This window comes from Scleropages formosus, chromosome 22, assembly GCF_900964775.1.
Source record: "Scleropages formosus chromosome 22, fSclFor1.1, whole genome shotgun sequence".
In the NCBI taxonomy this organism is placed as follows: domain Eukaryota; kingdom Metazoa; phylum Chordata; class Actinopteri; order Osteoglossiformes; family Osteoglossidae; genus Scleropages; species Scleropages formosus.
In genome coordinates this window covers 14867624-14939712 of record NC_041827.1, presented here as the reverse complement: position 1 = coordinate 14939712, position 72089 = coordinate 14867624, and the positions used below count along the sequence as shown (strand labels likewise).

The window sequence follows — 72089 nt, the reverse complement described above, 5'->3', positions numbered from 1 at the left end:
GTGTATGTTGTGTTAGTTTTGAAGCGCTCTCATCAGTTTACTGTCCTGCTACCTCTGCAGATGATATTTGACCCCACAATGACCAAGAAGAAGAAGAAAAAGAAGAAGCCGTTTATGTTGGAGGAGGATGGGGGAGAAGTGCCCAGTGAGGACATGCAGCCTGTGGAGACCAAGGAGACGGATCCTGAAGCTGGGGAGGAGCGGGAGCTGGATCATGAGGAAGAAGAGGCGAAGAGGAAAGGTGGGACTGCGTGACGAATTCTGCGCAGTGTAGCACCATGTGCTGCAGGAGAATCTTTTAAGACCGTTTCATTCGTAAGGAAATAGGAATTGTGCTAATTTAAAGCTTGAGGATTGTGTTGTTTCCTTAATTGTAACCATCAGCCAGCAATTTAATTAGTTGAATTTAAAAAAAAAAAAAAAAAAATACCCCCTTTCCTTTTACTTACTTCTATTATGCATTGCAAAGCAGTGGATGCTTTAAAGGCATGGTGTGCACTTCTCTTCTGTCTTCACATAGCGCAGTTCTCGGTGTTCCTAATGAAACGGGAAGCACACTTTTCATCCGGAAGCACCCTGCTCAATCCCACTCCTCTAGCAGAGAAATACAATTTTCCCCTGTAGATGAATTTGCCCCAATTTACCTTGAAATTTATTTACATCTTAGCAAAATTAGTATTTATATACTTGTATATTTGCACTTTAGGCCACTCACCTCCTCGTATGTTTATACTTACAATACTTATTAGTATTTATACTTATTTATATTGTCGTGTAATTCTTTTTTTATAATCTCCAGAGCCCTCAGATGATCTTGATGACTTAAATTTTTTCAACCAGAAGAAAAAGAAAAAGAAGCCCAAGAAAATATTTGATAATGATTTAGAAGAGGGAATTAAGGTCAGTCATGAAGCTTAACTTATTGCTTTGCACAGAAATACATACTCGGAGGATTTTAACTCCACCTAATAACGTTTAAGATTTATAGCATGTTTAACAAACTTTAGGACTTCATTTTGTTATTACATATTATTGTTTTTCCACTTCACTTGAAGTCACTATTTGGTACATGAAATGACTGTACTGCCAGAACGGAATACGAGATCCTTCTGGTCTGTGATTACTTCCAGCAAGTTTAAATGTTACATTTGGGTTTTGAGTTTCTCTGACTCATTTTATTTTACACGGTACACTGAATTGCACATTGTAATCCTGAAGGAATTACATTGTTACTTTAGTCCAAGTCATTGGCTAATGTGACAGTGAGAAGTGATCTGCTGACTGGCACAGTTAACTGATTGCCAGTAAATAAAGCTGACCTTTTTTTTTTTTTTTTTGAAGCTGGTTACTTCAAGGTGTTAGGGAACCCGCAGTCACGGGCTTCTAATGACATGAGTCTTCAGTTGGAGACCTGTGCTTGGGAAGAGAGCCCTTTATGGCTGAGCCACATGGAGTCTGTTTTTTTGTTTTCTTGTTGGGCATGTTATTTATGGTCATGGTTGTGGGTTCAAAGTTTTTAGTTTTTGAGTGGTTTGTGTTTTCCAAAATTCACTCCTGCAGGAGCTCAAGATTGAGGTAGACCAGCCCGAGCCAGCAGAAGAAGAAGATTTGGACTTAATGCTGCCTGCTAAAAAGAAGAAATCTACAAAGGTGGACTTCAAAGAAGAGGGAGAGGCTCAAGACAACGATGAGGGTAGGACTTGACTGTATTTTAAGGAATTCTTAATTGATGTAACGTCACAATAGGTGATTTATTGTAATTCTTATAACATCTGTCAATCTGAGTAGTGCTTTGTCAATAGTGTTGAAGATGTCATGCAGCAGAAGGAGCACATTAATTGGCAAAGTTGTATTCTTAATCAGTGTACTCCAAAGTGGAGTCATTGTTATTGCCACCTGAGTTTTTCAATGCTAAAATCAGTATGGTGTGACCCGCAGCCCTGGAGGATGACGACAGTAAAAACAGCGATGGCATCACATTTGTCAGCCAGACTGGGCCTGCATGGGCGGGGACGGAGAGAGACTACACGTATGATGAGGTACCTTTTTTTTAATATGTGTTAGAGGTAGTGGACAGACACTTGTTGCGACATTCCTCCCCCATTATAGTTGTCATGAACATACAACACTGTGCAGGTCATGCTGACCTAGTTTGAGAGCGCTTTGTTTTAACGAAAGCATGAGAGGCCACTGTGAAGCTGTATAAACCCGACATTTGGCTCATTTACAGCTGCTGACTCGCGTCTTCAACATCATGCGGGAGAAGAACCCCGACATGGTGGCTGGAGAGAAGAGGAAATTTGTGATGAAACCACCCCAAGTGGTCCGAGTAGGCACCAAGAAGACATCGTTCGTCAATTTTACCGACATCTGCAAGCTGTGAGCAGTTCTCCCCCTCTGTTTGTAATTTGAAAGATACTCTTTAGTCCTGTTGTTCTGTCTTTTATCTCATCCTAATTTGTTTCTTATGTTATTAGGTTGCATCGTCAGCCAAAACACCTCTTGGCTTTCTTGTTGGCTGAACTTGGGACAAGGTAAGATCCCATGTGGAATGGTTGTGATCTCTGATCCAGTTCAAAAGCAGAAGATGATTAACATGACTTATAAATCTAAAGCATTTGATTTTATGATAACGGTAAATAACTTTATTACATTCAGATTTGTAATAGGTTAGCCAAAAAAAAAAAAAAAATACTTTCACTGATCTGCATGACTTGTTCCTGTGTACAAAAACACCTCTCAAAAGCTGTTGACACCTACAGTCTCTTGAGATCTTCCCATTGGCACATTTACTTTACCCATAACTTTTTGACCTTTGGCTAAAGCATCTAAATTGTGTCCATGAGCTACATAATTGCAAGCCCAGGAAATGTTGTGTTGGTATATAGGCTTTGTTATATTTTCTAAGTGGCTAATTGGTTCTTTTCTTATAGTGGATCCATAGATGGAAATAACCAGCTTGTGATCAAAGGAAGGTTTCAGCAGAAACAGATAGAGAATGTGTTGCGAAGATACATCAGTAAGTTTTGGAAATTAATACACTTTGCAAACTACATTTTGTTTTTAGATCATTGGTCTGGTTTGTTGCAGTGCACTCCAAGGGAATATATTTTTAAGTAGGGTAAGCAAGATTTGTGTAGATACTCAGTTTTTCATGTTTGACCTCAGTGCACTGTAATATGTTCAGACTATAGCTGCTAGTCATTTTAAACATTTAGATGTGGGTGCAGTTCTAGTGCATTGTGGGGAATTTGGGGCAGCGTGTATAGGGAAATCAGTGTAAAGGTGTCTTGTGACAAGAACAGTATGAAGAGGCTCACAGCTCTTTGTGTGTGTGTGTGTGTGTGTGTGTGTGTGTGTGTGTGTGTACGCACACATACCTGTGCTCTCCGCAGAGGAGTATGTGACCTGTCACACCTGCCGCTCCCCGGACACCATCTTGCAGAAGGACACACGGTTGTACTTCCTGCAGTGTGAAACGTGCCACTCCCGCTGCTCTGTAGCCAGCATCAAAACTGGTTTCCAGGCCGTCACGGGCAAGAGGGCACAGCTCCGTGCCAAGGCCAACTGAGGACCCCGTGCTGGTGACCAGGACTGCAATCGGTGCTGATGGGACAATTTTCTTAAGTGGAAGTGGGTTTGTTATTGCTTCAGTGTTTAAATTGTACACAGGATGGCCACATGATACATAATGCAATCCCAGACCTGCTAGAATTCTGTTAGATTTAATTTTCATCTCCTGAGCCTATTTTCTTCTTAAGAGTGTATTCAATCAGCTTGAGACATTTCTGCCTCTCAGATTTCAGCATCCATGGTTTTAATGCAAAAAAAAAAAAAAAATTTGCGGGTAAACACGCTTCAGCAGAAACTACAGTTAACATCTGAAGACTGTGTTAATGTACCTTTTGTGTGTACCTGTCTGTACTAATGGAAGCTAACACAAAAATGCTTGGTCTGACTGACAGGGACTTCCTGGTAAATCTACATAAAAGCGGAGGAAACAGAATTCAGGTTAAAACATACCTGTTGTGAGTGATCTCGCATTCTTTACACACTAGAACGCGTGGTGTGTTTCTTCGGTTGGCTCCAAAATACACCAGTCTAGTGACCTAAGCCACAACATGACATGGCATGAAACACTTGTAGTTGAAAATGGTTTAAAGCAGTGATAAAATAATTTTTACTTCATTGATTAAAAGACGTCCTCACCGGTTTTGATTAACATGGGCACCAGGTTATCCCCCCCCCCCCCCCCCCATGAGATTATTTGCTTTGTCAAATATGCAGATTTTTAATATCAGGATCGGAAGATTCAACTCCATTCAAGTGAAGCTGGTTTTGTCACTATGAAGAATGTGTGATTTCAAATAAACAAGGCTTGACGTGTTTCTGTATTCTGAGATTTTGTTTTCAAGCTGATGAAAACGATTCTCCCCCCAGTTCTCCTACTTCATCATTAGGTCTGCGGAAGGAGTGCGTTAAAGGTTTGCTTCTTTCGTTGTGTTGGCAGCAAAACTTTGCAGATCGGATTATGCTTGTGTTACTCTAACACGGGTGCACACCTCTACGTGGTGTGATGTTTGCTGCGTGTTGGGAATCCATCAAAAAACATTTTTTAATGGAAGCTGTTGTGACGCAGACTTTGTGCACAGTCCTGCCCCCCCCCCCGAAGTAAGTTTTTCCAGACCAGCAGGATGCATATGCTTCGCTTATGATAAAAACACGTTTTCGTGAAAGCCGCAGAAAAGAGGGCCAACGGCACTATGTGAGCGGCCTGGAGCTTCTGTTTAACATCACTCTTCACTCGATGTGCGACGTTGACACCGGCATGAATAATGACTGCCTCCTCTGGCTGCACCCTTCCTTTAAGCAGCACACTAAGCAGTTTAGCCGCGGTACATTTCCATGGGAGAAGAAACTGAATGTTTGAAAAATGTAACTTTATTCATGTTAACCTCATGTGTCTTGAGTTCAGTCAACTTGAGGAGAGAAAAATTGAGAGCTCACCAAGCCCAGAGATTTAAAAAGCCTTGTTTTGGTAATTTGGCACACGCTGTGTGTGTGTCACTGCAACGGTTGCAAGTTGTTTTAATTACATGGTGTGATGACTGAAAAAATGAGAACATTACAAACAGGCTTCGAAAGTAGGTTTGTAATGATAGTTTCAGGGAAGACAATTTGTTTAATGAGCAACAGTTACAGGATGTCCTTTCCAAAGTAATTTTGTGAAGGCCGTGATTTCTTCTGAAATGTGACTGCACTTCTTGAGATTTGCTTCCCTGTTTTGCATCTTCGTAGTAAATAATACAAAAGTCAAGGATTTTTAAGATGTTCATCGAGGCCTGCTTTCAAAATGTACTTTTAGCGGTCATAAGTGAATATACCATAAATGGTGAATCAACCCACAATCGTTAACTCTCCTTTGGCCCGATTCAGAAATGTTCTCATGTTTTGCTGAGAAGTTATGAAAAAGTAGCTGCGCTTTTTAACAATCACCCCCCCCCCCCCCCCCTTATAAAACAAGTTTTGAAACATGAAGTATTTTTCATTTAAATTTAAGCGTTTGTTGAAATATTAATGCCTGTGATTCATATACAGCAGGTGTGCTGGTTACCTTACTAGAGAACCGTGACTCTGCCAAAGACTGCACATCAAAATAGGAAAAGCTGCCTTGGTGTTTTATGTTTGAGCAAAGTACAGAAAAATACACATTTTCATGTTACTTTAGTTAAAAGTGGCGCCCGTGCTGTTACTATCCCTTTAAGGTTTAAATATGCTCTCAATATGCTTGGAAGTGAAAATTCCCCAATGATGCTTAGAACGTGTTGCAGTGTAAATTTCTGTTGATGTGACTGTTAATTGGTTTGAAAGTTTAATTTCTTGTGCATTTTGCTCATGTTACCAGGTTTGTACTTTTCACTGAAAGTTGCTCTCCTTAGGAACGTGGTATCTGTCTTGGTAAAAAGAAAAGTAGTATATTTAAAGAAATCTGGCATGTCAAGAATTTTTTTTTTTTTTTATTATAAAAAATGACATTGGGCACTACCACAGCAGTAGTCCCTGTACACTGATATGACAGCATGGACAACAAATGTTTTAAGCATCTAGTAGAAGAAAATTAAAAACCAAAAATGCCAAGTTCAATGTCATTTAGCAAACCCATCTCAGGATAAGTCATAATTATGCCATGATGGTGGCAAAAGCTGTAATGCTTCTATAGCTTTCGGTGCACTTGAAATGTTTAGGAATGGATGGAGTGATTATCACATCAGTGTAAACTTAATTGTGCATTGTAAATACACCTCATAACATACTGTTAATACGTGAAATCGCCATGTCAGGCAGGTTCTCGTTGAGGCGATTGAAAAACCTTTTTTCTTGCGTAAAAATGGTTCCTGGGTGAAAAATGTTTATTAAAATAGTTTTTTTAGCGTATGATGATACTTAGATCATCGTGATGCTTGGAAATTGTTTCGAGATGGGGCCGAGTACGGCCGCCGCGTTGCGAGCTCCGACACGGTTTGGCAGTTTTTTGTTTGCTCTGCAGAGAGTGGTGCGGACAACCCAGCGCATCGTCGGAGGTGAGCTTCCGTCCCTCCCTCCTGGGCATCTACAGCAGGCGGTGTGTGTGAGGGAAGCACCGAGGATCATCAGAGTCCACCCTCGAGCTGAGCCACGGACTGCTCTCGCTGCTACCATCGGGCAGACTGTATGGCAGCATCAAATCCCTCACCAGCAGGCTGCAGGACCACTTCTTCTCACAGGCCATCAGACTATCGAACTGAAACAAATAACTAATAACGCCGCCACCACATGCACTACTCACTCCACCTCCCATGCGCTATGCTTCCCACCAACACTGGATCTTATCGTATGCTCTATATTTTATTATGTAAATATTGTACACACCGTACATATTGTACGGACGTTTATTGTGTATATTGTACTTGTATATATATATTTTTTTTGCAGTCTATATTTCTGTAACTTATGCCGAAGAGCGGCGGAGATTTTCACCACCTCTACCCTTGTGCTTATGGTAAGTGACCAAGTGATTTGATTTTGATACATAGCCATCTCCTAAGATGATCCCATCCGAGTAACGAGAACTGGCTTCGCGAGGAGTTTCATTAAACACCACTCCTTCCACTTGGGAGGCATTTCTTTACCTTTTCCAGCACTCACTTTTGTGTGTCTTTTGCTGACTAAGTGGTGCAAGACCTATTTACACTGATTTATTCCACAGCCACTTTTCTCCAAAGTGACTAATGATTAAATAGTATGTAGCGGACACCTTTATCCAGGCTAGATCCACTAAACTACCTACAATTATTCTTGCATTTATAGAGCAGAGCAACGCTGAGCGCTGCCAGCAATTCAGAGGCACCAGCTCAGCTGAAACGCATCGTTTTGGGAGGAAACCCACGAAAGCCCCAGAGTGAGTGGGACTTGAATCCATGTCCACGTGCACAGCCCAGGTGCTGAGGCACAACGTCATGTTGTTCAGTGAGTGTAAATCCATTTGCATTATTTTACATTTCTTTTGTCTTCACTTTTTTTTTTGCATTAAATATTGAATTGATACCTGAACAGTGAATACTATATGTATGAATGTTGTTTGTGAATGTGTGAAAAATGTACAGTGCATAACTTCGAGAGCTGAACAAGCACAGGCAGAGAACCATGCAGTGTTATAGTGTAATTAATGGAAGAAAACTGCCTTGTTATAATTGTGTTTTTATAAGTAATGTTAACTATTGAAGCAATTGTGTCCATTTTAATGGGATTTGGGGATATTTTATCATAAAGGGGTGTCATTTTTGGGGGCTCGAACGCATGCAAAATTTTACTGTTGAAACTATTGGTAATTACATCTTAGATTTATGAGAATCCATATTATGAAAGGAGGAGCGTATTATCTTCATAAGGTGGGGGAGAATTATTTTATCTGCAAGAGGAATTTGTAACGAATGTCTGTTTATTTTTCAGTTGGTGTCTCTGCATTTGAAACCGTCCCCCCCCCAAGCATTTTTCATTTTTAAAATTTTTCTAGTAAACATATTGGTAGTGTAGTTTACGGAGATTTGGTATGAATAATAAAGATGACAAGATCACTACCTATGTTTTTCGTTCTCCAGAGCATGCAGACCCAGTGCTGTCAGAGGTGCAGAGTAGCATTAATAAGGAAAGTTTGTAGATGGCTTTCATCTCATCACTAGATTAAGGCTCTATTTATCCTAGAATCATTGTTTCTGGGATAATTTAGTGCTAAATACCTCTAAATTCGCAAGTTAATGGATCTGGGACACCAAGTGTTTATCTGTCTCAATTCAAGCTGTGATGCTGCTTTATGGAGTAAAATACCTGGTGCGGAAGCAAAATAACCACATAATTGGCAAAAATGTTATACTGATTAAAAAACCTATTGCGTGAAAAACGGTATATATTTTCTTAAGCCATTCTAGTGGCTTAAGTGTAACACACAAATCAAATTTTCATCACATCATACATGTAATGTAGTACACTGTACTCCATCTGGAGAGCAGTCCGTGGCAGTGAGCAGCTCAAGCACCTTCCTCCGAATGCTGCCCTCGGTTCTCATTTGCCGGATGCGCGTGGAGCCACAAGTAGAGCAGCAGCGCCACGGTGTTGCCTTCCAACATAACAGAGGATTATGTTACTTTAAATAGTGTGTGGTGAACATCTTGCTGTGAAATTTAAATCAAGCTCTGTGGATTTTTCTTTAAATCCTCAGGTTAGCGGCAGGACTCCTTCCCAAGTCCTGCTCTGGAACCACAGTGTATGGAGATCTTCTCGGTCCCTTTGGATTACTGACCACCTCTGCACTGACTATTCACATAGAAAAAACCTGCTTTACCAGATCATGTGCAATAATGAACACATGCATATGCACCTAAATTAATGACTGTTCACAAGGCATTGTTGGGATTTATGTATCGTTTTTCCTTTTATGCAAAATGATTGATTTGTCTATATTAGCAACAAATGTGTAGATGTATACTGCTATAATGATCTTTCTCCACCTCTAAACTGTATGCTCAGGCTTAGATATGAAAGCTAATTAGTTTGTATTTTAACTTAATTTCATAGCAATACATGGCCATATATGCATTTTAGCATTTACAGTTGAGAAATATAAAGATCATAATTTTTGATGCTAATATTTTAAAATGACTGCTCATATCTGATGAGAATTTACATGTGTCATTATCCCATCAGATATTTCATTGCAGTGGGTGTTTTAGTACTGATACAAACTTCTGTTCTGTGCCAAAATGTCATTCTCTGGAATCTTAAACTGTGTAGGCATTTAAAAAAAAAAAAAAATAGTTTTGGTAAAAAGCAAAATTATACCACATTTGTTTCCACAATTTTTTTTTTATCCTGTTACTGAAAGCTGCGGTGTGGGCGCTAATCATCTGTGTTTAAATGGTGCTATGTTCACACTTATTCATTTATTAAATGCTTTTCCACAAAGCCACCTAAGACCGATTTACCGGTTTATGCAACTGGGTGTTCTCTGAAGTACCGTACTCAAGAGTACAACAGCAGGAGATTGGATTTCAACCGGTGACCTCCAAGTCCAGAAGCTCCAACCACTATGCAACCTGCTGCAACATTCAACTGCCAAGACAAGATATCACACTGTCTATAAAACAATAAGAGGTAAGACACGGGCGTGAGCAACTACACTGCTGGCATTGAACTCTCCTCTGTGGGCCAAACTAAATCGGGAGACACAAAGCAAGGTGACACACAGTCATGAGGTTAGAATCATAGTAACAGACCACTTATCACATTTAATCTTCAAATGTAGACAAAGCAGGAAATCTACTGGCAGAGGGGTGGTGAGCTTCGCTCAAGTAAAGCAGCTATCTAATACATGTCTTCTCTTGTTCCGGAGTGGCACAAACAAGTATGGCGACATGAGGCTTATGTGATTTTTCAGCATAATGAGAAACACCCCACTGATGTTTACTGGAAACGTTCTGCCAATTGAAGGGCAAACAGCACACAAAGTTACGTCCAACATGTTCAGATTCTTCTACATTTTCCAGATTTTCCCAGGTGAAAATGTACAAAAGTCTACTTTTGGAGTTCAGTTTTTGCTAAAAAAAAAAAAAAAAGAAAGATGGGAAGATTTAACGATGCTGAAGGATCTCAAAAAGAAGGAAACCAAACTACATTAAAGAGGTGTGACTGGAAAGCTCCGAAAACCAGACACGTATTGGCGATTCAGCATGCTTTATATTAAGCTTTCGTGGAGTGCAGTGTTGTGTTGTGTTCAGTTTGTTTTTATAGAGTGCTCTTTTCACCAGTGACACTGAGCAAAGTTACTGGGAACAATCCAATGTCTCCGTGTTGCTGCTTCAATGACATTTGCCGTGGAAACACGCAAAAAGTGGATACACACTCTTTTGCCTTTTTGCAGTGTATTTTTTTGGTCCTCTGTATTAAGGAATGTTAATTCTCATTTGGGTATATGTGACAAACAACTGAAAACTGAGTAAGATGTGCTTGGATTGCAAATATGAATTCTTCAGATGATGTCATATCTGGCGTTCCCCAGGGCTCTATACTGGGAGCATTTTGATTTAGTTTGTATGTTAAATAGCTTCCATTTCTGTGTCCTGAAATTCATTATGAAGGTAAATTCACATCAACCTGTTTTGACAGTACTTTCCATAGACCTGCTGCCTCTGGAGTTAGAGGTTGAAAGTTCAAATCCTGCCTCCTGCTGTAGTACTCTTAAGCACCATGCTTTTTCCGAATTGCTCCGGTGAAAAATACCCAGTAGTAAAAGTTGCTCTGGTGAAAATCATCAGCTATACAAATACTGATATTTTTTCATGTGCACAAGTAAAGTATACTACAACAACAAGCTGAGTTAATTCCAGATGAAAAGAAGGTGCCCTGTGTGTATTTTAACAACAGAAGTAGGAGAATCCTAACCCTGACTTGGTTTTAAAAGTTGATGAAGTTGTGTCCAGAGCCTATCCTGGAGGCACAGGACACCAGGCTATGCCTCCAAAATGATGCCAGCCCATCACAGGGTGGCTACACACCTTCATGCAATTTAGAGCAACCAGTCCACCTGAAACTTGTTTGAACTCTGGGAGGAAACACAGGGAGAACATGCACACACTCCACACAGACTGAGTAGGGGACACGTACGTTGAGTCACACAGCCCAGGCAGTGTGAAACGCCTGCGATCCCTGCTGGCCATGGAGACATCCTGGGACGGTGGGATTCACACAAAGATCACACATGTTTTATGGAGTCTTTTCTTTATAATCTGAAAATTACAGCTTCTACTAATCATTCAGTGTGAAGTCAGATTTTTAAGTGAGGTTTTCAGCTTTCGGAATGCCAAGCAGAATCAGAATCATCTGATCTCAAAACAACTGAAAGCAAAAATGAAATTTTGACTGAAGTCTAGCCTGTGCTTACAAGTAGTTCTAATACTTTTTTCCCCTCTGGGACAAACAGACAAAAAGACGTTTTTGCTGTTCTTGGCAAAGTGTTTGCATTTACATTACTATTTTTGCTCTTATGCTGTGGAGAAATCATACAATATCAGCTGAACGTAACATTCATCATGTCTACGTGTTTGTTTATGAAAAAATGTAAAAAAGAGCACAGTTTTTCAACACATACTTTGCTGTTGTCTTTATCTGTGTATTCAGAAAAGAGAATACCGCACACACAGGAAACCACTTGTCCTAAGCAGGGTCCTGGCGAACCGGAGCCTAACCCAGCAACACAGGGCGCAAGGCTGGAGGGGGAGGAGACACACCCAGGATGGGACACCAGTCTATCGGAGGGCATCCCAAGCAGGACTCGAACCCCAGACCCACCGGAGAGCAAAACCCAGCCAAACCCACTGCGCCATCGCACCCCCTAAGAGAATATTGATGTAGACTAACTGACTAGCTAACCCTGCTGTGGTTTAAATGTTGTCCTTGCTTGAACTAACTAACTAACTAACTAACCAACCTTTCATGACCACACTATGTCTTGCGCAAATGAGGCATTCTCCAAGTGTTGACACCTGATTCAAATAAGTGGTCTGACTCAGTTTCTCTCAGGCCCCGGTAAACCTAGTGTTTTTCGGCAGGTTGTTTGGTATTATTCACAAGTCTCAAGGTCATTCAAGCTTGTTATTCCTGGGAGAAGTTTCTGGAGCAGCAGACACTGAGAAACACATGTCTCGTTGAGAGAGGCTTTCTCTGGAGCCGGACTGAGGGAGGATCCAGCAGTCACACTTGTTGTCACAGTTGTTGTCACAGTTGTTGTCAAGGTTCCCTCTCTAATATTTTTGAGAAGGAACATGAGCGGAGAGCAGTGCCGTGCGCCCGTGGCTCACACTACAGACCGTGCATCATCCCCTCCTCTCACGCCAAAGGTCCCACGACCTCCAAGTACGGACATTGCACGCAGTATTCGCGCCACAGTTCCCCATCGCTTTTTCCTTTGCTCTTGCTGTTGTTGTTTGAACACGGTGATCTTCTGGAGCAGCAGGGGCCATGAGCCGTCAGATTGCAAGCTGAGGCTTGTCGGATGGAATCCTGCCTTCTGTTATATTACCCTTCCTGAAGTACTTACCTACCCTGCGGCCATAAGTACTAATTGCTCCGGTAAGAACGTCTTGCTGTATAAAGAGGTAAATCGTTGTGTCTTCTGGTTGTACAAATGTTGTAAATCATCTAAATGATAATTAATATTATACTGGCTGTTCATAGCACTTTCTTGGGCATGTGTCGATACATCCCATCACTTTTTAGATGCAGTGCTTGCATAACTGTTCTTTCCCGCTAATTTCCAAAATAACCAAAAAAAGCACATGGTTTTACCTCTCCATCAGCGATGATCCCATTTGTGATGCTGAATTTGAATATGAGACGAAGCAGCATCTTTTCCCGTTAGCCCTCCGAGTCAGCAGTAAATGAAGACGTGCGCAGAGTGCAACCTGCAGTACGGTACTTTGATAAAGCTGCAGCAGCCAGCTTTCCGCTTCAGGTGTAAAGGTGACATGGCTTAGATGTAACCTGGCTTGAACGTTTTTGTGCTTCACTGTTTTCCTGTCTATGATGAATGTGTGTGATACTGATAATTGATACTGCTACATTTGTATTGATAATGCATTGATAGTGTTACATTTTAAATAAAAATAAAAAAATACTGGAAAACATTGAATTATTTCAAAAATCAACAGAAAAAAAATCTTGCCAAAAATGGAATGGAGCATGCTCTATTTTTAAGGTTGTGCACACAGAAGCATTTCTAACAGATATACAAGTGATCTGAGGTATCAACACTTATAAATCTGTTATCTGTTATAACCAGATACATGTGGGGGAAAAAAAAAAAAAATCCTAGTTTAATGCACACCCTTTTCTTATAGATACTGCACACAGGGAAGAAGATTATTTGTAAATCCTCAGTATCAACAATGTCCTTAAAGTCTTTAATTCAGCTTGTGAATGTAACAGGATATAGAAACACTTTCTCTGACATACAGAACAATTAGTAAAAGGTCCAGCTTGTGAAAAACAGAGGCCTCTTTAATCAAAGTGAGACTTACATATGAATGCTGACATATGGCTCTTTTATTTGGCAAACATAACTTCTTTAGAATTTATTTATTTCTTTAATGTTTGTTTGTTTAGATTTATTTGGATTCTGTTCAAGAGATATTTTATTGAGTGTATCAGTGAGTTTCATATGCTTCTCAGTGTTCACGGTCCTTACCTGAAAGTGGCGTTTCTTGCTTTAGTCCTTTCTGGCTGGAGTGGTTCTGTAAAACATTGTCCTACCAAAGCTGAGCAAAATTGTTTGGACGCCAAAAATCCTGTCTCCCCGATGCAAGGCCATCGGAGGATACGATTGAGATGTTTTCGAAAAAGGATTTGCAGAAAAAAAAGAAGCATCTGTGTCTCACGTTTGATAAATTTCAGCTTTGAACTTCTGCTTCATCCCTTATTTGCCATTTATTTTCCATAAAGCTTGAGAAAAATCCGTGGACTTACCTCTGCAGCTGTTGGCTGTTGGTGAGTCTGGAGACGTGGCTATGGTTCACCTGGAGAAGTTTAAGGCTACTGAGGGTGCGGGGTGCGCTGCGGTCAGCGTGGCGGAGTGGCGGAGCACGGTCGCACCTGCGGCCTCCTCGCTGCGATATCCTGTACCTCACATCCTGAAGATCTCCAGGGCAGCATGCTATCCGAAGAGGATTCGAAGTGCCGGGGCTTGCGACACAACACGTTCTGGGTATGGGTTTGTGATGTTTTTAAATTAAAAACATGCTTGCGAAAAGTGTCACATCTCAATTTGTTGTTGGCTGTAGTAAATGTAAACAATATGTGATAGAATGGCAAATGATCTTTCACTGGGAAACAAGGCGAGTTTGCATGTATATGTGTGTGTGTGTGGGGGGTTATCTGAGTAGTCGCGACTGCTGCTGTGCCGTAAGCGACAAAACAACGAGCCACAAGATCCAGTCGATTGGAAGGACCCAGAAAAATCCCGTTATTCTCCATTTGAAAAGGGATGGGACTACGTGGCGGAATATTTACATGGGACACAAATAAATCACAAGTCGTCCACCTGCCGTAACCGTAATTCCCGGATGTACAGAGAAGAGGCTACCTGCAGAATCACTCAGACAAAAATTACCATTAACAACACAGGATTTCTTTATATTGCTCGCTTACACATACTCAGGCCACAAGTTCACTCCTTTTATTTACATCTGTTAAGATCTCTTGCAGTCTAAAATGTGCAATCCGAGGAATACGCACGGTAATTAAAAATAATGTCTGTATCTATTTAAGATCAGCATGTATAAATAACCAAGCCAACATAAACACGTTGGAAAACACAACATAAGAGTGAAGAGGCTGAACAAAGGTGCGGGACTCTCTCGGAGATTTAAATATCATATAAAACATCTGTCCTTTTTCTTTTTTTAATTTACATTTTGCAAAGTTTTAAGTGTTCCTCTCAAGTGTGGTTTGGATGCCGGACGTGACCGAGACTTTTTGGGACTACTATGGAGATCCTGTATTCTGAGGAGGGCGTGATTATTTATCGGTTCTGCAGTCGGTCAGTGGCACAGTGGAGCAGGGAGCAGTAACATTTCTAACGCGTCGTCCTGTTCCCAGAGCCGGTCCCCTCGCCCACCCCAACACCCTCCCACCCCAACAGTTCGGCTGTCCGTCTCGCCGAAGGCCGACGCTGAAGGTAGACGGCACCCTCGGCTGCGGCGTCTTCTTATCGCAACTGTGGTACTAAAACAGTTTCCAGTCGACGGCGTCTTCCAGCTCCCCACTGACTGTACAAGAAGAGGGAGAGCAGCAGCATTAAGATGTGTCTGCTAACAGTGTGGGGGGAAAGAACAAGAGCAAAATGCTGAAAAAAAGAGCAGCCTGGATTCCTGTCAATCTTAACATGTGGTTTTATTTTCCGCAATTGCTTTTAAAGCTCAACAGCTATCATGAAATATTTTTCCCTTCACTTCTAAGACAACAAAGGAGAACAAGTCCAACTAAGGCCAAATGCAAATCAAAATATATTTCATATACAAAACTACTATCGTAAATAATTTGAAATTTAGAGAATTTATTAACTCAGGTATGTATGAAAGACTAATCTTTACTAGCAACTAAAAAAAACAAATGGTTTGTCCAATGTCTTTCAGTCATGCTGAATCAATTATTGAACATAATTGTTGAATTAACTTTATTTTGTTAAGTCAAAAACAAAGGTCCTGCTCATTGCACTGTATTGCGGATAATTGCTTAGGTATGGCGCAGGAATGTGGAAGATTCTCTTTGGGGCATTTTTTTCCACATGAAGACTTTGCATAATTCAAGCACATCATTGCAAAATAATAAGACGGCTTTAATGAAGCTCAGGTCCACTGCCAAATTAAAAAATCGAGAGCTTCGAGAACAGCTAGGGGGAAATCAGCTGTAGCACTTTTAGCGCAACACCGTCAACTTCATCACTATTGACAAACCTTAAGAAAAGGCAGCTATCAAGCAAAATCAGGTTTATTTGCGGCTGAACGGTAAGGAAATAACATTAGTTCGCTGGCCTCAATACCAAAGACAGACAATTGCTTTCAGGAGGTGGGAATGATTTTGCCTGCACTCTACTATGAACAATTAACTCCACAAATAAGCTCCAAATGTAGAATTTTTTTTGTAACCCTCAGGATCCTAAAGAAGATAGACAGCCGTTGCCTCTGCTTTTCAGATATTCTCCTCATTTAATCGGACTGATATAATTCTAGTTTTGATAAAGCCCATCCAGTAAAAACAGACATGCGGAGCATGAACTTCAGGATAAACACATAAAGGCTAATCTGAGGTGGGCGGCTGGATGACAAACCACATCAACTGGAGCCTAGTGCTGTATTCCCATGACTTTTGTCTCTGGGCTGCAGTGTGTGTGAGCAGAGAGGGGAAAAAGAGCTGCGTAAACATAACCTGTGATGCAAGCGAGCGGAGCCACACAAGTCAAACGTGACTTCACAACACGGATAAGGGAGGAATCTCCCTTGGGGTGTCGGCGTTCGGGCAGACTTGTCTCCTGAAATCCCTGCAATATTTTCGGAGCTGAGGCGCTATTAATGTATGACATGTCAAGCCTTTTCACCTTGAAATAAGATTAGAAAAACACAATAATCTATAACTCCTTCCATGTGGGCCAGTCTTCATGCCGGTCATTTCCCATTCTGAACAGGATGCAGCAGAAAGGATTCTTTCTCAAGCAAAGCGTCACGAATGACTCAACGTGGCTTATGTTCAACACTGAGCAAATTACGGCTCCAGCATATCAAGTACGATGGTTTAAATGCTACACAAGGCCTAAAGTATTATGTCCACGCTGTGTATTTTTATTATTGCTTGTTCTTTCTTTTTTCTAATTTCCAGAAAGTCACCTAAATGAATTATGTTGCATTAATGGCACTACGGCTTAACTCCTTGTAATTTTAACTACGAACAACTTCAGCGATAAATCTTTTTCGCGTTTTCCATCCATTGCTTCTTATCTCTTTCATAAACTCACAGGTCTGCAAATCGTATTCTAAATTATCCCTTCATTGCTGCCATCTGGCTTTTCGTTTATGACTTTTAACTCTAAATCTAGACAAACCCACCTTTCCTCAGTGCTTTCGTACGTCACTTTGTTGCAGGCATAAGATATTTTTGGATAATTTATTGTAATGCATTCTTAGACAACCTGCTTATAAATATATGCTATGATAAATCAAATTTGCTGTCTGCATTTTTGGATGAACAGAAGTACTAAGTGAACTCTACATGAGCGTCTAAAATCAGAGTGTTTAAAACTATCCGCTCTTGATTTGTGACACAGGTGCATAGAAGTGAAACTATTAGTCACATTATATGACTTTTTTAACCATTCCTCATACATGCACGAGCAGTCCTGCTGAGATTAATACCTGTTTTGTGTTTCTGATCTTAGACTGAGTGGAACAAACACCCTTGTCCAAAGAACTTCAAATGACTTGTGTTATTATTTAGCAGATTTTTTTTCCAGTCGCATGTGTATACTTTCTCTAAACAATGCACAGAGCACAAAGCAGAGCATTAAGATCCCGTCAGTGTGAGAACGCCCTCGAATAAGTACTACCGCAATTTGCTGTCACTCCCTCACTTTCACACTACTCTGTCCTCAAAAAAATGTCCAGCTGGATTGCCAGTCCATTGCAGGACACACACCCACAGCCACAGCACACACCCGCTGAGGGCCAATTTACAGATGCCAGTCCACAATGCCTTTGAACCGTGTGAGGAGATCTGAAACTGCAGAGAAAGCCCGTGTGGACACACGGAGAGCGTGTGAAGCCCAAAGCAGATGAAGACACAAGACCACAGAGCTATCCGCTACCCACCACATGAAAGTAATACTTACATATTTGCAAGAAAAAGCAAAATGGTGACGTAAAAATAAAAACTTGCACACCGGTCGATACATTTATTGGCTGGGCCCACATAGAAGTGCAGGGGTTAATGAAATGAAAGATTGTTTATGCTCCGAAACACATGCATATATGGATGCAACGGGTAGCACTGTGTGGGGGTGTGGTGGCGCAGTGGGTTGGACTGCAGTCCTGCTCTCCGGTGGGTCTGGGGTTCAAGTCCCGCTTGGGGTACCTTGCGATGGACTGGCGTCCCGTCCTGGGTGTGTCCCCTCCCTCTCTGGCCTTACGCCCTGTGTTACCGGGTTGGCTCTGTGACCCTGTATGGGACAAGTGGTTCTGAAAGTGTGTGTGTGTGTGGCACTGTTGCCTTGTAACACTGTGGGTTCAAATCCCTGCTCCTGTTTGTGGTACCCTTGCTCAAGGTACTTACCATGAGTTGCTCCAGCAAAAATATCATTATGTAGTATGGGTGAAAAAAATTAGAGTGGTTTACAATACGATTCACAAAAACTTACTATTTACCACTCCAGGGTTTCATTTTTAATTTTGGTGCTGGCTGACTGGGAAAGAATGTCTGTGTGTGAGTTTGTCTGACATGGTTGTAAGCAGTGCTTAATTTCAGACTTGCCTTTTATTGCAGGATAGGCTCCATTTCTGAGAGGTGACCGTTTTCCTGAAAAAAAAAAAAAAAAAAAACAAGGCATGGTAGGCATCATGACCTTAAAAGAAAGCATTCAGCTGAGCAGATGGTGTGTTTGTGTGGCCAGTGCCAAGCCACATTAGTTCTCAGTCCCCCTCCCTCTCACCATGTCATCATCGCCCTCGTCCTGCGTGCCGTCCTCGCCGTCCTCCGCCTCGCTGTTGTGGGGCTCCTCGGCCAGCTCCTCCGAGTCCGAGACCGAGTCGTCCTGGGAGATCTCGCTCTTGCTCTCCTCTGCCCTCTGGAGCTCTACAGAGTGAGTCATCGTGGCGGAGGCGGAGAGCTGAGCTGCAGACCCAGTTCTCGTCCAGAACCGGTAAAGTGGCACAGTCTCGCACGCTCTCATATGCAATATGTCCAGTGCGCTGCGCTATGAATCAATTGTTCATATCCTTTATTATTGTTGTTATGCAATTACACGAGTGAAGTTCGGTACGTGAGATGGACACTTGCAGTACCCAAGGTCTGCCCCAAGGTTCACTTCAAAACACTGAATATATTGAGAATGAGCCAGTGGAAGAAAAAAAACCTTCTAAATGTTTGCTTTAGGATCAGGTTTCTGTTGAAAATAGTGCTGTGGGTCTGCTATTGAGCAATAAACACGCTGGTATGAGAACAACTCACATGACCGAGAACAAGTCCCCCCCTGTTTTGGTTGCAATTAATATTCAGTACGTTGCATACGCATACAAACCTCTGGAATTCATGTAGCCCAATAAACAGTTCAGATCCATATTACATTACAGAACAATAATTGGAAAAGCATCCAGAGGGTTCTGGTCATGCAGGGTCTACCGGGACCAGATAATGAACTGAACTGCCCTGTCCGGATGCCTCTGTCTGCCTATGTGATCCTGCCCTCTGCTGGCTACATGATGAGACACACCCTTAGGGCTGTGAAGCTAAATTAGGCTGTGAATAATCATCTCCACTCTCAAAAAACACTGAAGGCAAAGTTTTGGTTTAATTTTTTTCTACATTAAGAGAAAGATATGAAAATATATGAAAAGCATCACTCCAGAGTGAGACTGTGGATGATGTTTGGAGTGAGATGATGCTCACCTGTGGCTGCCTGCTTCTCCTCTGTGATCTCCTCCAGGCGGCCCAGGAGCGCGTCAATGTTAGACTTTATTTGTGTGAGCTCCAGTTTGATGGCCTGAAGCTCACTGGATTTCATCGCTAAATTCCGGCACATTAGACATCAGCAGCCCAAAGAAAGACAGTGACAATAAAACGTTAATCAGAAGACTGCACAGGACCTCACAGACAAAATTTAACATTAAACTACCATCAGGTGTCAAAGTAAAATTATTACGAAAGAACCCGGATATAATTTGAGTTTATGGTACCGCTCATCTTGGGAATCATTGTTTATTTTGAACATCAGAACTGAGATTTATTTAAAGCTGTACCGGATACTGCTACAGAAAAAAATTGTGGCTTATAAATTTAATGTGTCTAAGGAGACTGATCAGTGGACACCATTTAGAGCGAAAGTGTACAGATCGCATGATAAAAACAGGGTGAGATACTGTATAAGCACGTTCTATCTCCGACTCTCGCGCACTTTTGGTTAAGTGAGTAACAGCGGGCCGCTCACACTTGTGCCTGGTGGAGCTGCTGGGGAGGACCGAGGAGCGTGCGAGCAGCTTCACCGGCAGCGACTTCACCCTGCGCACCAGGGGCACGGCCAGGCGGGGACGCTTCACAGGCACGACGCGCGGGACCGGTGACACTCGTCCTCGGTACTCGAAAATCCTGCGAGGGTCCGTGGGGAAACGTGAATTCGTGGATTAGTGCCAGAGTGCTGCACACAAGACGACTTCGCCTACAAGCACCACAGAGCCAGCCTTCATTTTTAATTATATCCATATGCATCACTAACCATTGCTGCCGATTAGATGTCACGCATTTACTAGACATGTCTTGTTAGTGCATTGTAAAAACCTACAGAAGTAGCATAAACATATTGTATTAAGTCCCAGGGAACATGGGGAAGGCGATGTATGCAAAAGCCAAAGTAAGAGATAACTTTTTCCCCCGAAAACGTGATGCAAAATCCTTAAATCAGCAGCCATAAATCGCACAAGAGGGCCAAAGTTTTCTCGCGAAGACGCCACAGAGCTCACTGGAAGCTGAAAAGGAGCGCGTGCAGGAAATGCACACCCATGTCTGTCAGCGTATCAGGTTATACTACTTTGCCCTCGACTCTCCATAAACGCCGCCGTGCGCCGAGCGAGAGGAGGGCCGTGCTGACGGAGCCGACGCGATCGCCTGCGGCCCAGCGCCTTATCGGCCCGCTATCCGGCGCTATCTGCAGCCCAAAGCGGAGGAGGCAAGAGGCCCCTTTGTCAGAAAGCCTTTGAGATCACTTGAAAGCAAAAAGAGGCTTAAATTATTGAGCATCGTCTAAGTAATATATTGATACGTGTCAAATGCGCCTTTGGACGGCAGTCAGTCAGGGCACAGACATCACAGGGAGATTATAAATAAACGTCTTCAAATGCTTTACATGTGTTAGTCATATGGATATTATGTCGAAACATCTGCGAACACAGGGATCCAGCAGGGCGAGACAGCGGGCCTCTCGTAGCCACCGCTGCGCTGCCCAGCCAGCAGTTGACAGAACTTGCCAGAAAGGCCTATTCCGAACCATGCAAACAAGGGCCTTCGAGAGCAAACCGCCTCTGGGCGGCGGTGGGCATTTCTCCGGCGCAAACAGATATTTGTCACCACCTATTAGTCCTCTGGAAGAAGTGCAAAGAAGGCAGGCCACGCTGCTTGGTGGGGAAGAACCGGCGTGAGCTTTATGAACGTTGTCGTTATCATTTTTAATACAAGAAGTAATTCCAAAGCAGCGAGCTTTTAGGCACAAACAATTATGACAATTTTTTCAAAAGCGTCGCGGAGACGTTCCACACACCTGTCATAAAAATCGTCTCTGTAGTAGTCGTAATCAAACTCGTAGCCGCTGAAATGAAGGGGTGGGGAAAGAAAAAAAAAAAAAAAAAAAACACACACACAACACACATCAGTAAGTGCAGCGGGACGTACAAGTCATAAGACCTTGAAAATAATTAAAATGGTACTGGAACATTCCTCCAGTTGGCAGTTCCATAAGCGAGGGAGGCCATTAGAGGTGGAAAAGGGAGCGGATGAATAGCTGGAGCGGAGAGGCCTTGGGCGGCTGGAGCGGCGATATGAAGCACCTGTAGAGAGCTGCGGCCGACCTCTTCAGGCCTTTGGGCCTGTTAGGCTTGGGCTCCCCTGCCATGTTGATATCTGTGGAGAGATGGACGGACAGAGCGTTTCGACTTCTGTGCGGGAAATTTTAACTCAAATTAAAGAGTCCGCATGTATATTCCTGAACCCACGGGACAGTGAAACACTAGGCATGACCGACTCGGTACGAATGCCTCAAATAAGGTTTAAGTATAAGGAGGAGCGGGTCGGTCTGGGGTTCGAGTCCCGCTTGGGGTGCCCTGCGACGGACTGGCGTCCCGTCCTGGGTGTGTCCCTTCGCCCTGCGTTGCCGGGTTAGGCTCCGGCTCCCCGAGACCCCGTGTGGGACAAGCAGTTCAGACAATGTGTGTGTGTGTGTGTGTGTGTGTGTGTGTGTGTGTATAAGGAGGAGCACACATATTTTCACCACACCACATATAAGCTGCAATATTACACTCGCGACTATGTGTTTTAATGAACGTGCTGATGAAAAATAGTGACTTGCTGAGGTGTGTGCAGTCTAATGGCCACAACGTAAATGCAGCAGACAGTGACAGCAGCGTCAGGCCTTTTTCATAAAGCTGTCACATCGTTAGCTGGTCAGCGGCTGAGGATCCTGTCAGAGTCTGGGGAGGTTCACTCCTGTCAAACCCTCTCTCCTTCATCCTGCTCGGCCGGAGGATAATGCAGGAGGGCAGTGTGTCTAACAAGGCATCGGTGTGTGTGTGTGTGTGTGTGTGGGTCATTAACAAGCTGGCCTTTAGGTAAAGAAGTAAGATTTCAGCATATGGCATCAAAGTATTGAAACAGAATTAAATTAATGTTAGGCACGATAAGGAAATTGTTCTGGTGCGCCCAAGGTGTCGTATGTTTAGAGCCTCAACGATGTAATGCTTTATATCGGAACAAATACAGATTTTCATCGCCGCTGCCGAAAAATCACAGCAATTCAGTGGTACGAATAATATTCAGACCGAGTACAGCAGACATGTGACGCGTCTTTGGAACGGCGATGTGTGCATTACTGTTTATCTCCAGCAGAGAGAGGTCTGTTGCTATAGAAGCTCTCTCACGCTTGACACTTTGAAAACGTTTGTCAAAAGCGGCAGCGGCCCTGTCCGTCTCCTTGCTATTAACAGTCACGGTTGGAAGAGCTTTGGGTTCAAAGTTCTGTCAGATCTTATGATCCAGTTCTCTCGGCGCAGGAACCGGAGGGATTAAGCTGTCGTGCGCGTGCAAATGTCTCGCTATAGGGCGAGGGTCTCTCTACTGGGCCGTGAAAGAGACGTGTCCGGGAGGGGTGGGCGGATGATCGGGTGTTGGGAATGGAAGAATCGGTGATGACGCATCGCGACCCTCTCCGTGAGCCACGGTAACCCGCAGGTCACACACACGGTCCGGTTTCCATGTCCTACGCAGGAACGCTGGAGACGAACCTGGACGCTGATTTGGCCTGTTGCCGAGACTCCAGAACGAGATCGCCGCACCTTTCTTCCCCCCCTTATTTTCTCTTTCCGTGCACATTTCCATAGAAAAATTGGATTGTACATCTCTGGAAATGTTTTAGTACAATTGCTTATGAAGAAATCAGAATGAAATCTTTAATGAACTACAGTTCCCACTAGAGAGTGGCAGGTCTGAAAGCAGCAGAAACTGCTTTGAGAGCCCTAAAGAAGACACAATCTTCTGTCAACATCAGATTTATAAACAGCCAAGGGTAAGATGCGTATTTATGTCCTGGATGACACAGATTAAAACTTAAATCATGAGTTCACCATAAAAACCACTGGCGTAAACTTGAAGCTGTAAAACAGAAACGAACAAAATCGTGGAGATAATTGAAACAGCGTGAAAAAGTGAAAGGGGACGCGGTCGTACCTAACGTCTGGCCAGCGAGGACGCGGCCGTTCTCTCCGATGACGGCGCCCCTGGCGTGTCTCTCGCTGGCGTACTGGACAAAGGCGTAGCCCTTGTGAACGGAGCAGCCCAGCACCCGACCGTACTTGGAGAAGATGGACTCCACGTCAGACTTCTTCACCACCGCCGTGTTGAGGTTCCCGATGAAGACGCGCGAGTTGATGGACTTGGGGTCATTCTTGTTGGTAATGTTGCTGGTCTGAACTTTCAGGGACATCTTTTCGACGTGTTTTTAAAAAAAAATCTGCGGAGAAACGAGGAGGACACATTTTTCACAACAGGGCGCTCACAAGGAGCACCGCGCCACTACGGGCAAATCTACGGCCGAGTTGTAGCAGATTGCAGTAAGTAGTACGAAATTTAGCGTTCGCTCCAAGGCCGTGGATAGGTGGTTAAGGCCAGCGCTTAAGCGGAAAGCCAGCGGTGCTGTGAGTTACAGCGCAGGGCTTGGCGTACGTTCTGGAAACAATCGGGAAGCGGCGGATCCGGGCCAAGCGAAACGTTTCTCTCCAAGTCCACCGCCGCGCCACACGCGGCCGTCAGGCGGACGAAACGAGCCGACAACGGCTCCGCGGAAGCGGGGGAATCTTTGCGCCGTGCAGCTGCGGCCATTGTGTCAGCGCCTCCCTGCCACTGGTGCATTTCCAAGCGGCATGACATCCATTGACGCCCCCCTGCTCTGCGCGGATCGCTTGGCGGCACTCTCCGACTACGGCGGGGCTCGGGGGCGAGGCTTGTATTCGGTGCCTGCCGGAAACCTCAGCAAAGCCAAACAGCATGCTGGAATCTGAAATTACACTCACTTATGCCTTCGACCGAATCTGCAGCACACAGAGCGAGGGCATTGATTCGACTCCTGCAATTCCACACAATGGCTCTCGAATCAAGCCACCATTGTACTGTGTGAAAAGACAGATCTGCCACGGTGCCCTGCAGGAATTACACACTGCGTTCTGCACCTCTCAGAAACTGACAGTCGTGGGCTTATGAGGCAGGGATCGCACTCAGTCAACTCCTACTCTGTGCTTAACTCAAGGGCGGCCGGGGTTAATCGTTCGCGTTTGCAGGTCACGGCTCAAGGCAGCGGATGCGTTTGTGTATTTTGGGGTGTTTTGCGCCACCCTCTTGACTTACAAATGGCCTACGTGCTAACGAGGAACACGTGAGTCCGAAGGACCGTTTGAGACGTGGACTTCGGAAATTAAACAAAGACGCCCCCCGCCGCCGCCGCCCTCCTGTCCGACCGCCACGGAGGAAAGCGGCGAAGCACTTACGTCTCAGCAATTCGAGCGTGAATGATGACAGCTATTCCAGAGACAGCTGGACGCACAATGAAAGCTGTTATCCCTGAGACTCGGGGCTTTCATCATCCATGGAAACAAAAACCACGTGGCGGGCTAAGGACGCCTTATTTCTGCAGATAATACGCCAAATTGTGCCTATTTAAGAAGGACAACATACGTCTCATTTATTTTAATCGCACGGCAACAGATAACCATAAACCTCAAGCGGAACTATTAGTCCGAAACACATGATTAAATTATTTAAACCTACTAAATTAATTACCTCGAGTTCGCATTTTAAATGTGAAGGTATTTAATTGGAATTTTGACCGCGATTCATAATTCACACTTTTTCCACTGCGTTGTCAAACACGTGCTGGCCTCCGCATGGTCATTTTCGCCGCATCTTGTCGCACGCTCCCCAGCGCCCCGACTGATCCCAGTCTGTCCTTGGGCTGACGGCCAGAGGCACCCGGTACCACCGCACGTCCGATACCCTGACGATCCCGAATCCGACCGGGGACTCTCCGGCACAGAAAGACGAGTCATTAGAAGAGAAGGGATCAAACTGAATTTCGAATGGAGGAAATCAGGAGTGGGCAGACAGGGATGAGCCCCTCTCCTTCTGAAGAGCACCGCAATGCTCCCGAGCTTTGGAAAACATCAAGAACGTGACTGATCCCTGCCCCCTCAAAGATGCCTTCGGCGCAGCACCCGACTGGATGAAGAGAATCCTCTCCTCTCCTCTCCTCTCCTCCACCCCGCTCTCTCCGCACACCACATCTTCTGTCTTTCTCTCTCCAGTTCTCTCCGTCTGCTTTAATAGTTAAACCACAGCTGTCAGCTACTACACAGATGTCTTACATTATGAATTAAAGCAGTGTATATACAATTAATTTATAAGTACTATAAAACACATTTAGCATGTCTCGCTGTTGCTGTTATTTCGACTATTTAAAAAGCAAAAACACAAACTGCGGAGGAAATTAAAAGTGTCAATGAAGTGGGCCGCCTTAATTGAAATGTACTTAATTGACATTTGTTTCCACGGGACGATTAGTGTAATCCGGTCCTTTGCGTCTGGATTGTGTTCTGATCTCATAATAGTCTTCTGCAGACTAACTACACCAGGCCCCGTCCCCTGAGCGACCCGTGGCTACGAGGAGCGAGGGGCTGGGGTACGGGAACGGAGCCAAGGGTGGTGCATGAGCATCAGTGTTCAATGCTGAGGAGAGCGCACACGGCACCGTTGAGCATAATACAAACACGGAATAAGACCTACGAAAATGTGCAAATGCAAGGGGTGGACAAAATAATAGAAACACGAAATGAAAAAGGATTCTAGCTTCGAAGTAATGAAATCACAGTCGCAAGGGATAGACGGACACTTCGCCGGATAGCTGCCGAACGCTACAAAAGTGCAGCCTCAGAAATTACCAGAGAATTGAACCAGCACCTCTGTGACCCAGCCTCAACAAAAACTGTACTTCGCGAGTTTCAAAAAGCTGGAATTCATGACAGGGCTGTCATTTGGAAACCGCTTTTATCCAAGACCAGTGCACACCTGGTATAAGGAGCACAAAACCCGGAGCCCTGAGCACAAGAAAAAGTTATGATGTCTGATGAGTCTTTTTTATCCAGTTTTCTACATCTGGACAGGTTTACATTTAGAGAAATCCAAAATATGACTTCAACCCACAATGCCTGTTGCCAATTGATAAACATGATGGGGATCTGTAACGGTATGGGCAGCCATCTCAACGATCAAGAATGATTGTTCTGCATGGTCGTGGCCAAGGAATATGAACGTGATCTAAACATCACTGAACATTTATGGGAAGTTCTGGAGTGCAGAGTGCAAAGTGGATTTCCATCTCCTTTACCCCCAAAAGAAGTGAAAGCTTTTCCTCTCGATGAAGGTGAAATATCGCACTACACACAGTTCAGGACTTTACTGACCGCATTGCAAGAAGCACTGAAACTGTTCTGAAGGCAACGGGTGTCCCTGCTCCTTATTAGCTCCTTATTAATATATTGTTATGTGTTTCTGTACATTTGTCCTCCCCTTTGGTAAACTGTAGTAGTCTGGTGTACAGACCTAACATTGTAATTTTGCTTTGGAGAAAAGTTTCAGCAAAGGCGAATAAAGTAAAAAATAAGCAAATAGAGGTGAGGCCAACTACCCGCTGAAGAAGTGTACCGGACACCCGGTAATTGCTCACGTTTACGGAACTCCGCGGCTGACTGATGATGCAAGTCTGTAGCCTTGTGTTAGTTATGTACAGTGCTTCAATTTATTTTACCTGCACAAAACAAGCAATGAAAATCATACCGCAGTGTTCATGTGGCTCCTGAGATAAAAGTGTATGCTAAATGAGCATGTAATAATGAAGTCATTTTTATTCATCATGCGCAAGGGGAGGTGGGAAGAAAATGGCTACACACCTTAATGACTTGTCAAATGTGAATGTCTTGCTTATTACTCTTCTCTGCGGAGTTATTTGCTCAATCATTAGCAGGACCTGACAAAGGTGGGGGTGCTGTGAAGGTCAGGCTCCATCACAGACTCCCTCAACACCTGGATGGAGATCATCCTGTACACTCTAAGTGGAATCATGGCTCCACAAATTGTTTGGTGCCAGAAGTCACCGGGTCGCTTCCTCGCCTCTCTCGCTGCCAGCGATAAGAAGTGCTGACCCGGAGAGTGACAAGGAGTCCAGAAGCCACGCTTGCTAAAGTGCACCACTTCACACACTATTATGTTCCATTGGACTCCAGCACATAACAAGACAGACAAATCATCTTAAGGATGAAAAGGCTGCTTTTGCCATACAACACCGAAAACACTTTAGCGGTAGATGCATATGATGTGACAAATTCTGGCTGGTTGTAAACTTCTAAATTTCATATGCAAGGAAGTAAGACAAGATACAAACGTTAGACTCTTGACCATCAGTTTTAGCCAGTTGATTTAAAAAAAAAAAAAAAAAAAAAAAAAAAAAAAATTTATTTTAAATAGTTCCCTCAATGTAACTGATAACCTCTTATTATATGCATTGTAGCAATGTAATTAAACTTTCCATGCACCTCTTCAGTCCCAGGGCTGTTGGGTAGTTCTGTGTTCCCAGGGGCTAGGTTGTGTCCCTTTAGCTTCCATAATAGAGGGTAAACAAAAGCCCCCCCACCCCTCTGAGTTCAGTTCAAGTTCAGGGAATGATATTTTCCACTGATGCTGTTCTCAGCCTGCCCCCATTCGCTTTTGGCTCTTGATATTTCTATTTGTCGAACGTTCATGTTGTGATCTTCCAGCATGATGGCCAGGCTAATCTGGAGAAGAGCAGGGCCAAGAAGTGTCTGCAGGAATGTTTCATTTGAAGAAGATCACATCCAACAAGTGTCTGCAAGAACGTTTATTCTACAGAGGAGCGAATTTGCCTTTATATTTATTAATTTGGCTCATGCTCTTCTCGATTGCGGCATGTAATTTGGGTCTGCAAAAGCACATTTCACAACAGACAAAGAGCTTTAGATACAGACACGTGACTTTCGAAGCACAGTTTGTTTGAAACCAACATTTTGGGGTTAGGCACATTACTCAAAAAGAATTGAGAGTCACCACCGGAAATGCAAAAGGTGTGATGCAAATTTTTGGAGCTGTTATGAGATGATGAAAGAAGTGGGTTTAAAAGAGATGTGTTTTGAGACACTTTTTTGCAGGAAGGGATTGAGCAGTTCTAAGGGAAAGAGGGAGTTCATTCTACCACATTGGCACTAAAACTGAGCAAGAAGCAAGAAGGTTTATTCTATAGAGAAGCTTGGTCAACACAAGTCTACAGGAGGGTTGAATCTGGAGAACATAACGAGCAGGCAAGACACATGTTTGTTCTCATGCAAGGTACATTGAAACACTATCAACCTGTCAGTGTTTTCTCTTCACAATAAAAATTACACTGCTACCTTTGTGTAGTTATTTTCAAGGAACACTCTAAAATCATTACTCAAAGACTGTGAGATGTATTTCCCTTTGATCACAATATGTTTCTACAATATTATCCTCAGGACAACTTATTGATCGTGTAGCATTTTTTTTCAATATCACAGTACTGACTTTCATTTCTGAAGAAATATTTAGTTATTAATATTTAATTTAATTATAAATTCATGACTTCATAAACTATTATTATTTCGTTGCTGATGGTTGGCTGTGAGAAGAACCGGAATTAAAGCAAACAGATAATTATTTCCTTATCATCATAAAATTAAATTATGAGGTTTCACCTTCTGGGAAACATCTGAATAAAACAGCTTTTGCAGTGCATGTTAATGAAAGTAAATGTGTTAAGCCAACAGTGACGATTAAAAGCTGGAATGGCAATAAAACTGTAAGATGATCTAAATTCCACAAAGCATAGAATGATTGCTAATACACACCCAGTACTGTAAATTTAATATGTATAAAATACATAAGTTCGAATGTTTCACACTTATTTTAAGTGCTGGGAACCATAAGAAATGGCTTATATATTTAACAAAAACTTTTCTTCAGAGCATCCTACAATTATTTACAGCTGGGTCATTTTTTTTTTACTGGAGCAATTTAAGGTAATTACCTTGCTCAAGGGTACTGCAGCTGGAGGTGAGAGTCAAACCCACAACCTTTGGTTCCAAAAGCAGCAGCTCTAACCACCACACTGCTATATCAGCTGCTCCTCTGGCTCCCAGATGTTTCAAAATCGTCTGTATTTTCCACTCATTCATGTTGATATATTTAAATATCAGCTATTTAAATTGTCTCTATAATGCTGAAATATTAAATATTTCAGTATTATAGAGGATTGCAGTTCAACTTATTGTGTACAACAGGAGCCAACATACAGGAGATAAGTTTTGACATTAAGTGGTACTCTTGTACTCTTGGTTATACTTTCAAGTGTTAAATCCTTAATGTATTTGCATAATATTTATAATCTCTTCCTTTCCACAAATTCTTGTACCTTCCACACTCCTTCTTACCGGAAAACCTTTACGTGCTCTTTCTAATTATCTGTACGTGTTTTGCAACAGATGTACAGTACTTCCTGAGAACAATATTTTATGATCAAGTCATGTACCTTAGCGATGCCCAGAATATACACAGAGAGATGCAGTAGATAATTACCCACTATAGTCCTAATGAGTAATTGCTAATTAGATCAGTTATTTTATTAAGTTCATTTGTTAAGTGGAACACATTTGTGCCCCAAGCCTTATTGTTTACATAACTGTCATTGTTGTATCTTTGGCATTTTTTTGTTCCTTCGTAGTCTTTCTCTACTGAGTCACACTTATTCTTTCATTCTGTTTACGATCTCATCCGCACACGTACAACAGAGTCACCAGTCACGGCGGCATCTTTAACGTTCACAAAATATGCAATACTTAATCTTGCGAAATACTTCATCTGAATAATTCCCTATGCTAAATTCTAAGTATAGTCAGTTTCAGCTCTCTTACACTGTCAAGAGATAAATATATTGCATTTGCTTATACCACGTACACATGCTACTGTTATACTGTATGTGCAATGACTGAGAGTGCAGATACAGCAGAACTTGTTGGTTATTGTTATAAGCACCACTTTGGGACACTGGCGCTTAATGCATTTGTGAATAAACAGTAAATAAAGCGTCAAGAGAAATACACAGCTGGTGGCTGACTGAGATTAGCCATCTATTCTTCTATGCCATCTGTTCATCTATCTATTCTTCTTCTATGAACAATGACATAAGACTCAACCGTGTGAAGTATTCTTACACTTACTACTGTTATTTGACATTCAACTCTTTTGCGTAATCACGCAGTCCATGGGGAGGGGGCGACGGCAATACACTAAGCCTCCAGTGGTCTTACGGTAATTCTAATTCGCCGTTTCTACAACCCAGGTGTCAAAATAGTATTTTTAATGCTTTAATAGGCTTTTGATTTCCAGTCCTTTGCTTGAGAAAGAATCTGTCTGCCACAGGTCATTTGTTCGAATGTACTCTCTAATGCACAGTAATCAGTTTGCTAATCACAGCTCAAAATTACCACCGTATACACATGCAGCTACATTTTTTTCTTACCAAATACAAACCTTGCTCCTACAGTTCCACTAGCAGCGTCTATAGGATGGATGTTACTATTGCTCTGGTTCGATATAGCGACTGCGATCAATTAGCCAGGATGAGAGAACAGGAGCAGGCCTTGGACTATTAGTGCGTGGGGGGGGGGAAATGGCCCCCTGACACAGCTGGGCCACTGGTTATTAGCTGGCATTACCAGCCTTCTCAATCATGTGGCTTTCCTCTGCTTGTTTGCCAGTGATGAACGAGCTACAGAAGCTTTCATCTGTCTGCGGGGCAGGTTCATTCATCCAGGCTCCTGAGAAGTAGATGGTGTATGAAGTGTAATTTGGTGCTGCACCGAGCCCTGTCCCTCTGGATGTGTCCGGGGAGTTTGATTAAACCCCTTTCATGGGGAATCGATACTTTGTTCATTAGGGCTCTCCATCTACAAAACCCCCTTTCTTCATAAACATCTGACCCCCACAGGAGAACGGGGTGGTGTGAGGTGGTGGTGGTGGTGGTGGGGGGGGGGGGGGGGGGTATTGCAGGGAATGCCAAGCCAGCACCAGATCGCCAGGCGCTCAGTAACCGTTTTCTGCATGCTTCTGATGCGTGCAGCACAGCTAAAGAAGATGAAACAGAAGCAGGAACGATCAACAGGCGATACCTCGAGAATGGCGAAGTCGGCCGAAGTACGGCCTCTTCCATGGATACGCTCCTCTGTTTTAGCGTGTATAGGACGTGAACACACCGGCACACCGCAGCATCACTTGGAAGGCTCTAAACTGTATGGCCGGTTCATTTACTGACTAACCAACCAGCCCGACTGAATGAAGAGGAAGGGGGGGGTAAGCAGACCTGCCGCACCGTGCAAAAATACACAGAGCACATAACCCGAAACAGCGAAACGTTTAAAAACGAGCCAATTTCGGCAACAAGCTCGATGCGTCACTAGGCTTTCCGGTGCCTGGTCAGTTCACCAAGGTCTCCAGCTATAAACCCAAGAGGAATAATGGCGACTGGAGGGAGCCCGTGAAATGTTTAATTTATCCTCCCCTGCTGATAAAGAGCCAGCTTCCACGGGGGGCGCTTCTGTCAGGGGGATTTTAATGAGTCTGCAAGTGTCACCTGCTGTCAATTCCAATTTAAGGAGAAAAGCTCCCCGGAGGCCAATTTGCTCTTGCAGTCACCACGCGCCTCCAATCGGCAGCCGGCGTGGCCCACGCGTGCTTTGTAAGCACTCGCACCCCCCGCATCCATCTATCCGTCTCGCTGCGGTGCGCTGAAGAAGTGCTTCATTATCTGCAGTTGTATTTCCAGCTCTCACAGCTGACATCCAAGGTTTTTGGGTAGGGAGGGCATCATCCATCACCATTTTTACCCCCTTGGTTTCCCTTTCTTTTTTAAGTAAATCCAAGACCACCGGTGTTCCAACATTAGCGGAACCATTAGGGGTCTGTTGTTGGACTGTCAATTAATGTTTCAGTGCTGGCTATCAGTCTCAACCAGACTGCATATATTGCTTTGACAAATGCTACCGATTGTCCGCTTATTTGTGGTGCACAAAAAATAGTTACGTTGAAAACCTGAAAAGTGAAAGAACTGCTTAATTTAAAAAAAAAAAAAAAATACTTCCACTAATTTCTTTTGAAGAACGTGGTTATGTATCCATGATCGTAAACCTTGCGCGTTATCGGCAGCAGTGCAAAATATTTTGGACATCAAAGATTTCGAGATGTTATTTTGTAAGTCAAATATGCAACATTTTTTTCACGAGATGGCAGAAATGGTGCTTCTGGCTCTAAGCTGGAATTTGTTTTGCATTTGGAAAAAAGCAGAAAATCTCTGTTAGGAGTGAGAGCTAGAGCTGGCTAATACATATACCCACATGTCACTTTCAAAGTTGCATCCGTGACACAACGGCAGTTTGCCGAAATGTCAAGTTCACCTGTTTACCTTTTCAGTATCGAAAATCACCCCTTACTTTTCTGTCAGTAGCTGTTAAATTTACTGTGCTGCTGATAATGGAAGTTAGATGCGGTGATGCAGCTCAACCTGCTGCTGCTCAGTAAGTCTCCTGGTTCGCTGATGATCTCAGAACTTACTCCTGACTTCCATTCTCATATCCATAATTACATCTGACTTACAATGAAGTGTCTATTAGTTTTTTCTTTATATCAACCGTTATTAATGAATGCCTAGTTTACATTACAACATTTGCTGTCTAAAGCACTCCAATAAAAAAAAAAATATATATATATATATATATATATATATATATATATATATATATATATATATATACACACACACACACATATATATACCATCCATCCAATTTCAATAACCACTTGTCCTGAGCAGGGTTGTGGTGAGCTGGAGCCTATCCAGGAAGCACTGGGTGCAAGGCACATGAGGGTACATCCTGGACAAGAGGCCAGTCCATCAGAAAAAAATATATAGAAATTTCAATAAAAATGGACTACATAGTACTTTTGAGAATTGCTAAATGGAAGACACACCTTCCATTGAGGTAAGCTCAACACCTGCTAGGTTCACATCCTTTTTGAAGCTGGAAGATAGTTAAGGATCAGGGCACATATTCACATGACTAGCAGAGAACGGTTTTCATTACGGCAGAGATTACAATTTGGGCATTTGTTGTCTAAATCAACTTATTTTGCACAGCATACTTCATAATTCATACTGGAGCTATCTGATCTACTTGTGTATATCCTACATGATGCTATAATTATGATCATAGCTTCAAATCCCTGCCATTTTGAATGAATACCTTCATGCCAAGTACACAAAAAAGTTAATTATGTTAATTATTACCTGTCAAGTTACTATACTTATATACTTATGCTTCCTGATTAACATTCAGCTCAATTTTTATTTAACAGCACTTCTCGGTATGCTTTTCCCACATGTGTAAAACCTAAAGTTGGTGTACTTGGGGAATTAATGAATTAAATTTAATGTTCAGTTAATACCTTTGTTGATTTCTGGGTTCTGAATAGCACATTGCACAGGTTCCTCCTGTACATACAAAAAAAGCTCTCAAAGAGCAGATGGTGGCATCAATGGGAACTGCTTAAGACTACTACTACCATTGTAAAGACCCTTCTAAGCTTTATGTTGCACTTTGATGTTCATCAACCATTGATAGAAAAGAAAAAATTCTGAAAAGTCCTTGTTGCAGAAGGAGAGTTGCACATGGAACTAAGTGCTACCGACTACATTCTGGAGCATTTTAATGGAGATGATCAGATTATTTAAACGTGTCCTTTCAGTGGAATTTTACCCGCTGCCTCCGGATCAAAGTGATTAACCACTACATCACGCTGCTTGCTCTAATGTACACAGAAAGAATGTTTTCTTCTAATTCAGCGGGGAATACAATTACAGAATAAATATCAGGTGCTAAAAATGGTTCAAATCTGAACAAGTGAACACATAGCTAATAACAACCCACACTAACAGTTCTACAAGTAAGAACCTCGTTGGTGAAGGTAAACAATATTCTTCCTTATCACAGAGTCACTGACAAGAAGCACTCCCCGGGAAAGTAAACATCAAAAAAGGAATGGGATTTGACTTTATATACACACTACATGACATTGCTGTAGTCTAGAAACAGTGCACAGTGGAGCAAGTACATAATGGCAGTTGTTCTGAAACTTGTTTTCTTTATCTGTCTAAAATATGCAAACATAAGATAACATTGTACTAAATTAAATGTAAATGCTATATAGTTTTATATGTGCATACTCCATAACATCTAAACGGTTGTGATGTGTTACCAATGTGCTCACATTCCTTTATAGCTTAACCACTTTAAAGCTAAGACATAATAAGAAAAATTCTTTGGCAGTTTAAAATTGAGACATACGATATCATAATAAGTGTGTATAATAAATACCTTGAGAGAGCTGCTTTGGAAAATGTTAATGTTTGCATATATAAACATATAAGTATATAATTAGAAAAATATCTTCTTGTGTTTATGTTCATTTGGAAAGCAATATGCATTATTTATCTATTTTTTTCTATGCATTTGTTTACTCTCTTTTCCTTGTCCCTCACATCCTTGTGTGTTTGCCCTCATTGCGCAATGTCATTGGCCTTGAAGGATAGAGCTGCTGTGATGCAAAACAAATTTCAGAGAAATCCGACAAAAAAGTTCAGTCACAGTGTATCGTATCGAATTGTATCATATCGCATCAAATCAAATCCTATTGTATCGAATCGTATTGAATCGTAACTGTGTTCTAGGCTACTTGTGTCCTGTCTAGCCATTCCAACTCTTTCGTGCGATACCTCGAACACTACACCACCTGTTGCCCAGTAGGTTTTCTGCCTTTGACTTAAGGGCCCAAGTTCTACTGCAGAGACAACATGAAATAAAGGCAATAATTGCTATGTGAAAAGAATCGATTTACTACCCCGGTAATTAGATTCGATCACCCCCCATAACAGCCCCATCCGAAATGGCTCACATATGCAAAAACATATATTGTGCTTCTGTGATGCACCTAAGCTCATTGCACTGCAGGAACTGTTTGAGTACTAATTTCATTTTAATTGAAAGACACTGCTTTACCTCAAAGGCAATTTATTTGATGGTAATCAAATCTAAGCCTTGCACCATCAGCTTCTCCTTTTCCAACTTGCTTCAAATTCAAATCGGACCTTTAAATTCAATTTAGCAAATTCTGCTGGGCAAGCAGAGCATCCCCTCTTTGCCTGTGCGTCAGTCGCATCTTCACCAGGAGACTAGGAGGTGAATACACTCGCCAAATAAAATGAGCCCTTTCACGTCTCCAAAACCCTGTGTCTCGCTTCTACGTGAGGTCAAGCTTTATTATGGGGGGGATTATGAAACAATTACCTTGCATTATGTTTTTCATACATACTACACTACACTTTAGAAGTTAACCAGTTTTTGTGGTGCAACATGCTGATTCAGAACATTCAGGAATAAGAATATTTTAAGTGCAGTGTCTACATGCTTTAAAAGTGTACATTTCGTAAACTGTAAAGAAGCAAGGTGGGGAATTATTACAACTGGGATTTTATTCATAGAACTCTCCAATAGCATAGCTGCAGAGAGCAGCTCAAAGTGCTGCCTTTGTGCGGCAGTCGAGAAATTCTGCATTAATTATGAACACGTTAATTGTTTAACAGATGAGTGTATTTTCGGAACACTTAGTTTCAGCGTATTTGCTTAGATTCAATTATTAAAGGCAAGTTAAAGCTCAAATCAGAGAGTGATATGCTTGAAGTGGAAACGGCATTTGCTGAAAAAGTCAGGAAAAAAAAAAAAAAAAGTTGTTTTGATTATCATTTTTCGGAAAAGTGCTCAGTATGAGCTGGAGTTCAGTGTTGCCGAGTCAGCAATTTTCCTGTAGAACTGGGCTGCTTTGGAAGTGCGGTTGTGCGTAGTTTTTTTTGTTCATGGGTTTCACCTGATGTCTCGGTGAACAAAGATGTCACGATAACAGCAATTTTATTTCACTTATTTGGAAATAACCCATTCTTCTAATTTGTCACAGGCTCACAACACCACATGCCTGTCACTCCACATGAGAGAGTGAAAGACAGAGATGGTGCGACATGTGCAGACAATCCAAAATCCCCACCGCCTGGTGGTGACAGCCCTGGAGACCTGCGTCACCGGCACGGTTAAGCATTTTTAACAATTTTGCTGCATTTATGTGCCGTTTTTAAAGAAAATCTCCCACCACTAAAAATCCGACAAGTAAAATTTGGCCAACATGCATATTAATTGTACTATCGTAAGGACCCTGAAGAAATGCTGTATTAACGAGCGCTGGAAGCGGATGCACAAAATGCTGCAGTCCAAGAGAATCCTTGCTGTTGCAAACGTTTCTGGAGAAAACAAAGGAAATAAGGGGGAAGAGTGCGATTCACACTCAAATCCTCCCGCTAAGAGTCAGTGGCGATTAAGTGTGCTGTCACATGGCAGTGAAGATCAAACCGCTGTTTCAAGTCTTCCCGCGCTGTGAGGGAAACCGTTAAGAACCGGCTCCGTGCAGTCGGAGGGCCGGCAGCTCCGCAGCGCTCGGGCATCAACCTCCCCGGAATCACGGTCTTCCCGCGACCGCCGCTTCGTCCTCCGTGCACCCGAGTCCGTTAATTAGGCCTGCAAATCGCCTCTACTGCTTATGATTGTTTGCCATGGGCTTGGAAGGGATTAAAGCGCTCGCCCAATTAACAGAAAACGGCAGAGGGACTGTAGCGTTCAGTAAATGCTTCATTATTCATTTTAATCAGATCTGCGTGTGACCAAGTCAAAGGTTCGAGCTGGTGAGCCGCACATCTCACAGAACAACGCTCAGCTTGCCCTTGCAACAACTCTGAAAGATTCTGGTTCATTACGGCCAAAGGTCATAAAAGGCAGTGAAATAATACTTCACAGCATACTTCCTAGCTGCTTTCCTCCGATTAGGAAAAAATGGCATGGCAATGTTTGTTATACTTCTTAAGTAAACAAATTCCCCAGTGCCGTGCAACACCACTGCTGTGAAGCGGTTTCTCTGGTTTCTCTGCTGGCCTGCAGATGAATATTCACGGTGCACATTAAGATTTCAGAATGCTGCCTTGCTGGTTCAGGCTTGGCGTTGTATTATTACTGAGCCGAAACAGTCATTTCTCTCCAGGCACATTCACCTGCTAGCACCCTCCTCTTCGTTGCTTCGCCCCGTCTGCGGAATGAATCACACTCTTGCTGGAAGACTTTGTCGGAGGGAGCTGCCAGGGATGTGCCCTCTTAGCCCTAACAAGCCTACAAATGTTTACCAGTGCAGAAAGCAAAGGGATTACTCCTATCCCGTTCTGAAATTCAGCACAATTTATTTAATTTATAAAACATCACGCGGCATAAATCACATGAACATGCCTGTGAATCGAATGGATCCGGCGTAACTGCACACTGTTTAATGAACCCCGATTACTAAAAATCTTAAACGAGGAACCAGAGAGGCCATTTAACGAAATAAATCAGAAATATTAGTAGATAAAGGGTATTGACAAACAGAAATAATGGTATTCCTACTCAGACCTCCTTCTGTGAAGATACAGCTGTGAAAAAACCACTGACTCGGGATGTCAAATCCATGTTAAACATCGATCAGACCCCTGGTAGAGAGAACACTGGCTTCCTTCCTTTCTACCCACCATATTGACACGTAAAATACAAGGCAAACCAACATTAACAAAAAAAAAAAAAAAAAAACTTGAAGATTGCAAAGGAGTTATATAACACACAATTTCTAAAATTTCAGCTTACTGCATGACTGTCTTGTTAAGAGAGGCAAGAAAAAAAAAAAAAAAACTTTTTGTGTTTGTTGACACCGCCCACGTACTCACACAGGTAGTTAAACATACTTTCAAATGGCAAAGTCATAGTCTGTCTTTTAAACTATTACAGCAAGTCAACATGCAGCAGCTGCAAATGGGATTTAAATATTTTATGGTCTATTTTACGTGCTCACTTACCAAGTGGTCAATTTAATTGCCCCAGAAGCAATGCAGAAAATTGCACACTTTGTTGAAAGTAAAGTATTAAACTATCATTAAAGTTAAAACTTAGTGGCTGCTTTTCGAGCAGCTTCTGAAAACTTCTACTTTTTTTTCTGTTCATCGTTATACAGATTTTAATGACTCAAATGACTAGACCTCCCCTTGCCATCGCCACGCTGCCCAACCTCTTCAGGAATCTGCAATCAACTCTTAACACAAGTGTATCACACAGGCTAATGGGTTCGTAGGCCTTCTGTGGGAGGATATTCTTAGAGGTCCATTAAAGGAATTAAGTGACCAAATCAAAAACAACAACTCCTTATATGAGACATTTTTGATATTATCAGCTACAGCTTTCGCAACCATAACAAACATGTCTAGTAACAGTTCTGTCCATAATCCTTAACTGTGCAGTACATATTATAGAACTGTTTTTGCAGGAAGGGGGCATGGTGGTGCAGTGGGTTTGGCCAGGTCCTCCTCTCTGGTGGGTTTGGGGTTTGAGTCCCACTTGGGGTGCCTTGTGATGGACTGGCATCCTCTCCTTGGTGTGTCCCCTCCCCCTCCAGCCTTATGCCCCGTGTTGCCAGGTTAGGCTCCGGCTTGCCGTGACCCTACTCGGGACAAGCGGTTTCAGACTGCGTGTGTGTGTGTTTTTGCAGGACCTCCATACTAGTCTTTAAGTTCTTAAAAAGAATAAGGTTGCAGAGGAATTACATTCTGTGAACAGCGCTTGTGTTGCATGGAGCGTAAAGGGTGTTATACCATACATGGTGTTCGTCACCCTCTGTCACCCTAAAGCTTGGCGTTTCCCATAAAGCTGCTGACCTCTGGGTTTCACCCCACCAGCAATCACCAGACCAGGCATGCCTCATTACCTTACTGTAAGTTTGATCCACATACAGAACGCAAGATGACAGATACAGGAATCCGACTGCAGAGGTGCAGATTGCTGCAGATCAGTTGAATGCAGAACTTGGGCAGATTCATTTGGAGACAGTGATGCTTTGCTGAGGAGAGGAGACAGGGGAAAGGAGCACAAAGCAGACAGCATTCACAGACGCCGGAGCAAAAACTGATCAAGCTGAGCTGCTCCATTCTCATCAGAGCATAAGATGAGGAAGCCCCCAGGTCCTCTTTCCTGCCACAATAAATTCTTAAAATCAAGCTCAGGGTTTGTCTGTTTTCGCCAGAGTATAAATCACAATTTTCTCCTTCACCATCAATATCTTTTGGTATGTTTGTCCACTGTCTGACATTCGTTTACGTCTAGATTTATGGTGCAACTCAGCAACTGTCTATGATCTGTGGCAGCCCTGTTGTAAATGGTGTCTGGAAGAACCAGGAAGAGTCAGAGGTTATGGGAACATGTATGAAATAGGAAAAATAAAAAAGAAGGAGGACTACTGATATATACACACACACACACACACACACTTTCTGAACCACTCGTCCCATACGGGGTCGTGGAGAACCAGAGCCTACCCGGCAACACAGGGCATAAGGCCGGAGGGGGAGGGGACACACCCAGGACAGGACGCCAGTCCATCGCAAGGCACCCCAAGCAGGACTCGAACCCCAGACCCACTAGAAAGCAGGACCCGGTCCAACCCACTGCGCCACTGCGCCCCCTTTATATATATTTTTTTAATTTCTGAAGTCTATAGAATATATACCTATACATTATAGAAAACCTGTGTGCCAACTGCATGGCTTAAACACATTTGCATGAAATATACACTGAGCAGAAATATCCTTTACTCTTGAAATTTTTCAGATAAACAAGCTAATTGGCATTATGCTCATTTATCTACGATGAGGGAAATTAAGATGTGAAGAGAAATTACATAATTAAACGTTTAGCCGATTTCACTCCTGAATGTAACCAAATTGAAGCTGGCAAGCCCTTTTTGCCCATGTGTAAAATCTGACAGAGAAAAACAACACAAACACACACACATTTTCGGAACCGCCTGTCCCTTACGGGGTCGCGGGGAACCGGAGCCTACGCGGCAACACAGGGCGTAAGGCTAGAGGGAGAGGGGACACACCCAGGACGGGACGCCAGTCTGTCGCAAGGCACCCCAAGAGGGACTCGAACCCCAGACCCACTGGAGAGCAGGACCTGGGCCAACCCACCGCACCACCACGCCACCGCGCCCACCCACAACACAAACATACAAGTGATATTTTTCATAGTGGTGTTCTTTGCGGCGGCGCAGTGGGTTGGACCGGGTCCTGCTCTCCAGTGGGTCTGGGGTTCGAGTCCCCCTTGGAGTGCCTTGCGATGGACTGGCGTCCCGTCCTGGGTGTGTCCCCTCCACCCTCTGGCCTTACACCCTGTGTTGCTGGGTAGGCTCCGGTTCCCTGCAACCCCGTCTGGGACAAGCGGTTCTGAAAATGTGTGTGTCTGTTCTTTGCCTATTTTTTTTTTTTGCCATTCATGCTTGCATAAAGTTTGTTGTAAAATAAGGGTGAAGAACCCGTACTGATTGGCATGGTGGTGTTAGACTCCAGATCAGTCTGTTTGACAGTTTGTTTGCGTGGGTTTCCTACAGGTGCTCTGGTTTTCTCCAATAGTAAAAACATGTTTCAGGTGAATGCAGTATATATATATATATATATATGTGTGTGTGTGTGTGTGTGTGTGTGTGTGTGTGTGTGTGTGTGATTGCCCTGCAATGGACTGGTATCCCACCCAGGGTGTACTCTGCCACATACACCACTACTTATTGTGGACCACTGCAACCCTTCACTGGACAAGCAGTTGTTCATAATGGACGGATGGAAGAATCCATGCAACACACACTATGGGCAAATATAGATATCTCCTGAATAAGCGTTATGTACTGTTGCAAAGTGATCTAAGGCCTATAGGCAGGACCCCTGCATTATCTGCATCAATTAATGACTTTTCTCCTATGGCATTTTTGACATTTTTTTGCACTCGCAGTTCAATGGGAATGCTTTGTTGTTGGGTTTATGAGGTTGGATGCACATCAGATTGACGTTGATCGGTGACTCACACCAGTATCGATCAGAATGAGACACTGTTCTGACACCGCGTGCCTGGAGGGCCATTCTCAGCTCCTTCCCACTGCTGTGAGTGGAGGAGTGCAGGCCCCCAGGGCATCTCTTTAAATTATTTTTAAATCTTGACTGCAAAACAGGGAGGGGGCAGCATACACACACATGTGAGCACATGGGCACGCACACACACACACACACACACACACACACACACACACACACAAGCAAGTCACGCAAAAGCACACACGTATTCTGAGTTCTTTTTGTCTTTTGTCTCCAAAGATGATGGTAAACAAAGAGTCTGCACCCTCTTGACATCAATAGACTCAGGCTACACCATCATTATGACTAAATACAAATTAATCTAGACTTAAATGAGTGTTTCCGGGCAGGCCATTTAGCAGCCAAAGTCTGGGCTGCCTTAATGGGATTAGTTAAATACCGGGGGCTCTCCATTCTAAGCTACTGACCTTCTTCACGACTTCCCGAAGCACAACATGTCACAAACAGGGAAAAGGAAAAGGCCACTGGGGCGACTCTGCACTGAAAATTAAGAGCAAAAGAGTCCTTGGTCAAAAAGACTGCTGTCGGACTGTTCTTGTCATGAGACATCCAAGGTCTTTTCTGAGACCGAGGAGCACAATATTGTGTGTGTGTGTGTGTGTGTGTGTGTGAGAGAAAGAGAGAGACAGATGCTACTCACTGGCCAAATGTGGTTGGTCAAACAGCAAAGGCATTCCATAAACAGATTAATTCTGCTTCTTTGATGCTTTGCTAGGGGGGTGCGGTGGTGCAGTAGGTTGGACCAGGTCCTGCTCTCCAGTGGGTCTGGGGTTCGAGTCCCGCTTGGGGTGCCTTGTGACGGACTGGCGTCCCGTCCTGGGTGTCCCCCCTCCCCCTCCGGCCTTATGCCCTGTATTGCCGGGTAGGCTCCGGTTCCCCGTGACCCCGTATGGGACGAGCGGTTCAGAAAATGTGTGTGATGCTTTGCTGATTCATAAACAGTTGCATATTTTCCTCGGGCATCAAAAACATTGCTTTAGGGTATTGCGGCAGCGTTGCTCTACCAGTGCTTGAACCAAAAGTTTTCAAATGTGTGACCTTCAACAGTTACAGCACCTACTGCAAATATTTTGAAAACTGATAGGATATTCGCAATACACCCAAAACATAATTTCACCTTTCATAAAAGTTAAATTCCTTATTTTTAATTATTTCCAAGAATTTTTTCAAACACTTGTGGAATTATTTTGCATAATAAAATGTCTTTACGTAATACTTAATGATAATCATTCTTGTAAGAACAACTAAGCAACATATCGAAATAACTATTCGAAAGAATAACTAAGGTTTCATTTTTCACTCAGTGGTCATCTTTATATTATTTACGCATTATTCCCTGGCCTGCGGCTCCCTGCCCATTGTTCACATCAGAAGCAGGAATGTCACACGACTCATATAGCACAGAGAAGGCTGTACTAGACACCCTCAGTACCATAGTACTTTAGTGAGTACTGCAAGAGTTTGTCTGCATGTGACAGCAATCATGTACTGCGTTGTTTTAGCTACCGTAGAGGACTGGGCACATGCAGAGCGACAACCTGGTCAGGAAAAAGACTGCAACAACTCCAGTTTGGGAGTATTTCTGGCTCAGAGCAGATCGTCTCACCCAAAGATGTTAGGCTACATAAACCTGTGTGAAAAATAAGATGTTATTTCACTTTATTTTATTGAGAATCCAATAAAAATTTAAATAAAGCAGCTCAATGAATTTTTCGGTCTGGGGAAAAAAAAAAAAAAAAAAAAAAAAACACACTTTTCAAATTAGTCCATAAATGGCAGAAACGCTTTGTATTTCAGTTTAAAGAACACTTTAAAACGGCATACCTAGGTGTTTTCAAGGTTGTTATAAGGGTGTGAAAATGTTAGCCGAGCCAAAGTTGAGCTGCGCAGCCAATTTTAAGTAGGTTGACGCGCTCTCTGCTGTTGGCCTAGGTTGTGCAGAGTCGTTTCCTGCGGTCGATCCAGCAGACTCCCGCCCGGGTCTCTCCGCCACTGCTGCACGCCCGCCGTAAATCGACTTCACGGCAGATTTTAATGAACAGCTGTCTGGGGTGGAATTAAAAACTTGGCCCCCGCTCCAGAAAAACCAGGCAGCACCGGAGGGCTGGGCTCATGGTAAGGGCACGGCGCACCCTCCTGCTCACAGGCACCCAACCTCCACCCCTGCAATTTGATGCCAAATAGGATGCCCTGACACGAGTGCCTCAAAGAGCCTTGAAAACATTTCAGTAAATGGGTCCTGTAATTAATACTGTATGGTGTGGACTTTCTCCCCCCCAGCAGCCTCCGATCGCCCCCTCACCAAGACGCCGCAGGCTCAGGAAGCTGGTCCACTTGGCCACCCCGCTGCTCACAGTTCTCCGCGAATGACAAAAGTTGCCTCTCAGCGGGCCAATGGTCTGTTAGGCCTGCAGGGATGAGAGTGGCTGACTGCACAGAAGCGCCGCGGCGCCACACCGTGCGCACTTGTCCAGGAATCCCTCGCCTGCCTTATTTGCAAGGGGCCGCCATCCAATATTTGCGCATGAGCCGATGCCCTTTCGAGATAAAATGGCTTCAGCAAAGAATTAATTAAGATCATCCATGCAGTCTTGGGATTCCTTTTTTCCAGATGCAACTGAGCTTCGAAATCACTGCGTCGATAAACAAAACTTCAGAAGCAATTTTACTGCCCAAACAAAGCTTGATCGAATGAAACGACTTTAATGATGCGCTAAACAAGCTCCTCCTTTGGTGACATCCGTAATCACTGAACAAAATGCAACCAAACGCCGGCTAACATCAGGAGGCCCCCGCTGTGTGGTTCGGGGAATAACAACGGGAATCTAATGCTGGTGGGGACTGCAACTTGGCTCCTATCCATCTTGCAAATATTTCCACTTTTTAAATCTCCTGCACATCACTCCAACTATCAATTCAGGGGTAATTAGACAGAAGGAGCCATTGGAAAAGCATGGTTATAATTTTCATAGCTGGAGCATAGTGACAGAAAATACAGAGCATCTATTTTTTATATTATACTCCCAGAATATTGGCCTTATTAATCTGCTCCCTGAGTCAAATAAAAAAAAAAAAAAAAAAAAGGGAACTTTTTCCTGCCCTTAGTTGCACAACTGACTATTAATAGCGCTAAAATATTAAGTAGTAATTAACATGTCCCATGGAAGTCTCCCTGAGACATTACATAAAGCAAATAACATTGTGCTTCATTAAAAATGCCGAACCTATTAGTCACACAAAAAATCCAGCGATGACATGCATTTAGTAATGCGAGACCCAGCGGCTAAAACCAATAGTCCACTCTCAAAGTACATCACACTTGTGATGTTGCTGCATTATTTATTACAGACTACTAATGCCATACTTCATTCAGTCTGCATGCTGAGCCCAGACCGTTTCCATGCATGCCAAAAAAACTGACACAAGGACATCTCTTGAAAAGGGTAAGTTCCCGAACGGAGCGGAATGGAGTCGAATCTGCACGGGCAGCGTGCTGTAGCGTCACAACACAGCACCGGGGTTCGAGCTGGAGGACAGCGTCGATGTAAGGGACACGCACAGCTGCCGCAGACGGACACTTTGCCGTCGCGCTGATTGCGTGAGCGATGAAGACGCATGACTCTGCAAGTCCTGAGCCAACTGCCTCCAGTTCTGCTTGCGATCCTTTGTCCGTAGCCTCGGTCCTCTAAAATTTTTCTGAGATGCCAGTGACGAGGGCCACCCGATTGTGCAATGAGCTGCGTGCCACCCATTCCGCCAGCAGTCAATACAGCCGATTAGTGACGTAATTGTTACATTGGATACCGGCACTATTTAATTCGGCAGCGCATAAACACACCCACAAGCACTCTCAGATACAGGACATGATCAAAAAGGTGCAAAATGTTGAATTTTGGTCAGATCTTGCTTTTCACGCCTGCTGAAGTGATGGCATTAAAATTTAAACTCTCGCAGCTCCCTCGTGCGCAGGCATGAAAACATTACCTGGAATGCTATCGCTTGTCTGAAGTTCCGACATAGCAGTTATGGTAATGGACGGTGCAGCGGAGCCGGGTGCCGGTCTCATCCCGATGCCCTGAGGAAATGCTAACCACGGCTGAGTATCATCTCTGTCCGCAGGGCCTGCTGCTCGCACCGGAGCTGCGGACCGACACTAACCTGCCCTGGGTTCAATCTCTCAGAAGCATTCTGCCCGGAGGTGCGGAACCACTCTCTCCCTCTGAGGCTGGTGCGGCTGTTTGCAGAGCAGGTTAACATTACCTCTAAACCTTAACCTGTAAAGCGGTCTTGAACAATAAAAAAGGTTCTATTAAAAAAACAGACACATGCGCTATATGAAAATGCTTAAATGCCGCATATCTGCGCAAGTTAAGTTGTTCAGCCTACGTTTTTAAGAGGCATTTTTCACGGTGGATGATCGCATTTATCTCAGCGTTTCTGCTGTCAGATGCCATGAATAGGAGATTAAGGACAGAGGTACCGGCCGCTCGTCGAACGTACGGAGAGCTCAACGCAGGCTCCCTATTGCACCCACTCTGCCGTGTGGCATAAATCATTATATAGTGTAATTTCAACTGCAGGTCTAGACACAACTTGACAGCGCACCTGTGCGTTCCCATTTCCTTTGTTTTTACCGAAATATTCTGTACGGTATGATACATGCTATCGATGCTCATAAAGGCAGCTTCAACCTCACCACAGCCTTTTGCACTCACTATTCCTGACATAATGCAAGATTATTATGGTATAGGGGCGCAGTGGGTTGGACCAGGTCCTGCTCTCTGATGGGTCTGGGGTTCGAGTCCCGCTTGGGGTGCCTTGCGACGGATTGGCGTCCCGTCCTGGGCGTGTCCCCTCCCCCTCCGGCCCTACGCCCTGAGTTGCCGGGTTAGGCTCCGGTTCCCCACAACCCCGTATGGGACAAGCGGTTCGGAAAATGTGTTTGTGTGTGTATTCTGGTATAATTACACTTTCTGAAATTATGAAAAATTTGATTGAAATGAGTATTTAATTACACAGAAAACAAACTAAAATGTTCATTTCAGAATATTCTACTGTGTGAACACATCTTCGGAATAAAGTCAAGCACAGGAGAGACTCAGCAGTTCTTCGGTGCTTCGTAAATCTTTATATCGCTTGAGACAAATGGCCTCCCCTGGTACCGGTACTGGTACTTTGGCACGTTTGCACTTTGTACATCACTTTGGATAAAAAAAGCACTTGCAAAATTTACTTATATGAATGTAAAGCCTATACCTTCAAGATCTGCTTGTTCATCAGAAAATACGGAGAGCGCTTAGAAACAGATGCTTGGACATTCTCTGCAAATATATTCACTTGTTAAGTCCCGCCTATGACAATCTGGATTGGTAAGAAGTTGACAGGCCTGAAGGAGGACAAGGGAAAAATTGTCAGAGACAGTAATTAAGCCACAAAGCGGAGGACTATAGAAAAAAAAGCACACTTAATTGAGCCATTAGCAGGCAGGACCATGTCTGGAACAAGGGCCATTTTAAATTTAGATTAAAACAGTCTCCTCTCATTTTTTCAGGACTTGCAAATAAATAGACACAAATCAACTCCAGACACTTCGTAAGTAACACATACAAATACGGACTGCGTCGAGGCAATTTCCGAGCAGGAGCTAAACAAGTGAAATAAACCGGGAGGGGGACAGATATTCAAGCGTTGGTGCTGCATAACATGGATCTTATTTATAGATTAATCATTCTGTTGCAAATCTGACAAAATGAAAAGGTGTTCATACTTGGACCATTCCTAAAATGTACATAATAAAATGAAAACCATGGAGACAGAAAAACTGAATACAACGGGTAAATTACTAGGTATCTGAAGAAGTAATACAAGCCAAAATGTGAATAATGTCTATGCATAAAGCAACACAGGTGGTCTTACATTAGATTCCACGGGAGCAGATACGTTAGATTTCCATCAGATTTCTGTTATTAAGGACATGTCAACATAGCAGGTGGATCTATACTTTTCCAACTGAAAGACCTGGGTTCAAATCTCTGCTGTAATACCCAAGGCCAACCTGCTTCTTCTGAACTGATAACAGTAAAAATTACCCAGCTGTGTCAATGGGTAAATGATACCGGTTAGCTCTAGACATAGCCGTCACATAAATAATGGTTAACAATATAAAAAAAAAAACGTAGAAATTTATTTAACAATCCTTAAAGTACATTTTGTTATTTCATTTAAAGGTAGTTTACTTCTGAATGTTTTTGCCTGATCATAAGAAGACTAGAGTGAAATAAGGCTGCAATAAATTCAGCTTTTCAGCTCAGTTCCAAAGAAAACCACAGCCTCTGTAAGCTTCCTGCAGAGAAAAAAAATATTTGCATTTTTCACCATTTCAGACAGCAATTTAATTTCCATTGCAAACGGTAAAATGATGCAATCTATTTTCCGCGGCTGGTGCTGCTGTTGGAATTTCGGTGAATTAAGACATCTCGCTAATGACGGCCCATTTCTTTTTTGTTTGCATGCGAGGCCTGGAACGCATTTAACAACGCGATATTTCTTCCAAACAAATTCCGAGTACGCCGAACCACAACTGGCGAAACCAGACGTCGTAGGCTCATGGGTGACAAACAGGTGACAAACAGGTGACAAATAGGTGATGCACGGTGCAAAGACCTTACCTCGCTGCCATTCACACAATTATTCTATGTAATTTTACAAACATTTGGGAGGGTTGTCCCAAAATTTTAACCTTTCCACTTGCGACCCACAGTCTTCCCGCAAAGTCGTAGGGCCGAAAGAAGTGATGACGCTTGCGCTGCCACGGACGAGGCAGACCAGCTGCTGGCCTCTCCGGAATGAAGTTAGTTTTCCGCAGAGTGCCCTGTCAGCAAAAGACCGGGGAAACCGATTTGAACTAATTTTGACAACATCAGCACAGAGAGGGTGATGAACTTACTGTATCTCCACTCCCACCGGGCACGCATGGAATAGAATTCAAAACTGTGCTCACGGAATTAACTTCAGCCTTACCGCCGAGGGAATTCGAAGCGAAAATACTAGTACTGTACCTGTTGTTTGATGAAAAAAAAAAAAAAAAAAAAAAAAAAACCGCCAACAGCGGTTACTTTAATTTAGTTTATTTTCTCAGCTGGTGAGGAAGAGAACCAAGGAAAACAAATGGGCGCAATTATTTCAGTTGCACAGACCATCCAAGGCTGCAGTGGTGATTATGCGCTGGCTGCCGTTTCTCTCAGCCAGGACTGCATCAACACTAACGGGTGCCAAGAAGACTCCTTCAGCCAGCACTTCATCCAAGTGTGGTGTAAATCACAGAGTCGGGGGAGGAAGAAGCGTGCCTGCTCCCCTTCATTCACTCTCAACATCACCTGAAAGGGGGTAAAAAGGCTTTTAGGCAAAAGCCAGCTTGGCTAATTTGTGTAGATTTTCTTTTGCTTTTTGGAAAGCTCTGGAACAACAGTGTTTGAGTGGAGCCAGACTAGTCCTGCTCACAACTGAGCAATCCGGTGAGTTTTTCTGCCATCGCGGAGAAATGCTATAGCCTACAAAGTGCACAGATGAGAACAGTTAGCAAGCTGTATGATTTGAGAGCCTTCTGGAATACTGCTAAATGATTCATCGTTTATAAATGCCAATTAATAAACTTTTAATTGGGCGCGCTTTTAGAAAAGTAGCTTTTGCTTCTCTGTTCAAGAGCTCTATAACAATTTTATTTGTATTAATTATGGAAATTATTTTCTTTGAACTTTCCAAGTTTTGACCAAAAAAACATGTATTCATTTAGTAACAGTACACTATAAGGATGTAAAATTATGGTAACTGTTAAATGATTACTACCATTTGTATGAAGTCTCACACACACACACACAAACACTGCCTGAAGCTGCTTGCCCCCAGCAGGGTTGTGGCAAGCTGGAGCCTAACCCGGCAGCACAGGGTGCAAGGCTGGAGGGGGAGTGGATGCACCCAGGGCAGGACACCAGTCCATTGCAAGGCACCCCAGGCAGGACTGAAGCCCCAGACCAGCCAGAGAACAGGCCCCAGCCAAACCTGCTGCACCACTGTGGCCCCCATATGAAGTCTTATCTTTTCAATTCATATTTAATTAATGTACTTTTTACATTTATTCATTCAGCTAATGTGTTTCTCCAAAGCAAATTACAATGTTAATCTACCTATAATTACTTACCCATTTGCACAGGTAGGCAATGTTTACTGGAACAACTTGGGGTAAGTACCTTGCTGAACATACTAGAGCCTGAGATTTGAACCTTCAGTCTTTGGATTCAAAGGCAACAGATGTAACCCCTATGCTACCATCTGTCTTTACATGCAGGAACTGTGTAATCACTATTTTTTTTTTTTTAGTGTAAAGATGGAAAACTGACACAGGGAAGTTGAGAAGTCCACACATCCATCATCAAGAATTGCTTGCCCCAAAGAGTGAGCCAGATCCTGGCCTGACAACACAGAAGGCAAGGATGAAAGGAGAAGGGGACACCAGTCTATTACAAGGCACCCCAAGCAGGGCTTGAACCTATGACCCACCACACAGGAGGCACTGGCCAAATCCACTGTGCCATCACACCCCCCAATCAAAAAGCAAAATGGTAAAATACACAATAAATTTAAAAGCCCTGGAGTGTTTCTTTATAGAGAGAGCTGTCTTTTATTTTTGAAAACTTCAGATTCTTTTTGAGACATCCTATATTCAAATTACTTGTTAATTGCTGACAACTTTACTATGTGTATTTAAAAATTTTAAATGAACCACACTGACAGTTACATTAGGACAAAATTAACCCAGACTTTTTTTTTTTAGTTAAAATGTAATTTTTAAAACTATGGGCCTCACAGACTGTCTAGGAAGGCAGGGGGAAGCAGATTTTCATTTTATGTGGTGCTCACTATGGAGCAAAATGGTTAAAAAAAAAAAAAAAAAAAAAAAAAAACAAAAAAAAAATCGCAACACACGTAGACATCTACGCATATATGCAGAATGAAGTCCTTACAATGGATCATTTCTGCACGGTTAGAGTAAGCAGATAATGATTTAGAAATGCTTTGAAAACACTGAATGAGAACTGACAGAGGCAATCTCTAAATTGCAGCCCCACATTACCAAGACTGTGCAAGCAAATTAAACTCATCCAAGTCAAAGTAGAAAAAAATGTATTGCATACCAGCACATGGTTTTCAACTTAAAGTTCTGCATTTCAATGGTATATTTGTGTAATCTGTCAGAAATTAGCGAGCCCATTAATGTATAGCTACATTTCAGTACAGCTAATTCACAGGTAAATAGGTAGCAATAGATAATTATCCATAGTTGGAGATTCTTAAAATTTAATTAAATGTCTGTTTGGCTGCTAGGCAGCATCTTGGTCCACATGGACTATCTTCCGTTACAGTCAATGCAATTTTTCCTTAACTGCATTCTTTCTTGTTTTACCCCTGTGCGTAAATGTTTATTTCCCAGAAATTAATAGCCCATGTACAGCACCTTTCATTGGCACATTATGAAACAGTCATCGTTTCACATTTTGACTATTAGTCAATATCAGTCAAAATAGTGTACAATGTGTGTATTGATCTGCTCTTTTTCATACAGTGTGGCTCTTCTTTTCATGGTAATGAACGCAAAGGGTATTTCGAACACACGTGTTCTGGGTTTGCGATGGCTGCTCGCTTTTTCCCACTGAATTAGCTGATGGATTTTCAAAATCGCGACACAAGCCGAACAGGTTATGCCCGGTCCTTTGAAACGACTGCAAGACTTACCCTCAACTACGGTGATGTAGAGATGTCGGACACATTCACAGCTGTGAGCTGGCAGGAGGCAAAAGCATGGCACAGGGTCGGGCTGCTTGAGATGGACAGTTCCCTGGGACCCTGCCCCATGCCAACTGTCAGTTAATGAAAACCAGCTGCCTCTAATTGGACAATTAGGACTACTATATGTGGCAGCTGGTCAGAGACAGCAAAAGAGGAGAGGCACAACACTGAAACATGGTCTGAAAAGGAAAAGCTAGGCTCATTGACTTCTGCTATGATACTAGACAGTGTACTTTCATCAGATTTATTTAATTGTGCAACTTAGCTTATTAAAATGAATTTTTTGTATCCCTGCAATCTTGCCCAGAGTCTGCCTCTGCCCCATAACACGCATACCCCGCTATCACGTTCCATCATCCCTTTCCCCACATACTGGCCAGCGTAGGAGCAACTTTTCAAAAACACCATACTATATATGATCAGCCACTTGCTATCAAGAGCTCAGCATGCAGAGCAGATTTCATTACTAAATTAGTTCAGTCCAAATGGCCTTTCACACATTGCCTGTAATTAAAGCTAATGGAGGTTACTGAGTGGCAGGACACGAGCATGGTGAATAACTACTGTGGATGACAAAGGAAGACAGACAAAAAGAGGGCTGAAGCATAGAGTGTTCGAAAGATCTGCTAATCACTTTCTAAGGTTCAGAATTTTAATATTCAGAATCCACTTTTTCCCACAGAGTAATACTTTCAGTGAAAGCTGTTTGAGTCATCATCTTCATTTAAAGACAATGAACACTTTCATTCACTAGTTAAAATTGCTGGTAATTTAACTGGCCAACTCAAAAAGCCAAGCGAGGTAGCAGTAACAATTTACCGAGCAGATGAAGCGCTTTCTACGCAAACTTTTATTTTAAAAGCATTATTTTTTCATCGAGAAAATAACCAAGTCACGTTAACACGCTTATTATTTCATTTAAAGTCAAACCTCACTGCTAACATAACACAAGGACATACTCATCCAGCAGGTGTAGATGTTCTATTCAGTGGTAACTTAACTGAAGTGCATGATGGATTCTGTGAAGCCGTTATACCAATTTGTTGCTTCAAATAAACTGTCCAAGGTGAATATCGTGGCAGATCGTATGAGATAGAGACAAACCTCCTCATACTCCACAAAGAACACAACTGAAGGAGTTATAGGCTCAAAACCAGTGACTCCGAAAAGGCATTTGTCTGTTCTGGCAGACCGCTTGCTATACAGTGCTTCGGATCGATTTGTTTAAATTACGTTCAGCAGAAGGCAACTTATTCATCTTTGTTTTTTTGCACCTATGATATAAGCTTTCATTGATTCCCATTGCAGATGACAAGAGGCCGGAGTGAAATATCCTCCTAAGACAAGTGTCTCTAAATGTATGGATACACAGAACTGCAAGACAGTAAGAAAGATGGCCAAAAAAGAAAGGATGTTGTGAGAGCAACAACAAAAGACATGCAGAAGAGAAAACCAAAGACCAGATCACTAACTAGCAGGTTTTTTAAACCTCCAGTTCATTTGTGTTCTGGCACCTGTGGTGCTGGTAGGGGGGCCATAGCCATTGAAAGAGAAGTGGGCAGGGTTGCCATGTGTCTGCTCAGCATCCATTCTGACACACTGAAGATCAGCACCAGGCTCTGTAGAAAGCTGCCCCACTCTGCTCTACCTCGGCCTCCCTGCGGCCTCCACGCCGGAGTCAAGATGGTCAGCCGCTCGCTCTGCCCTCCCATGGAGACCTCACAGGCTAAGGAGCACAGATGCTGGTGCTCCAGCTCTCCTCTGCTCCTTGTTCTGGTTTTCTTTTCGCACACGGTAGGATCTGCTGGGGTCACCGGTGTGTGTTCCTCAGTTCCAAGCATGTACTTCATCCTTTCTATAACTTTCCAAGAATTTGTATTTTTTTTTACCATCACTTCCCATATGGTACCACAACATTTCTATATTTGTTGATGAGTAATAAATAAATCTGTGTGTTACATTATCTGTTTTTCTCTGTGAAAATACACTTTGCCAAAAACACCAGCTACTCCACAAGGGTATGGTAACCGAAGACTCTTGCTGTTTCTCCATCTCAAATCCCAATAAATTAACTATGTCATTATGTGGACAGAAAGTTGCTTCATTTTATTTCTGAATGGTAATTAGTATCTAATTGACTGTTTAATCTAAAATCTGCAAATTCGAAGCATATGGGAGTGGACCTGTCCGTCCATGACCAAAAAGGATCTTATTAATTATTCGGTTAAGACAAAATGTTACCAGATCATTACTGTAAATTGCCTCGCATATTAAATCTGGAACTTGAAAATATACCACTCACATACTATAAATGCACAAAAAAGAAGTTCTTAACAGCGTCTCTGTGTCAAACTCTCATTAAGCAAGTCATATGTTGGATATCACTCCGAACCTAAAATGATCCCCTCATACCGCTGCGATGCACACTTTGTATGTATCTCAGAGAACAGCGTGGTCCTTTCTTTATTGTCACACAAGCTGCAGCGCTCCACTTACTCATGTCAACACTGAGCGGAGAAGTTAAACAGGACAAGGACGCTTCAAACAATATTCAAAGACAAGTCTCGGTTGCGAGGGGCAGCCTCGCTGCGCAACCTATTTAGGCCGTGAAAGTGCATAAGGACAGCTTTTCGTACAATCGCCGCCGGCCGGTGTACAAAACAAATTAGACTAGACAAGATGGCACAAAAATCATTTTTAATCTTTTATATTACGACAGTCTTTTTTGGAAAAGCTAAGACAAATGCCAGCCAGGAGACTATACACAAGATCATGGTTTCATACTGAGAGCTCAAATTCTCCAGTGCTTCATTTTCACGTTCGGCCCCTCTCCGAACACTGCAATGAGGCACAAATAGGACTGTGGGGCTTTTCAAATCTCCAGCGCCTTTCACAGCTTTAGCTTCACCACTAGTTGGAAAGCTATGTGAAAGATGAGGTCCCGAGACATTTTCCCCCCCCCATCGCCCATGACACAGAGCAGGCCAATGCTACAGCTGGAGATTAGCAAACCCGGTGTTCTTCACTCAAACAATAAAGTGAGAAATGCTTCTTTAGGTGGCGCATACATACATATATGCACAAACACACACACACATATGTATATACAGTATAGTTTAAAATCAACACGGTACTGTTCATTAATTCTGCGCTACAGCTTCAGAGGAGGAATGCTGCACACATGAACATTAAAGCTGGCTAGAAATGAAATGCATACTGAGTAGCATGCTTGGCCGCAAACTCAGACTGACTGCTGATGTCAAATTTTTATTGATCACGGTATATAGGAAAAAACACTGTGTCACGTATAACATGAGATGCGTTTCACAGAGTTTTGAAAATATGGCAGAAGATGAGGATTTCGAAAAAGTCATTTCAAAACATCTTGTGGCATGATGTAAATGGGCGAAAAATAAATAACCCTCTAATTGCTTATGTTGTTTCTCCTATTTACCACCACAGGAACCTACAACAAAAACACAAACATTTGCATTTTCATGTTTTGTTTCCTGGTGGATTGTGGATTGTAGCTGTTAGCTGGAAGATTCACGCAATTCCCAGCGAGCATTTCATCATCATCTAGAATTTTCTTTACCTTTTTTTAGCATCATGGATTCATGGGTAATTGAGGATCACAAACCAGGATGAGCTTGCAGGCACCTCTGCCAATATAAATGTTATAATAGAGAAATATTTCAACACTTCAACATTAGAAGACACTGTCTGACGGTACAGAACAGGTGTCAACACAAGACGGAAAAGGCAGGTCCGTATGGTATCAACAACATTTTGTTCTTTGGAAATGAAAAAAACAAGCTATTTTTCTCCCTATTAACAAGAACAATATAACAGTAAGAGTATAACAATAACAGGCCGAATTATTGTCAAAAATTTACATATTAAACACACATAACTACACACACACACACACATTTTCAGAACCGCTTGTCCCATATGGGGTCACGGGGAACCGGAGCCTACCCGGTAACACAGGGCGTAAGGCCGGAAGGGGAGGGGGACACACCCAGGACGGGACGCCAATCCGCCACAAGGCACCCCAAGCGGGACTCGAACCCCAGACCCACCAGAGAGCAGGACTGCGGCCCGACCCACTGCGCCACCGCGCCCCCGTACATGTAACTACATTTATTTTCTAATCGTGAAATAGAGATTGTGAAGATACAGTGGTAATTCTGTTTATGTTTGAAGACCAAGACTTCTTTGTCACGTGCAACAGTCGTGCGGTACATAACCGAACGGCGTTATATGTAAAACTTTAGGCTTAGTTACTGACATCCTCGCTCCCTATGCAAACTGTAAATAATTGTTCTTCTTCAGCTCACTGTTATTTTATTGAGGCAAGTATCTTCAATCTGCCAGAACTGTTTCAACCACTACGTCAGTCTGACTCTCCAGCGGAAAGACACAGTCTTGCATCTCAGTCATCTTCGGTCTTGAAGCAGAACCGCTCAAACACACAGCTGCAGAGCACACTGCCTCGGAAGCCCCCCTGCCCGTGGATGCTGCGGAGCCGATGTAAAGGCCTCGCCTTTATTTTGGGCGCAGGGAGTATGAGCAGAGGTGGTATCAGTGGCACGCATGCTTGTATTGTACAGCTAGACAGAAGATCACAGAGCTCACCGCAAGGTCTCACCGACTGAATGTCTTGCTGGTGTCCTGAAAATGTTTGTTTGGGCACTTCTCTTTTACTGTGTTTCCGCACAAAATAAATCTATTTATGCCTGCTGCAAGATCCTGCATTTTTTTCACCAGTTACAAGAAAATCTCACAAATCCATTGCTTTAAATTATTCAGCTATGCGGCCCTTTCATTTACATTTATTCATTTATACTTTTCGCACTTCTCTCCAAAGTGAGGAACAATGATTATTAGCTAGTATTTGGCTGACAACTTTGTCAAAGGTGACTTACAGCGCTAGATACACTACACTGATTTCCTACAATTATTCACCCATTTATAGAGCCGTCCAATATAACACACTCATTCAGTCACACATACACACGCTACCGGTTATTTAGAGTTACCGTTTGACCTGAAACACGTCTAGATGGGACTGTCCTATGATGACATGTTGCAAGTTGCTGTTTGTGTTTTTTGCACCATTGTATTGACCTGTCTTTGCACGCCTGCATTTCACTGTCCTCTATTATCTTGTCCCGCACAATTGTTTTGTTTGTATCTTGTTTATGTATCACCTTCCACTGCCCTACCTTGTACTCCGCATTCCCCCAACATATACTGCTGTAGAAAAAGAGAACTGCAATGCAACAATTTCACTGTCTTTGTCAAATACACGCAACAATAAAAAACTTGGAGCTCTGGACTTCAGGAGGAAACCGGAGTACCCGGAGTAAACCCCGACAAACGCAAAGAGAACATGCAAAATCCACACGCAGAGCCGCATTCAAACCCACATCCAAACCCACACCCGAGGTGCTGTAAGACACCAGCACAAAAGTACCTGCTGTGCCACTGTGCCTCATAGGACATCACAAAGCCATATCATTTTTACCGTTATGCCAGTTACACTTTCAATTTGTTTTCCATGTGCATAATTTTTGTGTTAGGTGCCCTTGTTTGTGTACCTCTTGAACACAAATTCCACCATTCCATAATGCCAACTCTGTAGGCAGCTTCGAAAGATTAACCTGTCCAGACACCCAGACTTACTCCCTTCATTGGATTCCCCAACAAAGCCATTAGACTGCTGCCTACTAGAGTGGTTAAATCAGAAGTTACAACAGTGGGAGTTGGTTCCTCTCAAAAGTACTTTCAGAGGTTCTACATTAATATCCCTTTGTTAAGCAGTGGACCTAAAATCCAGCAGAGCTGTTAGGACTGATTTCATAAACGCAAAACACGGCCAAACGTTTAAGGTTTGCCAGAAATCTAAATTGTAACTCATTAAATTGCAAAAAAGAAAGCTACAGAAGAAGGCAATATGGCTGGCATGTCTGGAGTGCTTAAATGATCCTCTCAGAAGGCAGTCATTAAAGGTGAATGGTTAAAGACCGATTCCAAACGGGAGTACAAGAGCAGAAAGAGCAGCGGCAAAAGAGAACACTTCGATGCAAAGAAAAAGTGCCTTCATTCACCATAAAAAGCCAATTGTTATTTAGATTTTCTAACCATGAACAACTTAATCATGCTTGAACCACTCAACAGACCCCCTGGATAAGACTGAATGGGAAGCACACAACAGAGGTTGAATGAAGGTCTAAGTTCAATAAAACAATGCCTTTTGGCTTTTTTTTGGTCAGAGCCCTTCTCAGATATAATTGCATTGTGTATCTCAGGTAATGCTGTGTTTTTCTATCCTGGAAAATATCGTCTGAATATATTTTTAAATGGACTCTTCACTACCCTTAGCAGGTAATATGTTAAAAGCATCCTATTATAAACAAACAGACAGGAGGGTATTGCCAAACCTGAATTAGAATTAGAATGACAAATGATAATATTTACATATCATTTAAATATGTTTTTATTTACTTGCCTTCTATTCTGTCCTATTTTAAAGATACATTTTATTAACATTGAAACCATGGGTACTGACAAATAGAATGAAGTCAGCTACTTTAGCTAACCCGGATTTGAATTTTTTACTTTGGAATGAGATATGAGCCTGCTGAATGTCATGTGCCCTTTCCGTGTGACAAGCCGCAGTAAACGTACACATTTTCCAACTAATCATTTGTATGCATGCCTCTAAGGAGAGGCAAGAGGCAGCAAGGCAGAAAAGTATTACACACAATAATGGGCACAAATACCACTTTATAATGAAATCTTTGAGACTGATTTGTATTCATCTATCAGCTTCATAACACAAATAAAATGAAACATACCGTTTGTCAAATAGGAACTATTGCCAGGATGTAATTAAATATACAGTATATATATATAGACAGTATATGTATACACACATATTGTCTGAAACTGCTTGCCCCGAAGCAACCCGGAGCATAACCCAGCAACACAGGGGATGGGGCTGAAAGGGGAAGGGACGTACCCAGAACAGGACGTCAGTTCGTCACAAGGAACCCCAAGCAGGACTCGAACCCTAAGCCCACCGGAGAGCAGGACCCGGTCAAATCTGCTGCACCACCGCACCCCCCTATATACGTATATATGTATTACATTTTACATTTATTTAGTTATCAGACGCTTTTGTCCAAAGCAACTTCCCATGACCTCTATGTAGTGTTATCAGCCGACACACCTTATTCACCAAGGTGACTTACACTGCTAGATACATTGGGTCACTCATTCATACATCAGTGAAACACACTCTCTCTGTCACTCACACACTATGGGGAACCTGAACAGCATGTCTTTGGACTGTGGGAGGAAACCAGAGCACCCGCAGGAAACTCACGCAGACACGGGGAGAACATGCAAACTCCACACAGACTGATCGGGAATTGAACGCACATCCTCTTGCACCACTCAGGCGCTGAAACAGCAGCGCTTTATGTCAAAAACTCAAATGTATTTTCCTGCAATTCTTGTAGTTTATCTGCAATACATTACAACTACATTAGCCGCAAAGCATAAAAAATTGTAAACATGCTCATTCTAATATGCTAATGAAAAATGTCTGTTTTGTGTGCACTTGTGCTTGTGCATACAGGCTTGTCTGATGTTGATTACACATCAAGCTTATAGGTCAGTTCGAAACAGCTCATGATTTAATTTGTTTTTAATCATAACCGAGTCATATTTTGTGTAACTGCAGCTCATCAGATTAGAGGATCACTTATACATAGAACTTCCACTGCCAAGGGGTTTTACTATATGTTACCATATGTTGCTTTTTGACCTCCTACTAACTAGATCCACTCTACATATATAAATATTTCATCAATGAAATTGTGCCAAGCCTCTCGTTTTGCAGTAGCAGCCATTTAGGTAAAAGCAACTTACCTAGTTATCTAGCATGCTGCAGTGGGTCTAATCGCTTTAAAATGCACAATGGACTGTAATGAAAAGAAATACTGGTATTACCATGTGTATGCTTCTAATAGAAATTCTCTTCGCATATATTTAGCATCCCTTCATTAAATGCAGTTTCCATTAAGAGTATTATGGACAAATGATACAAAAATGTGTCAATATTGTGAAAATTCTGTTGATTTTGGTTTTTAAATCTCATTTAATAAAAGCTTACAGATTGTGGACCTGTATGACATAAAAGTGATGCACGTACAGGAGAAATTGCCCAAGGGGTGATCTGAATAATTTTCACAACCAAGCAATTATTTCGCTCACACATAACGCCTTTGCATGTAAATGTTCAATGACCCAGGTGAATTACTCTTCAAGCCAATACCCTAAGCATAATTCCAAATAGGAACTCAAGAGAGTCGCCGGCTGGTGTAGCTGAGATGTTTGACAAATTTTAATGCATGAATAACATTTTCATCAAATTTTCAACATGGGACATCTATAATTCACGTGCCTACAGTCCTTTTGCAGTGATTAAATGCAGCAGATGCACAAATCAGTATCTGCTTCCAGAATGCCTTCCTCGGCCGAAATCCGGGCCTGTAGCGCATCCCCCTTTTATGCCTCTGGTAGTGATCATCTGGAAATTCAGTTAGTTTGCTGAGTAAACAGACAGAGGGCTCATGGCAGTCATTTTTACACAGGGAAAGAATGAACAGGAGTACAATATAGCAAAGGTAACTAAATATGTACCGTGAACAACAGCAAATAAAAAAGTGGCTTTGCGCTTAGCTATAAAAATAGGCAACAATGGCGATTTTCAATTAACACATCACTTGACAGGCTTCAGAATTCAAGTGCTGAGACTGTTGGGAAAACGTGTCACTCCGTTTTCTTACGGCTATAACTGTAACGAGATATAAGGGGCATTTTGGGCACTTGCTGCATTCTTCCTAATGCACTCCGATAAATAAATGCTTTCACCGAGGTAGCAGCATTGATGCAGGACGGTTTTGCTAAATCACATTCAGCTCTGAAAATTCCTGTCACAGAATCACGGCAGGAGGTTTGAACAGGCCCAAGAGCTGGACTCTATTCTGGAAGACAGAAAGGATGTGAACCTCTTAATAAGGAGGCCGTCAACAGCTGCAGGGCTCAGCTCCATGATATAGTGCAACCTTTCCTCAGGAGGTGAGCGCGTCACTATAATAAAATCACAATATCACTCTCAGTAGATGTCTACCAAGCAATACAGCACAATTCACTGGCAAATAACAAGAAGGAGCCAACAGCAAGGAATGTCGAGCACGTTTTTGATAGTTCTTACAGTGGTGCGAGGTTTAACCTGGCTTGTTAAAAGAAAGTACCTGCTAACAACAGGCAACAAAAAAGAACTGGCATCAGAAATGGGGGACAGGTTACCTTTTTGTGTAAAAGCCAAAAACAATGGTAATAATGCTTCACACGTCCCACGGTATGCCGAGCTATTCACAGAGCTCGATGTGTGTTCTCAAAATCTTTAATTCCCCTCTTGAAAACTAACTACATATTAGAGGCAAGCAACATTTGGATCATAAGAAATGTCAATATTTCAGTGCTGGAACTCTAATAATTACAGATAAGAGATAATGAAATTCACCCGTTTATCAAGGTTCGATTGTACTCTGAAAACAAAGACTTATAAATGTTCACAATCCATGGGTTAAGGTACAGTAAAATAAATAAAGCATATTGTAATTAGAGAAAACATCGTCACAACAATACATTCTTCAGTAGCAGACATGGTTAAGAGATTATGTTGCACGCAACAAGAAAAGAATCTATTAATTGTTCAATTACTATGTAAACAGAGATGCTAAAAAAATTAAAAACTAAGATACAATTTAGGTCTAATTAATGGTCACATTTTATATTTAATTCACGGGTGATGAGGTTAAATTATTTCATGCTGGTACAGCACTGATTTTAATGATTCATCCAAGCAGCTGGTTATTTCAAAAATGCTGATGCTTTACTTACTGTACAATATTTGTCATGAATATATTTGTGGAGCACAAAACAGCAATACTTATTATAGATTAAAGGGAGGCAACAATAATTCCTGGGACTATCAGACCTTTAAAGCAACCAACAGTGACAAACTCAGTCATGTTGTTTTTATTATGCCACTTTCATTTGTGTTTCCTGCTCTCTGACTAACCTGCAGCCCAAATCTAGATGTGTCTGTGGTTCGATGTGTTCTGCACACGCTGGGCTTGGAAACACCAGTTTGACAGAGTGTGAGTCACGGGCTGATGGGACAGGTACCGTCACAGAAGGTGTGATATCAGACACACGGGAGGGATGCAGGAGAATCGGCTGGATGAGATACTCGGGGCTCAGCGGCACGTCTGTAACGTATCGGCTGGAACAAAGTGACCTATGGACGTACCTGTCCGTTCTGACCTGTGGGTGGGGGGCCTTGCAGCAACAGGTGTTTAGTCCCAGTGCTCTCAGCCTGAGGTCTAAAAGGGGTCCTGCAATTTAAAGCAAGAAAAGTGACTAGTGTGGTTCCCCTGAAGGAAACTGGGGTCAGCAGGTGATATGAAGTCAGAAAAACCAGCTTCTGGAGAACAGCGTGATGTTATACCACAGCAAAGTGCCCCAGAAATGTACCAAAATCAAGAGAAAATCATTTGAAGGATTTGAAGAAACAGCCTAATTAGCAGAAAAGTAAAAGGAAAGAATCCGACAAACTTCCTCGGCCAAAGTAATCTCCCTAAAAACGTATGTTTTATTTTTAAAACTGCTTTTCCATAATACCAAGCTAATGATGCTCTTTATTAAATACCGAAAAGGCACTAATGCCTCCTGAATGCTGAAAAACTTGAATGGGGCAAAGGCATCGGTTTCTGGCTCACCAGAAGTACAGTACATCTAAAGACCTCAATGTCACTAAAAGAATAGATCCTACATGAGTTTAATCCACCCAGCATCGTGCTAAACACAACAACGATAAAATAGTGAATGCATTTCTAGAACATATTTAAAAAGCTATGATCGTATAATGGATGTCGCATGAAAATAAACCACGTAGGACTGCTAGCCCGGGACTGCTCCCCGAACCCTTACTTCAACCGACCGGTCAAGCCGTACTTGTGAAAGACGCCCGCGTTAACGTACCGCGGCACCGCAAACACGCCGCTCCTTGAAGATGTACGCTGATTATGAGAACAGGAGGGAAAGCGCATCCCCGGGATCTCGGGCGGCGCGCGCTATCGGATCAAAGGATCAAAGAACCGTCTTCATCACAGGGACCCACGTAACGGACTGCATTTGCCAAGGGCGACACACCTGAGCTTCTAATTAAGAACTGAAAGGCAGTTCGCACACAGGACCTCCACCACACCACAGGGAAATTACAATAAAGACCAGCTACCATAAGGAATTAACATGTCAGTCCAGAATCTTTTCCATCACTTTCCATTAGAACACTTGTATTCCCGCTGGTTTAACTTAAAATTCAGATTTATTTGATGTTCTTGTGATCGTCACAACGCTTTTCCACGAGATAATCCGTAATCTTCATCTTGGATGTGAACACCAACCTGAGCAGTAAACAGACCGAAAGCAAGCGGAGTATTTATTTACTCGCACAATATTACAAGCGGCTCCCAGATAATAACAGCAGAATCGGATTACCCCATCCCTTTATATTAAACTGTTCCTTGACACGAAGCAGGGCTGGTGGAAGAGGTGGTTATTTTGAACTCTTTCTTCCTGGCAGTCCTGCTCAGCAGTTATGAACTCAAGGCCGTTCGTGCCACTGGACTGGGCGCAGCTACAGTAGCGTTATGTACGGAGCGTCTCTTCCGTATGCGTGTGTGAATGTACAGCGATCCCATGAACGCGTAAAACCGATCGCATTCCACCTCACGTAGTCCTCCTAAAGCTGCGAGGGAGAGAGGGGTAGGTCCTTTGTGTTTGTGAAGAGCGCTTCCATTGACACTTTCATTCAGCGACGCCTGCTTGGTGCCACACAAACACTGACAAGCAGATGTCACATGGTAATATGAGCCCTACCAATCTACATCCCTCATCATGTTTTCTTGCTGTTTGAGCAGATGTACTATCGTTACTGATTCTCGTTTTTTTTGCTTGTTAGACAAACATTTGAACAATGTGAGCGTGTCAAGACTGATGTCATTTGGGAACGTACTGCCGTTAGGTGCCGTGGGACAACGCAGGCACGTGGACGTACGGAGAAGGCGAGCGTGCTTCAGATAATGTCAAAGCACCTAGACGGAACAGAAACCACGCCAGAAAACGGAGGTTGGACATAAGGGCTGCAGCACTGATTTATATTCACTCTGACGGGACTGCATGCAGAAACCAAACGGAGGAGAAACGGGCAGGGCATGTGTCAGCCCGTGTCAGCGGCCCTGTCCGTAAAACTCCGCAGGTGATGTTCGGGCTGCATCTGAATCTTTCCTTCGCATGGCAGGTGATCTCGGAGCTGCTCGCCACCAGATGAGCCAGTGGACTTTATTATCGATGAACGGGTAAAGCGTGTTATCGACGGGTGGTGGTTTAGCGGGATGCAACGAGCAGCTAGACCCTGTGTCAGTGGAGCGCATGATGCTAACAGGATTTGACATGAGAGAGCCCTGGAAACAAAAAACCCAAAAAATGACAATTCCAATGCAACGAATAGCATCGGACGCAACAATAATTGACTATTTTTGTTGTCTACCAAGACCCCAAACCGTGGCAGAGGTATGGGTTCAAAGCCGACTGTGGTGAGAATAGTTCGCCTTTGCAAAAGAATAAAAGAAGAGTGTATGACAACGATGGCTGCTGGCTCTTGTTCCCAATGTGGAGTATATAGCCATGGACAAAACTGAGCTGGCATGCATGTAAACCAAGGTAAAAATCAATAGCAGTTCCGAGAACTAAAATATCTCATGAAATATATTTAACCTCTATTCTGTCCTGGTAAAACGACTGGGTTCATTAGCAGATAAACATTTCAGCGATAGCATTTCTCCTCTTTCACAAGTTTATTTTCAAAAATGGCCACAAAGAATAGTTTGGTTAACAGCAGGTATATTTGTAGTATCTTAATTATGCTGTATGGCCCTTAATGGTCTGTGTACATTCAGGCAGAAGGCTCCTCAGACAAACATAGCAAGATCTGCTAACAGCCTACATGTGTGAAATGAATCATAACATCATCACCATCATCAAACAGATTTATGTATTTATTTCAAGTTATATTACTACTATATACCTCTGTCTCCATATTATAAACAGTCTGTTCCATTTATGACTTAGGAGTTCACAATTAAGAGGTGCATATGCTTGAATTGTAAATGATATCACAGACACCACAGCACAAGCACGCTACGCTTCGACAAGGGTTCTGGAGTGAGATTAAGATACTGAACCAAGGAATAATTTTCCAGCAAATGTCAAGCAATTTTAGTATATATTTCACTTAACTTGACTTCTAAGGGTGCTTGGTGATACACTATTTTGGCTGCCTGCAAACTACTGACACAGCCTTCAAAATAAAACAACTCATTTAGGTTTAAAAAATATTGCAGTCCCAGGTAGCCTGGAATGATGAGATGGAGATGATCGGAGGTGAGTACATTGCCCTGGCGATAGCAGAAAGCCCCGCTGTCCACACTGCTCCTTCAGCTGACTCATCTCTGGCACCATCTCAGAAATTATAGTGGCCTTACCCTGCCGGTGAACGGGTCCCAAACTCCAAGGGCAACCAGCGTTAAACCTGGTGGCTGCCCTGAGACCCTTCGTAAGTTGTGGACAAAGGCCGTCACATCGCAAGTGAAAGAAAACACATCTGTTCGCATCTCAAGTTATCCACCACCTGATTTATACCACTAGCACGGCAAACCTTCGCTCACAATTTTATTGCCAAACTATCAGAAGTGGTGTAAAAACTCAACATTGTGTACTGTACCAATTTAATTCCTTATATGGATCCCATCTTTTACATTAGAACTACTTATTGTGGCTCCTGTCAAGTATCTGAATGGCAGCAAGCAATGAATAACCTTCAGCTGAGGAGGGCAAACCATTCTGTCACAGAGGCAGTAGAGCAGAAAACAAATAAACACTCTGGCACCAGGAAGAACAACAGAGGCAAAGTGCAAATAAAAAGGTTAAACACTAAAACAGTTCAGATATAAAAATAAAAACAAATCCTCCCATCTTACTCGTAACAATGCAAATAAAATATTTTCTTATAAATGACATACGGTACAACTCGGCAGTACTTATGAGAGACAACTCTCTCATGTTATGCGCACCGAATAAATAAGATTTCCGCAATTAGAGGTAACGGAAAACTAAAAACAGTCATTTATTTTTAATATATTTATTTACAAAAAACAACATGTTTATATTGCGCATACAATGAACAATATGTTTACAATAATTTGTACAGAAGGATTTCTAGACCTTCTAATACTAGAAAACAACCTCCTCTGAGAAAATTGCAATCTAACAAACATGAAAGTCCATAGAAATAAAACCACAATGACTACAAGCCACTGATCTCTCCATATTTTCATAAACAACATTTCTATGGCTCTGAACATTGAACATTAAGAGCGTATTTGTGCTTTCTATCTGACAGTTCTGCCGGAAAGGCTGCTATCACTGCTACCATTGCTTGGAAAAGAAGCATCATCTGTGTCTACTCCAAGGCTTTGATGTATCATCTCGGTGGTAATGGAAAAAATAAACCGCTAACTTTGAATTAACCTTAAGAGACATGATTTCCATCTCGCCTGAAATATCCATGCTCAATTTATGCTTCAGAATCCAAGATGAATGCAGTTTCCAGGTCCTATACATCACAAGACTGACAGCTCTGCACCACCTTCCAGTGAATCTGCTCCAAGCTGATTCATTGCATCTCATATAGAACAAACATAAACGTTCTTCCAGAAAACAATTAGTCCTTGCACAAACCGTACGCGTTCAGTGGCAAAGTGGAATTACTAAATAAATATGGCAGAAAGTTCACACATCTTAGCATGAAATCATAAGACTATGAAATTAAGTAGTTCCGTCCGTTTTCATAAACTGCTTGTCCCGGTCAGGGTCGCGATAGTCCGGAGCCCATCCTGGAATCACTGGGTACAAGGCTGACGGGGGTACACCCTGGATGGGCTGCCAGTCCGTCACAGGGTATGAAATGAAATAATTAATTTAATTAAATGACACACACATCTAAACAATTCCATTCGGTAATTTTAAAATACTTGAAACTGAAGTGGTAATCTGCACAAAAAAGAATGAAAAATGGCCTATGGATTATCATAACAATTACATTAACATAATCCTGACTGTTAAGGGAATTTGAGCAAAAGATAGTCATATCCTGCATGACTTCCAGGCACGTTCTAACTACCTGAGAAGGAGAACCCATGAATAATATAGATGAAAATATATATTGTGCAGATTTTCCAAGTTTTTAATCTTTATTATTTCATAGTTTAGCTACCTGTAGAATATCTGAGCTAATGTTTACACCATTATGGCACAAAACAAACATTTTTTTTCATAGTCCAGACCCAGATGGACCAAGTCTCTTTGGTCTGTTTCCAAAAAGTCAAGGGTGAACTAGCCAACATCGGATATATGATTCTGTTGCTGATTTCAGCTTTTCCCAAGTTGCTCCAAAGAAAGCACGAGGGAGCTGCAAAGACAGCAACGCAGCTACATGCCTTACAAATCTGCTGGAGGTCCTGCGAACTGCCCGTTGAGCACATGGACTTCCTCCTTCACTTAGACAAGAGCAAAGATGCACACTGAGCATGACCCTGTAGTAGATCATTGTTTTCACTTTTGTACTCTCTATCTGCCACATTTTATATAGCACCGCTTTAAAGAGCTACCATGAAAGCAAGGAAATCGAAAGCAATCCACAAATGTTAATCACATGTATATTCCAGTGCTGGAAATCCTTCTGTTTTAACACTGTATGAAGAGCGAAGAAACCATATAGCAGTATTTGCTTACTTTAGCACAGTAGTAATAAACATATTTGTATTTTGCATTTTCATACAAAAAGCCCAAGGAACAGAATAAAATAAAGCCAAAAATAACTCAGAAGGTAAAGACTTGTTCATCTAGTATTCCGCTTCAAATTTGAAAGGAAAAAAATTGATTTTTTTTTTTCTGTTACCGACACACAGATTAGATAATGAAAACCACTGCTTATGTCCCCAAAAACTAAACACACTTTGCTCTAAACTGAGGATCTTCAGCAAGGACCTGAGGCTTTATAAAGCCCCGGGACTGAGAAGAGTCGCAGAACAAGCTCACAAATTCAAGTTCAAGCAGCAGCTCCAGCCCTTGACGATAAGCAAGTGCCCTGTAAAGAGCATGTTCTTGAGAACGTTGCTGCAAAATCCACTCTAAGCCACTGCCATGACATGCATATTTGCTGGGAAAATACAACTCAAGCTCAAGCCAGCTGCCATTTTTTTTTTTTTTTTTTTAACTTCAAGGCCTTCTTCATTATGGAAAAAGACATAATAGAAACATTATTAATATCGTTCCCCCCCCCCGCCACTTATTGCAGATGTTTTCTCAACATGCTGCATTAACATGCGGTTAAGAGAAGCCGAATGATCCTTCATGATTAGTAAGTGGTTTTGCCTTTCTAAGAATAGAGCGGTGGCAAAACGGAGTACTGTTACTATTTCATCCGTCAAATAATTCTCTGCAATATTCCTCACGACAGAACTCCGTCTGGCACTCTATGGCTCTTCGCTGATGACGTCTCTAACCGACAGCCTCGGCGTACAACTGTAACACAGGACAACCAGCAATCGTATACTCTGTACACATATGTACTTTCCTCCCACAGAAAAGAGGATGGGTACCTTGTCATTTAGACCGCGGCACAGATTTACATTAAATAGTAATAGCAATAATAAAACTCAAGAGTAAGAGCCAGGGGGCGATTTATTGTGCATAACATAAACAGGGGAAAACCAGCAAACCAGCAGACCGTGAATAACAGACCAGGCAATAGAGGGAATGTTTAATGTTGCCAAGAATAACAAGTTAAAATACAGTTATTATAATAATGATAGAGTTTTTTATTATATTATAAAGACCAATTACCAGAGGGGACTCTGATTCTGGCCTTGTGCAGTGTGTGACACAGTGTGACAGTGTGTGACAGTGTGTGAGAGCACACCTCTGCTGCAGAGGCACCTGTCAGCCCATCTAAGCCAAATTCCTGCTCATATTGATTTTAATGTTTGTGATGAAATGTCCTGCTGCACATAACAGGAGTTCTTTTAAGGAAAAGACCACGCTTGCTGAAGGGGGGGGGGGGGGAATGAAACCCACAGCCATCCAGTCCCATTCCGCCTTTCAACTTCGCAAAACACGTTGAAAAACGGGAGAGAATTAATAGTGATAATAAGAATAATAATACGAAAAGCGAATAGCAAAGGCTAGTTTAAAGGGGACACACGGTCGTTCAGTAAAACTGGTCCAAAGAAAAACGGAAGAAATCTGCTATGCTGCACAGCTCTGGTAAATAATAATATGATGGTATTTGATACCATGATTCTCAAGAGGAAAAAACTGAATTAGGATAATACAAGACATCCGCTGTGGTATGAATCAGAAATAATAAGGAAAACACCACCGGAGAACTGATAAGCTTATTATGTTATATTCATATTGTCGTAACAAGTCGCCGCTGTCAGAAAATACAAAACGAGCTCAGCATTGCCATTGGACGTGAAATCTAGCTTGGTTTAAAAAGTCGCATTTAAAGACAAAATATGAGCAGAAACAGTTAATGCAAAAAAACGTAAAAAAAAATAAAAAGAAAAAGGCAAGAAAAAGACAAAGAAGGAAAGGGTAGGATGAGGGAAAAAGTACTCACCAAGGAAAAGGTCAGAGAAAATGAAAAATGCTGAAAGAGCGATAAGGCGCGGAGACGGAGAGAGAGCGAGAGAGAGAGAGACAGAGGGAGAGAGAGAGAGAGAGAGAGCGCGAGAGCGAGAGCGAGAGCGAGAGCCGGGACCGCGGACCGCCGCTCCGGAGGCGCGCAGCACACACTGGGCGCGCTGCTCGCCACACAGCCACTATGAGCGTGGAGCGAACCATTTCCGTGGCCGGGGGAGCGCCATTCAGGTGCTCGAACCTCTCTCGATCGTCGGCCTTCCGCTCCTCTCCCGCGCTGTACCGTGTACGCGGACGTGCCTCAGAATGTGCTCCTCTTAGCTCCTCTTCTTCGCGTCGAACGCAAAACGCCGCGCCACGCACGCGGCGCGGCGCGCGGGAAAAGGCTCGTGGCGCGCGCTCGCGGCATTCCGCGCGGGGGGGGCGCGCGGCCGTGGCGGCGCGAATTCCAGAATTCCGGCGGCAGTCTCAAAAATACCTAATAATAATGTGAAAATTTGTGAACTTGTATGAACACGTAATCTAGTGTGTGTCCGACGGTGCATGCGACCCTTTGTTTGGATTATTATTTCATATTTGCGTTTTCACACTTTCATCCATAGTTTGGCCAAATAATGCAGAGTCCCGGTGGTCCCGTGACTATCCTGGAAGTGTAGGGTACGAGGCAGGATGCACAGCTGTGCCTTGGCAGACTTAAACATCTTTTGGTATTAGACATATCCACTCAGGTCCCCTTACCACAGTAGAATGCCCTGGGCGGGTGGGCTGCCACTGGTACTTGGGAGCCTATAGGTTTATTCTTCTCACCTTTGTAGTTTGGGAGTTTTTTGTTTTCCTCTCCTCCCTGGCCAGCTGGCTTACTTTATTGTTAGCTGTATCTGTCATAAATATAATTTTGCATCATTAGCAGCAGCCTTGTTCAGTGCTCTGTCACTCTGGTAAGAAGGGCGCTGCATAGAAATAAATTGAATTTAATTCAGTTTAATTGGATATCTATTTTATTATTAACAACAGGACAGCACTGGCTTGCAGCAATGTACAGACAGTAAAAGGACATTGAGAAATTGCAAAGACATTCACAACCATAAAACAAGGGCAAAAGGTTGGTATTTCACAGGTATGATTATGTATCACTACCTAAGAAGCTCTAGAATGTGTCCAGAAATGCCAGAAAAGGTTAGATACTGTGTTCGCAGAGTAGGACCAAATAACCCAACTCTGTCAAACTTGGTAAGAACAAGTCAAGAACTATGTCAAATGCAATGTACAATTTGTCATTGTAATAGATATGTATAAACATACAGTGCATATATCACTTTCATTAAAAATGACTATATATATAGGATCTTTTTGCCGTACTGCTTCTGTTACAACCATTTGTTTGGAGGTCTATAGCATCCTTCATTTAATAAATGTAAACTTACACTAGAGTGTGGTATTTGGCTGCTCCATAGGACTGTCCTATTTTACAGTCCAATGGGTCACTGCATTTCCACAGACGGCCTTCTCATTTTTGACAAGCATAAAGGAAAAAACCAGCATCCAGTTCAGTATGAATACATACATGCTGATACCGATCGCCGTGACCTTGATTTGAATAATCGGTCCTTGGGTGTCGATGGATGGATAGACTTAATTATGCGAACCACAGGTTTTTTCACCTCTAAAAACATGGATATTTAGTATCTTAGGAGAGGTTCATACACAAAGTGACATTCATAGCTTTGAAAATGGTACGCTTAAACTGCTGGACACTTCATTGATGCCTAAGGACCTTGTACATGAAGAGACCTACTCCTGGAACTTGAACTGACAATGTCAAACATACTGTGGAATAGCTGCTGTCCTTACAAAGTGCTGGATGATTATTATGCAGGAAATTATGTTACTCAAGGTTAAAGAGGCTTTTTGTTGTCCCTAAATGGAATTATGTGAGGGTGTGAATGATGTTTCTGAGCACAGTGGTGCACTTGGCACTAATAGAACATCAAAACGAAACAAGCTCATGATGACACCTGTATTTTGGTGGACACCTGTCTGTCCTCTATCGGTGCACTGTTTCTGGACTCTCCTGCACTGTCTTGCATTGTCTGTCCAGTGTCTTGTTCTATCTGTCCTCTTTGTACTCTGTCCACAGACCTGCTTTGTCTTTGCTTCGGCTGTTCCATATTTCAATATATAGAACATACATATTCCCAAATTTTTCACAGAGCAATAGAAGCCCCCCAACCTAGTCAAGCACTTTCTGCTATGCAGTACACTACCATGTTTCCAATGATGGGAACTCCATAAAGCCCTGATACACATTGCACACATACAATCTGTGGAAAAGTTGTTTTATTGTGTTGTCTATTTGGCACCCTCCAGGGTGACTTAAAATTTTAACATTTTGCATATCTTGTTCTTGAACATCAAAAGTCGTTCTGTCATGCGGTGTATTACAGTGAATATCTTAAAGCTTTGTGAAAAGGGAAGTAGTCCACTTTATTACCTGTGGAGTACATCATAGACTTAC

General features: G+C 42.7%; 2 protein-coding genes across 3 annotated transcripts in view; one reads left to right on the top strand and one right to left on the bottom strand.

The window, feature by feature from the left end:
- eif2s2 (eukaryotic translation initiation factor 2, subunit 2 beta) overlaps positions 1–4120 on the top strand; it is a 7473-nt gene extending 3353 nt beyond the window's left edge. The window contains exons 2-9 of the mRNA XM_018742230.1: positions 61–241; positions 800–900; positions 1561–1693; positions 1939–2039; positions 2231–2379; positions 2478–2534; positions 2934–3019; positions 3396–4120. Of these exons, the coding sequence (XP_018597746.1) occupies positions 61–241; positions 800–900; positions 1561–1693; positions 1939–2039; positions 2231–2379; positions 2478–2534; positions 2934–3019; positions 3396–3571 (984 nt within the window). The 3' untranslated portion in view covers positions 3572–4120. The remainder of the gene's footprint in view (positions 1–60; positions 242–799; positions 901–1560; positions 1694–1938; positions 2040–2230; positions 2380–2477; positions 2535–2933; positions 3020–3395) is intronic.
- A 10608-nt stretch (positions 4121–14728) lies between these two features.
- Positions 14729–69588, bottom strand: raly (RALY heterogeneous nuclear ribonucleoprotein). Of its 2 annotated transcripts, XM_018742213.2 has the most exons (10): positions 69555–69588; positions 62061–62145; positions 23776–24058; positions 21885–21957; positions 21599–21646; positions 20276–20433; positions 19738–19854; positions 18782–18924; positions 18604–18648; positions 14729–15353 (listed from the first exon to the last, which is right to left on the bottom strand). In XM_018742213.2, exons 3-9 carry the CDS (start codon positions 24029–24031, stop codon positions 18607–18609), a joined length of 837 nt encoding a protein of 278 aa, XP_018597729.2. In that variant the 5' UTR covers positions 24032–24058; positions 62061–62145; positions 69555–69588; the 3' UTR covers positions 14729–15353; positions 18604–18606. The 2 variants fall into 2 exon arrangements, with proteins under 2 accessions (XP_018597729.2, XP_018597731.2); XM_018742215.2 differs by lacking the exon at positions 21599–21646.
- Positions 69589–72089: the final 2501 nt, after the last annotated feature.

Coding starts and splice junctions, on each gene's coding strand:
- raly (XM_018742213.2), bottom strand. CDS start 24,031: ATGTCCCTGAAAGTTCAGACCAGCAACATTACCAACAAGAATGACCCC. Junction 21,958..23,775: donor CCTCGCTGGCCAGACGTTAG/GTACGACCGCGT, acceptor ATCTCTCCACAG/ATATCAACATGGCAGGGGAG. Junction 18,649..18,781: donor ACGAGGGCGATGATGACATG/GTGAGAGGGAGG, acceptor TTTTTTTTTCAG/GAAAACGGTCACCTCTCAGA.